Below are 51574 nucleotides of genomic sequence, written 5' to 3' on the forward strand. Positions count from 1 at the left end.
TTTATGAATATTCAACAAGATCCCTTCATATTATGTGTCCTACATTTCAAACTCTCAATAATATCTCTCACTCTTTTGCCAAACACAAATATTAAATAGAAGACAAGGCAAATGTTTTATGTCTAAAAATGATCTCCCTCCATGAGCCTAAGTTCTCATAGAACTATTAGTCCTCTGATCAAATTCTTCTGCCTTATCTGTGATTTCCTACGGTGTTTTACTCATTTTAGATTCTTGTAGTCATTGTGAATATGTTTTGTTGAGAATCTTCCAAAGCAATAAATACCGTGAAGTTACCATGGGCTCAATGCATATTTTTTTTCTTTTTTTGGCTGAATTTAAGCAAGCTTTTATTAAAATTTACATATTGACAAAGATGAAATTTGCTCAAGACAAACATCTGAAAATATTCCAGGTTAGTTATTCATTAATTCTTCTTAATCCGTTTTCCAACTCATGTCTTTTTGCTTGCCTTCTAGAACCTGGCATTGCCACTGTGAGGGTGCACTGATGAGTGTGAGCTGATGAGTCCCTTTCAGTGGATGGATATGGACTGCAGTTAAAGCAGAACAAAAATAGGGCATTAAGTAACAAAAATATGAGCTTGTTTCCACATTGACCAAAAGTCAGAAAGTTGGAGCACACCTCTATTCCTTCAGGGTTACTGTGTTTCTATCTTAAACAAACGGATCACCTAGATTTAGGTCAAAGAGTTCTGCTTTCTTCAAGGTTATTGTCAACCAGATGATACAAAGCCAGACTTTGTATTTCAGGAATAGAGATAGACATGTTTCTACCTCATACAAAGTGTAAGGGTTCAACTAAGGTTCCATTTCTTTTAAGGAGGTAACATTGGATTACACTCAGGGAGTAGTTTGCCTATAGGATGGTTTGATCTAAGGTGTGAGCATGACTTGTTTTGTTCTATCAACAGAATGTTGAAATACGGATGTAACCGACGAACTTCACCTTGTCTATTCATTTTCTTGTATCATGCTAATACAGGTTTTTTTTAATCTTACTCCTACTTTTTGGGGCCAGGAATATTTCAAGCAATTGGAAATTATATGTGGGCAATTTCAGTATTTATAGAAACTCCAGTCCAGTACTATTCAATGTTTTATTATTTTAAAATACTTTAAGTAAGAGAAAGTATTAAGACTTTCTCTGCTTGGTTGTAAGATTTACTTAGCATTTGATGAGGCAAACAGGACTAGTGTTCTCCTTTTGAAATTAATACATTTAAAGATCAACATATAAAAGGACATGACCTCTGATTCTGTGATGACCTGTCCTGGGGGCTAAGATGTGACAGAGAAGTATATGACAGGAAGAGTCTCTCATTGGAAGGGTCTTATTTATATATTTACATGTTTATTTATTTATTTTTTTAGATTGTTTTTAATTGAACAAATTTCTGCCTCCTCCCAGCCTTCCATTTCCCTCCCCTCCTCCATTTCTCCCCCTCCCTCCACTTCTCTCCCTCTCCCTCTCCATTCCAAAGAGCAGTCAGGGTTCCCAGCCCTGTGGGAAGTCCAAGGTCCTCCCCTCTCCATCCAGGTCCCAACTACAGTTTCATCTCCCTCCTCTTTTCTCAGTCCTCCTCGACCTCCCATCTGCCTCTAACCCCACCCTTTGAACCCTTTTTCCATATTTCCAAGATTTTCAGAAGATCTTGTCTGTTTTCTAATCCCATGAGGATTCATGTATATCTCTTAGGGTTCTCCTTGCTACCTAGCTTCTCTAGGAGCATGGGCTATAGACTGGTTATTCTTTGATTTACATGTAATATTCACTCAAGAGTGAGTATATACAATGGTTATCTATCTGGATCTAGGTTAAGTCATTCAGAATGTTTATTTTCTAATTCCTTCTATTTGAATGCAATTTCAAGATTTTATTCTTTTTAGGGATCAGTAATACTCCTTTTGTAAATATACCATATTTTTTAAATCTATTCTTCATTTTGGGAGCACCTAGGTTGTTTGCAGGTTCTGGGTATTACAAATAGTGTTGCTATGAACACATCTGAGCAAATGTTCTTTTGGTATGAGTATGCATCTTTTGGGTATATTTCCAAGTGTGCTATTGCTGGGTCTTGAGGAAGACTGACTCCCAGATTTTCCCAAACCACAACAATGTTTTAAAAAGTCTTTATCCTAGATTGTACTCCCACAGGTAATGGTGGAGTATTCCCCTTACTCTGAATCATCTCCATCATAAGCTGTCTTTGGTGTTTTTGATTTTAGCCATTCTGACTTGCATAAGGTGTTACCTCATAGTCACTTTGTTTTGCATTTTCTTGATGGCTGTAGATGCTGAGAAATTCCTTTATTGTGCTTTGGCTATTTGCAAATCTTCTGCTGATTATTCTCTCTTTCGATCTCTACCCTATTTTAGTAGATTATTCTATAATTGATGTCTAGTTTATTGAGTTTTTGTTTTTATATATTCTCAAATATTGTCTATAAATGTATATGAATAATTTGCGTTTGTACGTATCTTGATTTTTTGATACAATTATTTTAAAAAATTATTATTATTTTTATTACAAATTACCATCCCCTTCCCCTCCTCCCATTTCCCTCCCTTTACCCCATTCCCTCTTCCCCTCCCTCTCCAGTCCAAAGAACAGTCAGGGTTTCCTGCCCTGTGGGAAGTCCACGGTCTCCCCGCTCCATACAGGTCTAGGAAGGTGAGTATCCAAACAGACTAGGTTCTCACAAATCCAGTACAGGCAGTAGGATCAAAACCCAGTGCCATTGTCCTTGGCTTTTCAGTCAGCCCTCATTGTCCGCCATGTTCAGAGAGTATGGTTTGATCACATGGTCCATCAGTGCCATTTGAGCTGGCATCAGTGAGCTCCCATTAGATCAGCCCCAACATCTCAGTGGGCAGGTGCACCCCTTGTGGTCCTGACTTCCATGTTTTCCCTCCTTCTGCTCCTCATTTTTGGACCTTGGGAGCTCAGTCCAGTGCTCCAATGTAAGTCTGTGTCTCTATCTCCATCCACTGCCAGATGAAGGTTCTATGGTGATATGCAAAATATTTATCAGTGTGGCTGTGGGATAGGGCCAGTTCAGGCACCCTCTCCTCAGCTGCTCAAGAAACAAGTTGGGGACATCTCCCTGGACACCTGGGAACCCCTCTAGAGTCTAGCCTCTTTCCCACCCTAAAATGGCTCTCTTAATTAAGATATATACTTCCCTGCTCCCATATCTGTTGTAATAAGAGCGGCGGGGATGCGTTTCTGGCACCCGGCCGCCCACATGGCTAGCTTATGCCCCTAAATAACAACACACAAATTGTATTCATTTAAACACTGCCTGGCCCATTAGTTCCAGCCTCTTATTGGCTAGCGCTTACGTATTAAGCTAACCCATTTCTAATAATCTGAGTAGCCCACGAGGTGGTTTACCAAGAAAGATCTTAACCTGCTTCTGTCTGGAGTGGGAGAATCATGGCTTATCCTCGAATCAGCTTCTTTCTCCCAGCATTTTGTTCTGTTTACTCTTCCCACCTATGTTTTAACCTGTGAGTCCAACAGTTTCTTTATTACTTTACCAATGACCTTCCTCATCACATATCCACTCTTTCTCCATCCCAACCATCCCTTTCCCCCAAGTTCTCCCAATCCTCATTTTCTCCCTTTTCTTTCCCCATCTCCTCTTACTCCAACCCACCCACCCCCAAGCTCTCAATTTTTGCCTGGCAATCTTGTCTACTACATGTTTTTCTTTGGGTTCACCTTCCAATTTAGCTTCTTTAGGGTCATGAATTATAGGCTCAATATCCTTTATTTATGGCTAGAATTTACTAATGAGTGAGTACATACTATATTTATTGATACAAATTTAGGGCCAGTTTTGTTTTATGTATATTTATGCTCTTGATTAAGGTATTAGGTGTGTGTAGCTCATTTAAAAATGTAATGTATGATTTAAAAACATAGGTTAATAGATAATCATCTATAATAGTCAAGCTTGTAGTCATGTTAGTTAGATTTTCTAGGTCTATAGAGACAAATTTCAGTTAGATAAGTATTCTTCAAACCTCTAGAGGACTTTAGAATATGGCATTTAAATGTTTTAATAACTTAGGACTTTTCATGGCAAGAGACACATCTGCTCATGGCAACACCAGTCTACTTCAAGAGGAATATGGGCATTGAAGAGGCTCCTTATAACGTCTGTTAGTCATTTATGCAAAAATTTGATTTTGCCTTGACTGCAAACTGCACATGCAGAACCCAAAGAGAAATGACTGCTGAGCTTGCCTAAAATGAGATAATGCTTCATGGTTCCTGCTTCATGAAAGAGTCTGCTAGACATTCTGCAGGACACATAAAAATATGACTGAAAAACTGCTGATATAGGCAGAACTGTCTTTGAAATTTCCTGCTTCATGGAAAAATCTGCTGGATACTATGGGCCTGTAGGCTGAAGATGAGTGCCCTAAATGTAAAGAAGAACTTTGGGAGACTGTCCAGGCAGTGAGATGTGTCTGTCAATTCTAGAATTTTGAAAGTTGTTTACTAATGAACATAGATGTAAAAATACTCAGTAAAATACTTGCACACCAAATCCATTAGCCCATCAGAAAATCATTCCCATAATCAAGTTGGATTCATCCAAAGGATGCAGGTATTGTTCAACATACAAAAAAAAATCTTTGGCATAATCTACAATATAAACAAACAATAAAACCAAATCATCATCTCATTAGATGTTGAAATAGCATTCAACAAAATTGAACATCCCTTTAGTATAAAGGTTTTGGAGAGATAAGGGATAAATGAACATATATAAACATTAAAAAACAAGATAGAGGAATCCAAGAGCTAAAATCAAACCACTGGAAGAAAACTTAAAGCAATTCCACTAAAATCAAAATTAAGACTAGGCTTTCCATTCACTGTATCTATCCAACATAGTACTCAAATTTCTAGCAAGAGCAATAAGACAACAAAAGATTAAAGGGATTCACTTTGGAAAGGAAAAAGTCAAACTCTCACTATTTGTAAATGATATGGTAGTATACATAAGTGATGCCAAAATCTCTACCACGGAATTCCTACAGCTGGTAAACACCTTAAAGAATGTGCCAGGATACAAAATCACCTCAAAAAAATTAGTACTCCTTCTATATTCAAATCATAAATGGCTGAGAAATAAATGAAAACAACATCACCATTTACAATAAACACAAATAACATAAAATATCTTAGGGTAAAACTAACCAAACAAGTGAAAGATGTGTATGACAAGGACTTTAATTCTTTGAAGAAGAAATTTGTCAAAGATATAAGCAAAAAATTCCCATGCAGTTGGATAGGTAAGGACAAAATAGTAAAAATGGCAATCCTACCAAAAGCACTCAACAAATTCAATGCAATCCCCATCAAAATCCTAGTACAAATATTCACAGAACTTGGAGAACATTATTCAACTTCATATGAGAAAACAAAAACCAATAATAACCAAAACAGTCTTCTATAATAAAGGAACTTCTGCAGGCATCCCCATCCCTGAAATCAAGCTTTATTATTGAGCTACAGTAATAAAAACTGCTTGGTTTTTGCATAAAATTGGACAGGTAGACCAATGGAATTGAAACAAAGATCCTAACATTATTCGACACACCTATGAACACCTAATTTTTGACCAAGAAGCTAAAATTATACAATGGAAAAAAGTGTTGGGAGAAGAGGTAGGCTACATTTTGGTTCCAGGCTGCCCGTTAGCTTAAACTCAAAATAATCAAACAGAAACTTTATTAATCAAATCAATGCTTGGCCCATTAGCTCTATCTTCTTATTGACTAACTCATATTAATTTAACTCATTCTATTTATAAGTATATCACCACCTGGCTGTATCTTATTTGTAAAGTCACTAGCTTTTATCTCTGGTAGCTTTGTGCCTTTTATCCATCATCCTCATAAAGTTATATTTGAAATCATTTTCTTCTCTTGTTCTGGGTTAGCATGATGAAGTCTTGCTGTAATGTGAGTTTGTTGTTACTATGTTGTTTTTTTAGTTATTTGGAGAAATTCTTGTATTGGTCCCAGCAGTATCTTTGTATATTGTTCAATCCTTGGTGTAGCTGTCTGTGTCTTGGGGAACTTTTCTGTACTGCTCTGTACTTTTGCTCTCTGTGTCTCAAGTAGACAGTGAGTTCTCTCTGGGCCCTGCTCTCTTATTCTACTCTGTGCAATCACAGTTTGTGCTTCACATTTCCTCTTTTCATCCTCTCTGTGTAATAGCAGGCTTTGTTTCAGAGTTCCACTGAGATCGTGGTTGGGCAATAAGAAGGTTTGGGGGTGTAGTGGGACTTGTAGCATTCATGGTCCGAAGGATGGTTTGGGGTGTTGGAACAGCCTACCCGCAGGAATCTTGACTACTGTCTCGCTAGAGAAGCTGACACAAGTACAGAAGGAAAACTGTGTGTTTTTCAATGAAAGATAGAAAGGAGTGGATAAGATAACCTAATGTGGTTTTGGGGAGGGGTATGGAAGAATAAAGGAATAAAGGCAGAAGAAGCCATAATCAGGAGATATTATGTGGAAAAATATTTGCAATGAAGAAAAAAGAACACCAGTGTTCCATTTCAGTGTTTTGCAAAATTCAAATTTTAAAAAGAACATTATCTCCATCCACTTTATCCTGAGTGAGGTAACTCACACCTAAAAAGACGAACATGGGATGTACTCACTCTTTACTAGTTTCTAGCCAAAAATAAAGAACATTGAGCCTGTAATTCGTGATCCTAGAAAATCTAAATAAAAAGGTGTACCCAAAGAGAAACATATAGTCATCCTCCTGGATAGTGGAAGTAGATGAGATTGCTGGGCAAAAATTGGGAGCTTGGGGGTGGGGTAGGATGGGGGTAAAAGGAAATGGGGATAGAAAAGTGAGAGGGGGAGGATGGAGAGAGTTTGGGGGAATGGGATGGTTGGGATAAAGGAAGGGTAGATATGGGAGCAGGGAAGTATATATCTTAATTAAGGAAGCAAATTTAGGGTTGGCATGAGACTTGACTCTAGAGGTGTCCCCAGGTGTCCATAGAGACGTCCCCACCTAGATATTTGGGCAACTGAGGAGAGGCAGCCTGAAATGGCCCTATCCTATAGCCATACTGACGAATATCTTACATTTCACCATAGAACCTTCATTTGGCGATGGATGGAGATAGAGACAGAGACCCACATTGGATCACCTGTCTGAGTTTCCAAGGTCCCTATGAGGAGTGGAACAGGGAGAAGATGAGCAAGGAAGTCAGGACGGCGAGAGGTGTACCCACCCTTTTGTAGGGTTAAGACAGCCCCCTTTAGAGGGCGGGGTTTGCCTCGGGTGAATGCCTGTCAATAAATGGGTGCGCGGAGAGGTGGCTCGCTCTCTTTTCCTCCCTACCTGTACTACGCTGGAACTTTGGTTCTGTAATTTTATCATTGAAGTGGTAAATATTCTTTGATATCTACATTGCATTTATTTTGCGCGGGTACAATTGGCGCCCGCTCCTTGGGGCTGTGCCGAGAACCGGCCACAAATCGGAGTCTCTTGTACCCCAGCCCACTGCTGCGGTCTCTCTGGGCGCGCGTGGAAGAAGTTGAGATTTTGAGCAGTCTCTCTGGGCGCGCGCTGAAGCAGCCGAGATTCTGAGCGACTCGATTTTCCCTGCTGCTTGCTAGAGTATCAAGCAGCGGGTTTGAAATCAACAGAGCCTTTTTAACAGCACCTAAGTCTCTGTTCTGAGCCGCCCCGGCCACAGCCACCTTTTTCCCGTGCCCTCTCAAGCCGGCGTGCGCGCTGCCTGACTGGGCTGTCTGTTCCCCTCCCACCGCCGCCAGAGCTCGGGTCACGTGACAGTGGCCTGAGAGCCCCAGCACAAAAACGCTGGCATCCCTTTGATTTGTTTACTTTGCTGGCTTTTCTTTACTTATCAGCCTGGTGTCTGTTTCAATTTTGTTTTTGAGTCATTTTATTTCAGATTTAGGACACGTGGATTCAACTAGACTCTTTCGCCACCACTGGCAGGAACCAGTTATTACAGGTAAGAGAACTTTTTCTTTTATAAATAATGTCTGAGAACGTGACAACATCCGATTTCAACAGTTTTTTTGAGTGCACCATTTGGGAGATCTTACAAGAGGTGTCTACCACACCACATATATGGATATTCCTGGGATTCTTAATTTTCCTTAGCACTATTTGGTTTGATAATAGGAAAATGATCAAATCTCCTAAGGCAGAGGTTGAACGTTTGAAAACTATTGAGAGCGACAACAATCTTCTCAAGAATCAGTTTGAAGTTCTCCAGGAAGAAAACAAATCTTTGTTTAACATGACTCGGATAACTGAGCAAAATCTAGAAAAGGTACAGGCTGATGTTAAGGAGAAATTCATTACTATGGAAGAAGGAACAGCTGAATTAGATCGTAAGTTTCAGCAGTCCCTTTCTGTGGGAACTGAAACATTAACTGAGAGAATCAAAACTGCTGAATGTGACAATCGAATTTTGTCTAAAGCTTATGACAGATTGGCAGAAAGATTGTCAATACAAGAAGGCACGGTTTATGCGATAAAAATTATGTCCAAAGATGACAAGTCATCTCTACTGGACAAATTTCATACTTTAGAATCCTCAATGAAGGCTTTAGAACATAATTCTGGGCAGGAGATTTAGACATTACAAAAAGCAATGGTGAATAGAATTGAAAAGATTGAGGAATTTCTAAATTCTGATGAAGAAGAGCAAAGGGTAGAAAGGCAAATTTTAACTACATCTGTGGATAAATCCCTCCGGGACAATTTCCACAAAGCTCTACCTACAGCCCTACATGCCTTTCCTGTAATAACAACAGAAAAGGTGATTGGTTCTAGAAACCCTAGGGTCATCAAGGAAGATACATGGGAGCCTGTCCGTATGAATGATCTCAAAGAAATTAAACAGGCAATCATGTCTTTTGAGATGCACTCCTCTTTTGTTAAAGAGATGCTAAAATCTTGGGCCACAACAAGCAGAGCAACCCCCTTGGACTGGCTCCAGCTGAGCTCCGCGGTCCTTGAGAGTGGACTGCAATTAAAATGGAAATGCTTATTCAGGCAAGAGGCTAGACTTTTAGAACAGCAGGAAAAGGTGAAGGGAATTGACGTTTCCCTAGATAAAATTCTAGGTGAAGGGCTCTTTTCCGACCCTCAGGAACAAGCTAATTTGGATGAAAACATACTCTCCATGTGTACTACAGCAGCCTTAAGGGCTTGGGACAGAGTACAAGACCCAGGACAGAGAATGGAATCATTTGTCACAGTTAAACAGGGTCAGAGAGAACCCTTTAGTGACTTTTTACAAAGATTAACTAAGGCTGTACAAATAGGGATACCTGACCCAGAAGCAAGACATATAATAATTGAGTCTTTGGCTTACGAAAATGCTAATGTGGAATGCAAAAGGATCTTGAGGCCTTTAATGTTCAGATCAGCGTCCTTGGAAGAATGGGTCTTGCATACACTAGATGTTGACACATTTGACTATGGCACTGAAGCATGGGTAGAAGAAGCAATTTCCAATGGTAAAAGGAGACACCAGAATACCAAATGTTTTAATTGTGGCAAAATGGGTCATATGAAAAGGAATTGTAAACAACGGGTTTTCAGAAATAATAATAATGCATCTTCTAGAAATAACAGGAATAGAAGGACTCAGCCTTCAGGTTTATGTAGAAGATGTGGAAAAGGCAGACATTGGATGAATGAATGCAGGTCTACATGAGATAGACAAGGCAACCTGATACAGATAGGAAACGTGAGAGGGGGGGCCTCTCAGGCCCCCATGGCAAACATGGTTCAGTCATTTCCAGTTTCTGCAGAGAACATGCCTCGTCAGGACAATTAGAAAGCCACATGCCTACTGTTACAAGCAATAGTAATCAGACAGATGAGTTACGTGTGTTTTGGCAAACTTCTATAAATGATCAAAGACCTGAGCTGAGAGTGTGTGTAAATGGCATTTTTATTACTGGCCTGCTGGACACAGGTGCTGATGTAAGTATCATTACCCCAGAATCTTGGCATCCATATTGGCCTCTTCAGAATGTAAATGTTCAGCTCCTGGGAATTGGAACCCTATCTCGAGTAAGGCAGAGCACAAGATGGGTTGAATGTATAGGGCCTGAGGGACAAATAGGAAAACTAAGGCCTTATATAGCCAATATTGCAATGAATTTATGGGGTCGTGACCTATTACAACAATGGAATACTCAAATTAACATTCCTGCTACTTCTAGAGCCCATATTTCTGAAAAGAATATTAAAAGTTATTACAAACGGACAAAACCGGCCATTAGGGCTGTGCAAGAACAAGCAATTGATGTCCCTTCAGAAATACCAACAGCCTTGCCTCTAAAATGGTTGACTGAGAAACCAATCTGGACAAAGCAATGGCCTTTAGCTGAGGAAAAGTTACAGGCTTTAGAACAGCTGGTACAAGAGCAACTAGATGCTGGACATATAGAAGAATCTACCAGCCCTTGGAATTCTCCTGTAGTTGTGGTTAAGAAAAAATCAGGTAAATGGAGAATGGTGATAGATCTCAGGGCCATCAACAAGGTTATTCAACCTATGGGCCCTCTGCAATCTGGAATTCCATTGCCCTCTTTATTACCAAAAGGATGGCCTCTCATAGTTATTGATTTAAAGCATTGTTTTTTCACTATACCTTTGCAAAAAGAAGATAGAGAAAAATTTGCCTTCACAGTGCCTACTTATAACAATTCTTAAACTTCGAGGAGGTACCACTGGACCATCCTCCCCCAGGGTATGTTAAATAGCCCCTCCCTGTGCCAATATTTTGTGAACCAACCATTGCAAATAATACGCAAGAAATTTCCCAAATCTATTGTATACCATTACATGGACGACATATTGTTATCTGATTCAAACATAGATACCTTGAACAGACTGTTTGAAGAAATACAGATACTGTTACCTAAATGGGGATTGCAAATTGCTCCTGAAAAGATTCAGAAGGGAGATTCTGTTAATTATTTAGGTTATAGAATAGGTTTGCAAAAAATTAAGACACAGAAGGCACAAATTCGGAGAGATCGCCTACGGACTCTTAATGACTTTCAAAGACTGTTAGGAGACATTTCCAGTTTACGACCAACTATTGGGATAACACCTGATCTAATAATTCATTTGAACAAGACCTTGGATGGTGATAAAGATTTAAACAGTCCCAGAGAATTAACAGCTGAAGCAGAAAAGGAACTGACAATGATTGAGGAGAAATTACAACAGGCACATGTGGACAGAGTGAATCCAGAGCTCGATTGTATTCTCGTCGTATTACCATCAAAAATTTCTCCTACAGGAATTTTAATGCAGAGAGATGATATTATCTTGGAATGTATCTTTTTACCACATAAACCAAGTAAGAAACTGAAAACTTATGTCGAAAAAGTCTCTGAGTTAATTATAAAAGGCAAGCTGAGACTTCGTCAACTAGCAGGCATAGACCCAGGAGAAATTATAGTGCCTTTCACTGCTGATGAACTAAAGAAATTATGGGAAGATAATGAACCATGGCAAAGAGCTTGTGCTAATTTTTTGGGAGACATTAATAACAACTATCCAAAAAGCAAGCGGCTCAACTTCATAAAGAGAACTTCTTGGATCCTTCCTCGAATAGTCCGTGATGCTCCAATAACTGGAGCCTGTACATTCTATACTGATGCCAATAAATCAGGGAAGGCAGGTTACAAATCAGAAGACTTGGGTAAGGTGGAACAAAGTCCTTATGATTCTGTCCAGAAGGCAGAATTATATGCCATTCTTATGGTATTAAGAGATTTTAAAGAACCTATTAATATAGTTACTGATTCACAATATGCAGAAAGAGTTATTTTACATATTGAAACTGCTGAATTTATATCTGATGATACAGAACTAACCTCATTGTTTATCCAGGTTCAAGATTTGATCAGGAACAGGCTTTGCCCTATGTACATAACACACATCCGATCCCATACGGGTCTGCCAGGTCCTCTAGCACAAGGTAATGCAGAAATTGATCAATTATTGATTGGTAGTGTGCTACAAGCCTCTGAATTTCATAAAAAAAACATCATGTTAATAGCAAAGGTTTGAAGAAAGAGTTTTCTATTACATGGCATAAAGCTAAGGAGATTGTGAAGAAATGCCCTACCTGCTCTTTCTATAATCAAACGCCACTGCCAGCAGGGGCTAATCCAAAGGGCACCCAAAGGAATGAAATCTGGCAGATGGATGTGTTCCACTTTGCAGAATTTGGCAAATTGAAGTATGTTCATCACACCATCGACACTTATTCAGGCTTTCAGTGGGCAACTGCTTTAAGTTCAGAAAAAGCTGATTCAGTAATCACTCATTTATTAGAAGTCATGGCTATCATGGGTATACCTACACAAATAAAGACAGATAATGGTCCTGCTTATGTCTCTAGGAAAATGAAATGGTTTTTTGATCATTACAATATCAAGCATGTTACAGGTACACCATACAATCCTACAGGTCAAGCAGTCATAGAAAGATCAAATCGAACTATAAAGGATATGTTGAACAAACAGAAAGGGGTGGAAAACACCCCCAGAAATAGGTTACATAATGCTTTGTTAACCTTGAATTTTCTCAACGCTAATGAGAAGGGAACGACGGCTGCAGAAAGACATTGGATAATGGAAAAGTCTGCTGAACTAAATCAACCAGTTTATTTCAAGGATGTACTGACCTCACAATGGAAGCCAGGAGATGTGCTGCATTGGGGAAGGGGTTTTGCTCTTATCTCCACTGGTGAGGAAAAATTATGGATACCGTCAAAATTAATAAAGGTTCGGTTTGAGGAAGAGAAGTCACTTGGAAAAGATAAATAACAATTCATTCACAAGGATGACCGACATTCAGATGGTAAGGATTACTGATAGGATGGCGGCAGGGTTCTTTTCTTATCTCCACAGGAAAATATTCATCTCCAAAGAATTTGAGGGACCCTGAATATTTAATTACTGATGGATGGAAAATAGTTACTACCCACTAAACATCAACAATAAAATTCTATACATATTGTAAGTATTGATTTTATATATATATATATATATATATATATATATATATATGTTGTATTGAACACTTCTTTATAAATGTGTAGAGCTGGTTTTGGAGTTGGACTATGGCTCAGTCCTTCTTCAATTCCAAGCCTGTTGATAAGAGATATTTCAAAGTTTCTGTCTCAGGTCAGGAGCCATGAAATGGGACAGAATAAGAATAATTTTATACTTGATAAACTTTCTTTGCCTTCCCTCACATCTGTGTCTTTCTTTATATGTCAGTACATGTCCTTGTTGTTAATGTTTAAATTTCCAATAACAAGCAACATATTTTCCTACAGTAATCTTTGAAGTTTCCAGGATGAAGATGGGGCCCCACAACATCAACTCAATCTGGTTTTTATGACGTCATGAATTTTTTTTAAGCACTAATTTTAGACCTGTTTTTTGGTACCAACTGCAAGAGACAATTTCATATGATGCACATTTTTGACAACGCTCTGGCCGGACCTTCTAAAAACACACAGAGACTAGTTATAATTTTCTTAAGTCAAAGGTTAATTTGGGAATTTTACCATCGTTTGCTTTCACAGGGGCCCCTAAGAAGAACGTCGCCCCCATGTCAGCTAGAAGCAATCTAAGAGGATGACGTCCCCTCTCCCAACAGAGTTTGCCCACAGGGTTAGGGACATCTTTTAGTGGTTGGTTTAGGGTTGAGGGGATGTGGAGATATTGTATGGATTTAGGGGTATATTCTTAAAAAAAAGAGGGGGATTAACTGGGTTGATGGGATGATTGGTATTTGTGACTTACTGTTTTTAGAAAATTATGTTGGTACTGTTTCTTGTATATTGATATATTGAATATTGAATGTGAGTGTTCCTACCTTTATTTTGGTACAAGAGTATGCTTATATTGTATGGATACATCTATCATATCACAATGTACATTTCTACCTCTGGTATTATTTATGTAATAACATTGTTTACATTTGATAAGAAGTGACATTGTTTACAGGTGAAGATCATTGTCTTCATACATTGCACAATTGTTTATTCTCTTAGTTTTCAAATTAGATAGGTATTGAGAATTATATGTTTGTCATATTATTTTTAGGTTAATCAGGTCTTTTAGATACATAGAGATTATTTTCAGTATAGATAGTATAATCTTCAGCCTCTTTGAAGAGCTGTAGAAAATGGCCTTTAATCTAACCTAGAATTCTGTGCCATCGAGACACAATTTACTCCTGGCAACACCACTCTACTCCCGAGAGAAAGTTGAGCACCAAAGACACTCCACTGGGAGCTTGTCTTCTTGGCAGAACTGGCCTTTGGGTTAAGAAAAGCCCATACCTCAACTACTGACTAAGATATAAAACAGGATTGTCTTATCTTGCCAAGAAAGGGTAGGATGATCCTAAGAAAGTCCCTTGCGTTTGAGAATGGTATGTCAGTTATGTTAGGCCTTAGCCAAAGTTGGTTGACTCAACATTGCAAACGAGATTTTGGGTGATTGCCCAGGCAGTCAGTTGTCTCTGTCATTTGTTGTACATTTTGGATATCTCTCATTTGTTAAGTAATATTTACTCCCTTCTCAGATCTTTGATGGAGTTAAAGATTATTTAATTGTAGTTACTCTCTAGCAAAACTTTTGTTTTCAATACTGTTTGTTATATTTATCATTTGTTATTATTGTTTATAGTTATATTTGGTTTAGTTGTGTCTTATTTAGACAAAAGAGGGAGATGTAGGGTTAAGACAGCCCTCTTTAGAGGGCGGGGTTTGCCTCGGGCGAATGCCTGTCAATAAATGGGTGCTCAGAGAGGCGGCTCGCTCTCTTTTCCTCCCTACCTGTACTACGCTGGAACTTTGGTTCTGTAAGTTTATCATTAAAGTGGTATATATTCTTTGATATCTGCATTGCATTTATTTTGCGCGGGTACACCCTTTGAGACAGTGTGGCTGATCTATTGGGAGCTCACCAAGTCTAACTTGACTGGGACTGAAAAGCATGGGATAAAAACTAACTCTCCGAACATGGCGGACAATGAGTGCTGACTGAGAAGCCAAGGACAATGGTACTGGGTTTTGATCCTATTGCGTGAACTGGCGTTGCTGGGAGCCTAGCCTGTTTGGATGCTCACCTCCCTAGACCTGGTTGGAGGGTGGGGACCTTGGACTTCCCACAGGGCAGGGAACCCTGACTGTACTTCTGACTGAGAGGGAGGTAGAGGTGTGGGTGGAGGATTAGGGAAATGGGAGTTGGGGAGGAGGAGGAAATTTTTAATAATAAATAAATAAATGAGAGACACACACATACAAAGAACATTATCTTTTAATACAATCTGTACTCTCAATGAGGAATGTGTTTTATTATGTAGAGCTAACAAAGCACATTATAGGGGAGTCTGTGGTCTGTGTCTCTATGCTCAAAGATCACAATAAGACTGACAAATGAGAAAACAACCTCATGTAATAGACAAAAGCATATGGTCACCACACTAACTTTACATCTTCACAGAACCTCTATTAAATTATTTCAGTTTCATGAATTAAGTTTGTAAAAGTCTAAAGCTAACCAATGAAAGATATCTATCCATATGTTTAAGTATATCTAGATAAATATATATTTTTCGTATTTTCTTCTGTGTTTTAAAAAGGAAGATAGTACAGCAATGAATTCAGTATATTTAATCAAAGATATACAATATTCAGTTTTATATTTTTCCATTCAAAACAACAAATGAGAAATATACATTATAAAATCTCTATTAACATAATGTACCCAAAAGAAAATAATTGTGTGGATATTTTATACATTGTTCTATACTATATCATGTACAATGTGAGCATGTATTGTTAAATTGCATCATATTTAAATTATCATGTTAATTTTTATATGTATTATCTTATATCAAATTAAAGACTCCTAAAATTAAAAAAATTAATTTAATTTCTATTAGGTTTATGTGTGCTTTTTGAGTATGTTATTATGTGCACATCTGTATGGAGGTGTTCTTGGAAGCCAGAGAGAGCAATGCTTTCATTGGGCTATTATTATTGGAAAGTGTGAACTACAAGTTCTGAGGAATGGGAAGTGAACTCATCTCCTTGGAAAAAACATACATGATGCCTGGCAGTGGGGGCGCATGCCTTTAATCCCAGCACTTGGAAAAAAGAGGCATTCGGATCTCTATGAGATCGAGGCCAGCCGGTGCCACAGGAGCTAGTTCCAGGACAGGCTCCAAAGCTACAACAAAAACCCTGTCTCAAAAAACCACAAATAATAAGGAAAAAAAATACATGACTTTAAATGCTGAAACAACTTTCCAACTTTCTTAATATCTTTTATATTTATTTATGAAACATTTTTCTCTCCCTCTCCTAAATTCTACTCTTCTTACTCTCAGGATGCAAAAGGATTCTCTTTTATTTTCATTAGAGTGGGCAAATTTGTTTTACCATCTGAAAGCTTTATTTCTCTCTACTATAAGATTTCTCTGTTTTCCTTTCCATTCAAAGTCCCTCATTCACTCAGATATCAATAAATTACTTGAGTTTATTTCAAATCTTACTGTGAAATTGTGAAAGAAAGGAAAACATCCCCTATGTGCTAATGTTCAAGAACGGGATCTTCTCAAGTAAGTGGCTGTGCGGATGATTATGGATCACAGTGTACAGAAAAGTAGTGTAAATGACACTGCTGTGCCTCCTCATTAGAAGAAATGATGAGAATCAGTAGCCATTCATACAGTTTACATTGTATTGTATTAGGTGGTTCTGTACCAATACAGTAATTGTCAGTTACTTTTTATGAAATGTGTGTTCAGGAAGATGTTTTCTCCCTTAACTTTTGAAGAGAATTTCTCTCTGGTCTTAACAAAATTATGTAGCACTTGGGGATAAAAATGCATCCCAGTAGGCCTGCACTGGAAGCCAAGATGGACAAGACCTCCACAGCCACCATTATCTTGCCCTTGGTGCTGTGGTAGACAGGAAGGAATGTTATCCAGACACTGCAAAACAACAGCATGCTGAAGGTCAGCAACTTGGCTTCATTGAATGTGTCAGGGAGATTCCTGGCCAAGAAAGCCACAATGAAGCTCGCTAATGCAAGGGAGCCATGGTATCCCAGGACACAGTAGAATGCAGTAACTGAGCCCTTGTTGCACACAATGATGATTTGGCCGTGCTCAGAATGCACATCTTTGTCAATAAAAGGAGGAGAAAATTGCAGCCAGATTGTACAGAGAATAATTTGGATGAGCGTACAGATGGCAATGATGTAGTTGGGAACACCAGAAGCCAGAAAATACCTCATCCTTGTTCCAGGGGCTGTGACTTTGAAAGCAAGCAGCACAGTCACAGTTTTGGCCAACACAGTGGAAACAGCCACAGTGAATACAATTCCAAATGTGATTTGTTGCAGAACACAGGTAGCTGAGTTGGGATGCCCAATGAAAAGCAAGGGACAGAGAAAACAAAAGATGAGTGAAATCAGCAAGATGTAGCTGAGATTCTGGTTATTGGCCTTGACAATGGGAGTGTTGTGATGTTTCACAAATATCCCAAGAACCACAGTTGTGAATGCAGAGAAGAACAAGGCCATTAAGGTCAGAACCATCCCTAAGGTGTCTATATAGTTCAGAAAGACCACAGCTTTTTTAATACACCGATTCTGCTCTCTGTTAGCATACTCATCCTCTGGACACCTCACACATTTTTCCACATCTGCTGGAGACAGAAAAGCATGATTAGTACAATGCACAACTTCTGCCATTTACTGAGAGACTATTTAAATTAAGTGTGTTAAATAAACATTGTGAGGTGAGCATCCAAACTGCCTAGGCTCCCCCAAAGCCAGTACGTGCACTAGGATCAAAAACACACTGCGATTGTTCTTGAGTTCCCATTCTTCCTCATTGTCCACTATGTTTAGCTAGTCCAAATTTATCCCATGCTTTTTCAGACCCAGGACAGCTGGCCTTGGTGAGTTCCCAATAGAACATCCCCTTGTCTCAGTGTGGGACTTCCCACAGGTCAGGGAACCCTGATTGCTCTTCGAGCAGATGAGGTAGGGTGACTTGATCGCGGGAGGGGGAGGGAAATGGGAAGCGGTGGCAGGGAGGAGGCAGAAATACTTAATAAATAAATGAATTAAAAAAAACAAAAACAGACAACAACAAGAACAACAAAATAAACAAATAAAAAAACATTGTGATATCTGCCTTCTTTACTGATATAGTTGAGAGACACTGTTGCATAGCAATACTTTCATTTCAGAATACACACTCATTATTATTATGAAGAATTAACTAAAACAATATGTTGTCTATTTAACTCTTTGTGTTTATAATACCATTTTTTATGTTATCAGAAAATACAGATATTTTCAGTACTTTCTGAATGCTATAATGAATTCAGAGAAACTAGGAGTTTAGAGATTAAAATAATTAATCATAGTATTGCACAGAGTGTATTTTAATATTTCAGATGTCATGGTTACCCAGATGTCTGATTCCTTTCTGTCTGTTTTATTAATGCTTTTCCCTGAAATAGATGTGTCTTCTAATGCTACAAGTTATGTGATATATTATCTAGTATGAATTCACCAGCCCAAACACACTGACATAGAAGAAACAGGAAACAGAATCTGTAGAGACCCATGGCGTCTGCATACAACAGGCTAAGATCAACTTCTCAACTAAAAAGAGATTGGTTTTTCTAAGAGGACAATGGATAGGGAGTGAGAGTCAAAGACAGGAGACAGAGAATGGATAAGAGTATTCAATAAGAGAGGAGAGAATGCGATTTGGTAAAGGAGAACATTGTTCTGCCTCTGGTTAGAGGAGTCAGCCATGGCGGGCGGGAAAATAACAGTTTATAAAGGTAGAAGGGGAACCCCCTGATAGGACAAATAATTTATTTTTGATTGGATAGTTCAATTAGGACTGCCATAAAACACTTTTTCCTGTAGAAACAAGTAGTTGAAACTTGTACTGCCCTTTTCTTACAATAGTCTATTTGGATGCACAGCTTCCTAGGCTTGGATGAAGATGGAAGGTCCTTGGACCTCCCACAGCAAAGGGTACCTTGCCCTCTGTTAAGGAGGAGGGGGATGGAGGATGTAGATTAGAGGAGTGGGAAGGAAATGGGAGGAGGGGGGCAGTGGAAATTTTTAAATGGAAAAAATATATAAAAAAGAAAATAAATAAATAACAAAAATAAATATAAAAATATAACAAAAAAAAACACTTTTTGCTAGTTGGAGTTAAATACTCTGATAGCTGGACCTTGATAGAGAGAGCTTGTGGCCTATTTTAGGAATATACTAGTCATGTTAGTGTTTCTCAGGATGTGTAGAAAAAACAAGACCATAGTTACTTTTACAAAGAAAAGCATTTACTTGGGTGTCATGAAGTTTGGAGGCCAAATCCATTATTATCATCCTGGGACATGTTGGTATGAAGGCAGACATGATGCTTGAAGAGGAGCTGAGTATTCTATATCTTTGATCCATAGGCAAAAGGAAGTAAATGGTCTAACTGGTAATGGCTTAAGCATATGAAACCTCAAAATCTCCCTCTTCTATGACAAGTTTCCACCAAATGACGACACCTATTCCAAGAAGGCAACATCTCCGAAATGGCCAATTACTATCACTGTTCACTATTACTCTAATATAATATTGTAATCAAAGCGAAGGGATTGGGGAGAGGAAAAAGACTTTCTAGAGTCGTGCTTTATATTCTCATGTTGGCAAGAGTCCCTTTAGAATCAGTAAATTATACGTGTTTGTATATCTACATGTTTGTATACATGTAAAATAACAATAGAGCTTGAATATCAGAGTTATTAATTTACTTGGGGAATATAGGAAAGTGAGCAAAAGGGAAGAAAAGTTTATAAATGTAATTTTTAATTTTCAAAGGAAACTATATTTAAAGAAAATAATGTGTTCACATATGTCCTCATCATGTAGTAGGGATGCTATTCTAAAGGTAGATACCTCTGTGCATACTGAGCATTAAAAAGCCCTCCATATTTATTCTATCACTTTTGGGAACAAATACCTTAATGCCTTATTACATTTTATTCAAGACCAAGACTCTGTAAATGTAGTCTGGTATCAAGTAGATATTGATATAACACCATGATTATGAAGAGAGGTTATTCAGGCATGTACAAAAGGTTTCCTTTGAAGAATAGTACTGTATTCATAAGATGTACTTTCCTACCTAGAAAATTAAGGAAATGTGATTCAAAATGTTTTTATCTATTGGATAATTGTGAAGAGTAATGATGTGTCCCAGGTTTTAAACATTTTTTATTTAGAAAGATGAATTTATGGACACATGCAATTATTTAATTTGTTTAAGTGCTGGAAATTTATTCCAGTTATCAAGAGAATATACTATCCTTGCACAATACCTGAGTTTAATTCACAGCATCCATGTTATCTGTCTCACAATTGTCTGTAATTCTAACTACAGGGGCATTGGATGCCTCTCACATGCACCTGCAATTGTGTATGCATAACCACCCATCTCACATATATACACATATTTCAAGAGTTAATAAATTATTTTTGTTTAACCTTTGTTGTAAATACCCTTTATTCTTATATATTTTTATTTATAAGGCAATTTCATTGCAGTTTGATTAATTTGGAGTATGCTCTATGTGCAGGTCCATAGAGATCTGAGCACAATCTTAATGAGTTGGCAACCACTTCCTACCACATGGGGCCAGGGATGAGATCACCATCAGATTTAGTGGCAAAAGATTTATCTTGTGAGTCATCTTACCACTCATAAATATTCTTTATAAACCTTAATTTTCTAGAACGTCAGGCAATAGGGGAGAAAACTATCTATTTGCCATTTTATGTAAGCAACTCTAAACAACCATTTAACTAATAGGAGCTGTGTAGGAGATAGCACCATTTGGGTAATTGTGGCTAGTTGCTTTCACAGAAAATTATTTTAATCCTCTACTCCTTGACATTACTATCGGTGTGCTTTATGTAAAATGGCGATTATAAGACTCCACATTTTCTACATCATGTGCTCAAACTTATTAACTTCACTAGATTGCCAATCACATTGATCTTTGAAACAAGGATCTTTTGTTATTGCTTGAAGTCTTCTGTTTAATAAAGAACGGTAGTTGAAAAATTTACAAGTAATGATTTCACCTCTTTATTCATCTTATAGTATACTTGAATTTGGCTCCCAAGATATACAAAATGGAATTTAATTACTCTGACTTCTATTCAGCATCGATTTTGCAAATATATGGTGGCTATAAAATATAGTGAAATATAGAGACATGAAAATTGAAAGAAAGTAAATATTAATGAAGATTCATGACTGGAATACAATCTATATGTAGTTACAGAAGATATTAATCACTAATAAAAACCTTATGTAGAACTTGGTCACACTGTTGTGTTACTGTGAAAACTGTTTCTTTGAGAAAAGGCCCCTTAATATAGACTTTCAATGAATCAAAGAGGTATGTCATGGTATGAAGCACTTTTAAGAACAACTCAGGGTCAGAAATTGGGGTTCAACCTGAAGATCTAAAAATCAAAACAGCCAGCCACTGCCTTTTAACTCAACCTCCGTCTGAAATGGCTATCCTGGCTCCTGGAATCACAGAAAGAGACTTTGTCTGAGAGCTGTCTCCCCCCATTTTTTATTCCCCTTTATTGCTGGGATTAAAGGCATGCATCACTGGGATAAAGGCATGCACTGCCCAATTTCTATATTAACTATGGTGGCTACTGGGATTAAAGTTTTTTTTTTCCAAAATCTTCTCTATAAGGCTGACCAATGAAATTGCTTTACTCTCAGAATTTCAGGTAGTCTTTATTTATTAAATACAATTAAAAGGCCTCTACATTTCTCCTTTTTGTCAAAAAATAATAAAAAGAAGGCTATATTAATATAAGAAAACTATATACAATAAGTATAATGACTATATATAATATATACAGGGAAGTAATATACCCATATTATTTAGTTAATTTGCATTTGACAAATTCAGAGAAAATATTTTATATACATATGTTATCATGTTGAGCCCAAAGGCTTATACTTAATTTATTTCCTATCCTTGACTTTTTCCACAAAGTAAACTTTATGAAAAGATTCTTCAGTGTCCCTTATCTTCTCTGATCTAGATTGGTCTGCTCTATTTTCCTATACAGTTAATATGCTAGATTTCAAGGACTAGAAATTGGCAGTACATTGTTAAATGAGCTGTATGTATACTATACTTTGAATAATATTCAAAATATTTGTACAATCTGTTTTAAGAAAATTAATCTCAAGTTTGTATGAATATACAAAATTTGTTTACAATATACAAAAGTAAAACCAATGTGAAATATTTAAAACTAACATTTGCTTTGAAAAAGTCAATTCAAAAATCTACTTTTTTACCTTGTCATATCTGTATCCTCCTTTTATCTTTTCAGAGTAGATTCAATAATCTACATTTCAATTTTATACTATTTATATCCCTTTTTCTTTCCATTTCTTGTTTCCTTATCTCACTTTTTTATTCCTTTCTCTCTTTTTTTTTCTTTCTTTTGAGACAGGATTTCTCAGTAGCTTTGGAGCCTGTCCTGCAACTCAGTCTGCAGTCCAGGCTGACCTTGAACTCACAGAGTCTACCTGCTTCTGTCTCCCAAGTGCTGTGATTAAAAGTATGCATCACCACAGCATGACTTTTTTTTTCAAAACAAGAATCTTGCATCTAATTTCTTTGCTTAGACATTTTTCGTGAACATTAGCCATAACAACTAGTAATGAACATTTCAAACAAAACATATCCATAATTCATTGAGGGGGGATTTGTGCATAGTTTTCTAGGCTATATCCTGCTGATTGTGGGTGCTGATAATGTTTTGGTGACACAAAGAAAATTTATAATTATAGTCAAGTCCTTATTGGAGGATTGTTTGAGGCTGGATCATTTCAGTCAGTAGTCTTAAAGCTGTTCTGAATGCAGAACTCAGAAGAAACTGCAACAAACGTACTCTGAATTGTTGGATCATCTGGGTCATCCATTCTCACTGGAGATTTTTCAGGGAGCCTAGGCCAATGAAACATTATCTCTCTTGACCCAGAATCCACAGCCTCTTACTTCCTTTGGAAACAAAAGTAAAATCTCTTCTCCAAAGCAACATATCTTTTGATTTAAATTTTGAAGTAAAGGCATTTTCAAAGTATATAGGTTAGATCAATCCAGCAGAACTAATAAACAAATATCTTTTAGCAGCTGTTGTTTCTTTCCCAGAAGTCAAACAATTCAAAGACACCACATTAGCATACAGTATCCAGATTCTCTGTGTATTTTGGATCTTTACATGGAAGCTAAGACAGGGAAGATGGGAGCTGGGAGCCTTAGTTTATCTCCGAACCAGGTGGCTAGTTTTCATTCCAGCTCCTAGAAATAGAAATCCAATCCCATCTGTGGCTTGGGATGGTGGATAAAAAGCCTCAAGCTAATATCATTTTCTTGAATTTGTATCACAAAAGGTTGGGTACCAAATGAAGCATGATTAATAAATATTCAGGGTCAGCAACTAGGGTTCAACCAGATCTAAAAAGCAAAAGGGCCACGAACTGTTACTTATCCTCAGTTTGAAATGGCTATCCTGCCTCTCAGAATCTCAAAAAGAGACTGTGTCTGAGATCTGTCACATATTCCTCTCTAGGGCTGGGACTAAAGGCATGTACCACTGGGCTTAAAGGTATGCACCAACCGAATTCCATATCAGCCTAGGGTAGTTCCTGGGATTAAATGTGCATGGCATTGTGGCTACTGGGTTTAAAGGTGTATGTTATCACATTGAAGTCTGTAAGGCTGATCAGTGGGACTGTTTTACTCTCAGATATGCAGGCAGTTTTTATGTATTAAAATACAATTGCAATGCCACTTCAATGGTATGACAATTTACTTAAAGTGACCTTGTTAATAATCATAGTTCTATAAAAACTAAGTTAGGAATGTAATATATTTCATTTCTTCATTTGACTTTTGGACCATTAGATCATCCCAGTATAACTGAGAGGAGATGATCTATGTGGTCTGAAGGATTTATCTTAATAGCCAAAACTTACTTGTCTCATTAGAAATTTCATTTTGTTGGCAGGGACTGCAAACAAAACAGCAGGCTGCCATTCCCTCCTGTGAGAACTTTCTGAATCCAGGACCACAATCTGAACTGCACACAGAGGGCGGCATCTGTGAAGAATCAGACAGAAGCTGGTATCAGGAGTTTTAGCTACTCCTATAAATATATTTTATTATTATGTTGATATACCAATAAGTCAATTTTATAAACATCAAAGGAGTGATCAGATTAAACTTAATATATTTTATAATGCCAGGCATACAAATGTATGGACACAAACTGATGTAAATTTGAGTAGCTTCCCAAATCTAGAAATTTAGGAGAAACAATGGGTTAGTTGATATGGACAAATACTATAGAGCTTACAATTTTCATCACATTGACATAAAGTACATAATAAATTAGAGGGAACCATAACTAAAATATTTCTCTCCATCAAATTAGCCTACTGTCAAATCATTTAATCATTTTATGAATGGGCAATTGGTGTAGGACTGCCCTGCCCACTTTGGGCAGTGCTGTTCCTAGTCAGGGCTGTGTGAGAATTCAGAGAAAGCCGGTAAGCTATGTTCCTTCAGAATCTACGATGAATTGTAGTCTCCATATGCCTGCCTGCCTTGTTATTTCTTTGCTGTAATTTATGATCCCAATCAAAACTCCTCCTCCATATGAATTTGGTCAGTATTTAATCACAGCAACATCATAGAAGGCTAAGATGAATGTATGTCTGAAATAGGTGGAATATCTCTTTAAATGTCAGATAACACACAGGAACTACAAAAACATCATTAGAAAGAATGACATATTATAAAGATAAAAAACAGCTAAATAGGCAGAGTAAGGGCATAATTAATATGTATGTAGCAGGTAGAAATGGTGTTTCCAGAGGTTTAAATGCTTTACAAAGCCTGCAAATATTTGGGGAATCTGAATAAAAGTTTGATTTGGATTATTTGTTCTTTTGAAGACAAATTTCATGACTTTCTAGTATATTTTGGAGATCAGAACTCTGTATGATGTGGGATCAGTGAAGATCTTTTCCCATTCTGTAGGCTGTCATTTTTTTCTTGTTGGCCTTGTCATTCGCTTTACCGAAGTTTTACAGTTTCAAGAGCTCCCATTTTAATTGTTTCTCTCAGTTTCTGTGCTGTTAGGGGTATATTTAGGAAGTGGTCCCCTGTGCAAATGCATTCAAAATTACGTCTACTTTCTCTTCTATAAGTTTCGCTGTGGCTAGCTTTATGTTGAGGTCTTTGATCCATGTATGCTGTAAAGGTTGTGGGGTAAAGGGAATACGTTTGCATTGATTGGGGGAATACAAGTTGGTACAGACACTTTGAATGACAGTTTGGTGATTTCTCAGAGAATTAGGAAAAAACATTTCTCAAAACCCAGTAATATCACTTTTGGATATATATCCAAAGGATACTCAACTGTGCCACAAGGACATGTGCTCAACCATGTTCATAGCAGTATTGTTTGTAATACCAGAACCTGGAGAACACCGAAATGCCCCTCAGCTGAAGAATGGATAAGGAAAATACGGTACATTTAGATGCATCTTAAAATAGACACAGTATAGCTTAGGAATACAATGTATACATTATACATTGTATATTAAAAACAAAGAAGAAATTCTGGAATGATAAAAATTCATTGTATGCATATGTGAATTCCTCAAAGTATTAATAAAATGTCTCAAAAAGAGAAATGTAGAAACCTAAAATAGGAGGTGAGAAAATGTTCTGTAATGTGATTATTTATTTGTAGTTTGTTACAAGACAGCACAAATCTATCCCATTGTGCACGTTACTGCTGTGTATTGCAAAAGAATACAGTTCAATCAGACCCACCTGTCTACTTCCTGTTGCATGCTCTATCATGTCTTCATATAAATGCAGCTGTTGTCCATATGGAAAATATGAGCTAAACTCTCCTATTTTCACCTTTAGTCCAAGACCGTATGGGAAATTCCAAATATGAAAAATGCTATACTCTTCCTGAAGTTTGTCTTTCTGGTTCATAATCACTCTGTCTCCAAGTGGATTAGTGAAGCGTGTTTTCCTCAGAAAGGAGTGCAGCTGAAAGAGACACACCATTCTATAGAGTGTGTGCCCTTCCTTGAATTCATAAAATGCATTTTATTTCATCTTAATGGCAGTAATATTGAAGATGTCCAGGGGTGCATTAACCATGAATCCAGTGGACTATTAATACTATCATAATGTTCCTAGAATTTAAGTTCTTTCAGAAAGAAAACTCCCAAACAGAAACACAGACTTACATGCAAATACCAAACACTAACATGAAAACACATGTAAACACACACACACACACACACACACACACACACACACACACACACACACACACACAGCATGAAAGAGATAGAGACAGACAGAGAAAGCGACAGAAGTTCACTTCCATTCAGACATACATAATGCAGCTACTTATATTTTATACAGATATACTCATAAATGCCAACACTCACACATGAAAACAAAGCTAAATACAGTGAGATATATGTACAAAAACAGACACACAAAAACAGAAAACTACAAAACACATAAACAGGCCCACAAATACATGCACACAATCATTTACATTACACCCATATATATATATATTTACAAATAAATGCACATATTAATTTACATTACACACATGGAGACAGTTACAGACAAAAACACCTACACAGAGAGATATTGATATAGACAGATTTATGCTCAAATACAAAGAATGATTCTGAGAGGTAAGCAGACACAAAGGCACACAGAAATAAAAATATCCATATGTGCAAGCAGTATACAACAGTGAGATCAAAACATATAAACACATGCACTGAAAATATACACAGAAAAATATTTACAGAAACAAACTCCTATGCAAAAAGACATTGACACAAGACAAATTTATGTTCAGTTCCACATACAGATAGATATGTAGATATACAGAAACAAATATATATATACATATATACTGATACAAACAGAGTTAAACAAGACACACAATCATACAACCGTATACAAGAAGAACCATGCATGCAAATCTATTTCCTTAAGTGAAAAATGACACTGTTTACTGTGTAATTGCTTTCACTCAGGATGTGAAATAATGTCCCTAGAGCCTACAGTGTGAGCAGAATCAGTTTTGAACACTTGTGGAACATGATCTCATAAGCTGATTATCACATATTTGACAATAAATTCACAAAGATTAATTTTCTCCTGAATAAGAGAAATAAGGAGAAAGGACTTAGGCTTGCAATTTTAGAATAGTTGTGGTTATAGTCAGGTACTCTGTAACAAAATCAGTGATCTTCCTTTACAAATTGTATCTTCCACACCATTGCTTTTGCATTAAGATTTATACCCGATTCTAGATTTACATTGCTTCTGAAAAAATTCCAGAAATGTTTCTATTTTATGAAATATTCCCTAATTTAGTAAATTGGGATATTTGACAGACACTTAAAGACTTTGATATTGATTATATCTAATTTCATCTAAAAGATGAAACACTACCTTGAAGCAGTGATTATAGTATCTTTTTCCATTATCCATTGGTTGATTATATACATGCTGAAGAAGCATTTCATGGAAGGCATGGGCCACAGTATACACTACATTATATATGTCATAATTCTCTTCACTAAAGGCCATGCCAAAGGTCTGTGCTTTTAGCAATTGCAATGAGGCATTGGACAAACAATTTTTTAGGGTCTTAAACATAGAAGTTGAGACTTTGCAGTTCATGCTCATCCACTCCAGCTTAGCCAGGAATTCATCAGTGTATTTGAGAGGGTTCATTGTCTGTACAAAAGTTTTAAAGCTAGAAATCTCAGAATGCTTGTGTGCAAAAGTTATTTTCCAATTGAATGAATTAAGTGGGTAGTCATGCTTACTTGTAGTACCATCCCACTGTGAGGTGGTGACCCATATTCTCTGTAAACCTAGAGATTCCCATCTTCTAACAACCACAGCTAGAATACTGTCTCGGTCACCATAAATGATAACTACATTTGTGGATGATGTCACTATTTGGTTATAATACACTTCAGCTCTTTGCAAGAACAAATCCATCTTGACTGGGATCACACTCACAAAGGCAAAGCAGGCTGTAATTTTTTCCATCTCGCCTCTTAATTGTGTGAGAAATTGAGTACCCTGATCATTGTCTGAGATGACCAGGCCAATCCAGTTCCAGTTGAAGTTAAGCATCAAAGAGATCATGGCCAGAGCTAAAGATGTGTCCTTGGCAGCCATCTGATATAGAGAGGGAAACTGTTCACGATTGCTCAGGATGGGATGGAAAGGTCCGTAGGTAATCTGAAGGAACTACAACACAGGGAGCAGCATGAGGTGGCACACACTCAGAAGAACTTGTAAACACACTTTTGGTCAAGAGTTCCTTAAAAACAACTTATATGTTACTTTTTCCCTCATCTCAATTTCAAAAAAAGTAATGAAGCCCCATCAAGCCTGAATAATAACCATGAACTACACAGTTTATCAAAAATTTGAAGGTACTATCCTCCTCACAATGTACTTAGCATCTAGGACTTATAACGAGAAAATGAGAATTTGTGGCAAACTCACATCACATAATCTCACCTGTTGAGGTATGAAGAGGTTAAACATGTTCCCAATCATCACAGATATTGCCAAATTTGGTCCTGTAAGCACCATTTCACACATAGTCTGTTTATTGCAGATATAATTAGGGGGTAAATGATGCATTTCGTCGGATAATTTCAAGTGAGCATAAAATTTAATATCAAATGCACAATCACCTTGGGGGCATCCAAATACAAATGATGAATTTGGTAAAAGATCAGGGTTCCTGTTGACTTCATCCATGGCGAAAGCTAAGGACAGTGCAAACTGGATGTTTTTAGATGTTCTGTAAATAAATATGGTTATTAATATGTACAAAGATCTACAGATGATCCTGTGTAGTCAGTAGATGTACTATTCTGAGGTGTAGTGTATGCCCAACCACTGCCAATGCTGAAACAATGGCCTATGCTTTGAGATTGGAATAATATAAGTAGCTGGAAGATTGTAATAAGCTTTAAAAGTTAATCAGTGTGCATCTTCTATAAAAAAAGATGAGCCATCAGCATCTTTCAAAGAGTTTGTTTTCAACTTCTGGTTTTTGAGTGCTTACTCTAAAGAAAAAGACAATGGCAAAAGTTTTAACCAATCAATATACCTATTCATGTACTTATTTTTAAATCACAGAGCAATGTGAAAAATTAAAGAGACATGTGAACCAATAAGTTTATCATAATTTCTACAGATGAGACTGTCCTCAAATGTACAGAGATATGCCAGCATGCCAGCTCCAGGTTCTTGGTGCAGAGATTAAGGCCATGTACTCCCTTCTAAGTACTCTTCACCTGTTTTATGTTTACAAAGAATGTCATATATTCACACTGGATATATCTGATCAATATATTTTTTATACTAACAAACTACTTTTACTACCTTTCCAGTTACAGTAACACAACAATATTATCCTACATAAATTTGTATTGCCAGTTAACATGTTTGTAAAACAGAACACTATAAAGTATAAAATGTGAGATAAATGTTTATGAGCCTTTTTTTGTAATAAAATTGGGTAACAACTATGTTGGAAGTGATTAATACCAATTTGTGTTTATATTTTTGGGAAGAGCTTTAACTTCTGTCTCTTCCTAGTCATTTCATATCATCTGACTGATAAACATCAATTATTCCTTGGTGCGGGAGAATTGTCTGTATTCTGTCAATCATGTTCTAAATAAACCCTGATTGGCAGATAGCCAGGCAGGAAGTATAGGCAGGAAAACCAGACAGGAAGTCGAGGAGGGTCAGAGAGAACAGGAGTATTTTAGGAAGAAGGAAGCTATTTCTGCCATCCAGCCCAGATCACCGAAGAAGCGGGATGTGACTAACCCACTGAAAAAGGTACCAAGCCATGTGGTTAACATAGATAAGAATAATGGGTTAATATAAGTTATAAAAGCTAACAAGAAGCCTGAGCTTCTTGTTAATGAATAATTAGCCTGAGCTAATGGGCCAATCAGTTTATATCTAATGTAGACTCTCTGTGAGATTTTCTTTGAGGCTTACTGGCTGTGGGGACCTGCCAGGACAGAAACCCCAACAAGAAGCCCCTCATGTTACAGAATGGCACCCAATGTCCTCTTAATATACCTCTTCATTCTAATTAATTCACTCAGAGTAAAATGAATCTATTTCCCACTTAGATATTGTACTGCTATGATGTCTTTATGTATTTACCTATACATTTTAAAATTAAAAATAAATTTTGAATATTTTTATTATCACACAGAAAAAGTGTCATTGAAAATTGAGTAACCACAACAGGAATCTGAGACTAGATCTTGTGAAGCCAAAACACTAATTTCTTTCCCCAAACATTAAGAAACATAAATTCCTTGATCAGTTAGAGTGTCCCAGTGGACTAAATTTCTATATTTGATAACAACATTTTTTGTTTGTTTGTTTTTATTTTTTTCACTTTAAAAATAATACAAATAAAAATTCCCACTTCCTTCCCTATACTACTTCCCACCTTCTCCTCCCACTCTCTCCAGTCCAAAAAGAGGGCAAGGCACCTTGCCCTATGGGAAGTCCAAGGCCTTCACCACTATATCTAGGCTGAACAAGGTATGCATCTAAAAAGAGTCTTTTTTAAGATGGATCTTAAAAAGCCAGTACATGCAATAGATACAAATCCAATGCCATTGTCATTGGCACCCCAGTCTGCCCCAACTGTCAACTACATTCAGAGGGAACAGTTTGATCCCATGCTCATTAATTCCTAGTCCAACTATAGTTGGTGAGCTCCCATCAACTCAGGCACACAGTCTCAGTATGTGAAGCCCTCATAGTCCCGACTTCCTTGCTTATATTCTCCCTTCTTCTACTCTTCAACTGGACCTTGGGAGCTCAGTCCAGTGCTCTGATGTTGGCCTCTGTCTCTGTCTCCATCTGTTGCCAGATGAAGTTTCTATGGTGACATTCAAGATACTCATCAGTCTATGGGACAAGGTCAGTTCAGGCACCGTCTCCTCCACTGCCCAGGGTCCTAGCTGAGGTCATCCCCATGGACTCTTGAAAACCACTCCAGACCCAAGCCTTTTGCCAACCCCAAAATGGCTCCCTCAAATAAGATATCTCCTTCCCCTCCCTTATACATCCTTTCTCCATCTCAACCATCCCACTAACACTAGCTCTCCCCAAACCTCTCTTTCTTCCCTCTCTCTCACTCTTTTCCCTCTACTCCTTCTCCTCCATGTTCCAAATTTGCCTGGCAATCTTGTCTGTTTCCAATTTCCATGTTGATCTATACATGATTTTCTTTTGGTTCACCTTATAATTTAGCTTCTCTAGGATCATGAACTATAGGCTCAATGTTTTTTATTAATGGCTATAATCCACTTATGAGTGAGTACATACCATATTCATATTTGTGGGTCTGTGTTATCTCACTCAGGATAGTGCTTTCCACTTCCATCCATTTGCATGTTAAATCCAAGTTTAATTGATTTTTTTTTTTTACCAATGAGAAGTACTCTATAGATGTGCTACGCATTCTTTATCCATTCTTCCATTGAGGGCATCTAGGTTTTCCCCAGGTTCTGGCATATTACAAATAATGCTGCTATGAACGTAGTTGAACAAAAGCTTTTGTTGTATGATTGGGCATCTTTTGGGTGTATTCCTAAGAGTGGTATTGCTGGGTCATGAAGTAGGGTGTTTCCTAGTTTTCTGAGTAATCACCACACTGATTTTCAAAGTGGCTACTTCCCACTTTCTCTTCTATCAGGTTTAGTATGGTCAGATTTATATTGATGTCTTTCATCCATTTGGACATGCATGGTGATGGCTATGAATATATTTTCATTCTTCTACAGGTTGACAGCCAGTTAGGCTTTAGGACATGCTAGCACATGCTTTAGGACATATACATTGATGAATTCCATCAGTTGATTATATTCTATGACCATTTACTTTGGCCCATATAGGATGATACTAATTGAAATAGAATGGGGTTTTATTTAATAAGTCATCTCTTGCTACAATGCTATAGAAACTGTGAAGTGGATGGATATATATTATGGAAAATGTAGAGATCTTCAACAGACTTTTAAAGGTACTGCATCTGAAGTCTAGAGTTCATGTGATGAATGCATATGAGACAAATTCAGGTAGTTTAATGACATTCCTCTTCCTTGAAGGCATTAAAGCCATTTTAACCAAAATCTTGTCCTTCCATTCTTTTGAGAACTAACAATCAAACTATATCCTGAAAATTTCTATATTCTAATATTCCAAAACTATCCAGCTCATCAAACAACCACAGGTCATTTTCTTGTTAAATGCTGATTTTTAAATATTCAACAAAATCCAGAGAGAACAGCAGACCTTTGTGATTCCTTTCGTCCACTACATAAGACCTATCACTCTTCCTCTTAAACAATCATGAATAATGAGAAGGCAAACTGAATATTTAATATCTAGCAATATATTCCTCCATGACCCTCTATTCTCACAGATTAAGAACATCTGTTGACTGATTTTTTTCTGCTTTATCTTTCATTTTCTTTTTATTCATTTTTTTTTGCTCACTTTACAATCTAGTAGTGGTTGCAAAGAAGTCTTTTGTTGATTAGCTTAGAAGCAGGTAGAAACTAGGAAGTGACATTCTTATACCATTTCTCTATTCGTCTATTTAGTTTACTCTCAAAATCCTGCACTGAAAATGGGATTTGGGAGAAGACACTTGTTTGTACTGGGCATCTCTGTTTCTGGTGGCAGTGGTTCCACAGTGTCTCTCCAACTCTACCTTCTTCCTCCCAGCATTTTGTTTAGTTTTCCTCACCTACCTAAGTTCTGACCTATCAACAGGCAAGGCAGTTTTTGTATTCATTAATGGTAATCACAGAATACAGAGGGGACTCCCATATTACGACGTGGGAATCCTCTCTTAACAAAAAGTTTCCATTATTAGAGCTAAAATATTTGCATGTATTTTCACACTCACATTGTCTTTATAATTAAAAAAAGAAGTAAAACTTATTAGTTGTAAAGAAAATAGCACTACTAAATTTTCATGTTGGCCATAGGCTATCTCTAGACTGCATCCATCTTGATGATGTCTGTTCTGCTGGTTAGACTCATGCTGGTAAGACATAGACAAGAGGCAATACAGATTATTAGAAAAGGGTTAAACAAATGTGTGAGAGTTAGCCAATAAGAGGTTAGAACTAATGGGCCAGGCAGTATTTAAATAAATACAATTTGTGTGTTGTTATTTCGGGATATAAGCTAGCTGGAAGGCCAGGAGCCAGGCAGCGGGAAGTGGCTCGCTGCTTCTAATAGTACAGGTACTTCATTTTTATTATAGTATACAACCCAAAGATTATATTTTAATTCTTAATTTCTATAGTTTAATGCATCTGGACTCATATTTTAAAAGAAATATAACTAAAGCTTACATGACACACTGTCTTTCAGATATTTCACCATCCTACTTTCTCCAAAAAACAGGTCATCCGAACAAAGAAGACATAGAATTACTCCTAGTAACAGATATTATAACAAAAGAACCTCTCAAATATCTCCAGAATGCTGAATACAAACATAAACTAGTATTTCATCTTTTGAGGATCTCATGGAATTTTCCCCAAAATTGACCACATACTTGGTCATAAAGCAAATCTCAAATGATGCAAGAAAAGTAAAATAACCCTCTGCCCCCTATCAAATAAAGAGAGATTAAACTTGAATATCAGCTTTAAGAGAAAAACAGAAAACTTTCACACTGAAAACAAACAATTTTCAAATGAATGATGAGGAAATCAAGGTAACAATAATGAAATTAAAGACTTTTTAGACCTAATTAAATATGAATACTACATATAACCAAACTTATTGACAAAGTGAGAGCAGTGGTGAAAGAAAATGTCATTTGGGGCAAGAAAACATGCTTCTGTGCTGGGGGGATCTAGAGAGGTCCTTGAAGACAGGCAAGAGGCCCTGCTCCCATGTTGAGGGTAATTCAAAGAACCCTTCTTTTTGTCTTCTAGGTCCTTGGAACCCAGTAAGAAAACCTGTTACCATGTTGGGGGGTATATGGAGAGCCTGCCTTTTTGTCTGTAAGGTGCTTGGAGCCCATCAAGAGGCCCTGCTCCCATGCTGGGAAATCTGGAGAGGAAGAGATAAGATGTGTAGGCATCAATCAAGAATTCCTCCAACATCCTAAAAAGCAACATGTTACTGCCAGAACACAGTGGACAGACACAACAGGAAGACTTGAACATCCTAACCCAGAAGAAATGAAAGAAGTCAACTTTAAAAGTAACCCCATGAAAATGATGGAGACCCTTAAACAGGAAGTGAAAAACTCTCTCAAAAAATAGAAAAGAAGACAAACAAAAAGTTAGAAAATATTAATAAATCCCTCAAAGATACCCAAGAAACCAAAGAAAAAGCAATCAAACAGATAAAGGAAGGAGTTTGAGACTCGAAGTCTGAAATCGATGTAATAAAGAAAACACAAACTAAGGGATGTGGATATGGAAAATCTGGATATGGAAAATCTGGGTAAATGAACAGGAACTACAGAGACAAGTATAACCAACAGAACACAAGAGATAGAAGAAAGAATCTCAGGCACTGAAGATACTATAGAGAAAATAGACTTATTGATTAAAGAAAACAACAAATCCAACAACTTCTAAACACAAAACACTCAGGAAATCTGGGACACTATGGAAAGACCAAGCCTAAGAATAATAAGGGTAGAAGAAGGAGAAGAATTACTGCTCAAAGGCCCAGAAAATATATTCAAGAAAATTATAGAAGAAAATTTTCCCAACCTAAAAAAGGATATTCTTATGAAGGTACAAGAAGCTCCCAAGACACCAAATAGACTGGATCAAAAAAAATCCCTTTGCCATATAATAATCAAAACAAGAAACATTCAGAATAAAGAAAGAATATTTAGAGCTGCAAAAGAAAATGGTCAAGTAACATATAAGGTAAACCTACCAGAATTACATCTGACTTCTCAATGGAAACAATGAAAGCCAGAAAGTCTTGGATATATGTTCTGCAGATACTAGGAGACCACGGATGCAAGCCCAGACTCCTATACCCAGCAAAGCTTTCTTTCACCATCGATGGACAAAATAAGACATTCTGTGACAAAAACAGATTTGAACAATATGTATCCAGAAATCCAGCCTTACAGAAAGTACTAGAAAGAACACTTCAACTCAAGGAAGGCAACAACACCCACAATAGCACAGACATATGACAACCCACCATCAACACAACTCAAAGAAGTGAAACACACAAGCACTACCACAAAGAAAATAACCAGAGTTAACAACCACTTGTCATTATTAACCCTCAATATCAATGGACAAATTCACCTATTAAAAAGGCACAGGTTAAGAAAATGGATATGAAAACAGGATCCATTATTCTTCTGTTTACAAGAATCACACTTCAACCCCAAAGACAGACGCTATCTCAGAGTAAAGTGTGAGGAAAAGATTTTCCAATCAAACAGACCTAAGAAACAAGCTGGTGTGGCTATCCTAATACCTTTCAAAATTGATTTCAAACTAAAATCAATCAGAAGAGATGGAGAAGGATTCTTTATACTCATAACAGGAACAATTCATCAAGAAGAAGTCTCAATCCTGAATATCTATGTCCTTAATATAAAAGCACCCACAAATGTAAAACAAATATTACTAGAACTCAAATCACACACCAAACCCCACACACTAATAATAGGAGGTTTAATCACACCCCCCTCTCACCAATGGACAAGACAACCAGACAGAAACTTAACAGAGAAATAAGAGCACTAACAGATGTAATGAAGCAAATGGACTTAACAGACATCTATGAAACATTCCCCCTAAACAAAAAAAGAATATACCTTCTTCTCAGTATCTCATGGACACTTCTCTAAAATTCTTTACATACTCGGTAACAAAACAAGCAGCCAAAAATAAAAGAAAAATGGAGTAACCACCTGTGTCTTATTGGATCAACATGGAGTTAAGTTAGAATTTATCAACAATTCTACCTCAGAAAGCATACAAACTCATGGAGACTGAACAGTCAACTACTGAACCACCCCTGGGTCAAGGAAGAAAGAAACTAAAGTCTTCCTTGAATTAAAGAAAATTGAAGACACAACATAGCCAAACCTATGGGACACTATAAAAGTAGTGCTAAGAACAAAGTTGATAGCACTAAGTGCCCACATTAAAAAAACAAAACAAAACATATCAGAGAAGCTCACATTAGAGACTTAACAGCACAACTAAAAGCTCTAAAGAAAAGAAGCAGACTCAACCAGGAGAAGTAGAAGACTAGAAATAATCAAACTGAGGGCTAAAATCAACAAAATAGAAACACAGAAAACAATCCAAAGTATCAATAAAACAAAGAGTTGGTTCTTTGAGAAAATCAACAAGATTGACAAACCCCTATCCAAACTAATCAAAAGGTAGAGAGAGAACGTGCAAATTAACAAGATCAGAAATGAACAGTGGAACATAACAACAGACACTGAGAAAATTCAGACAATCATTAGGTCTTACTACAAAGGTGTGTATGCCACAAAATTGTAAAATGTAAAAGAAATGGATATTTTTAAAGATAAATATCTTATACCAAAATTAACTCAAGACCAGGTTAACAATATAAATAGACCTTTAAGTTGTGAGGAAATAGAAGTTGTTATCGAAAAACTCCCAACCAAGAAAACAACAGGACCAGATGGTTTCAATGTGGAATTCTACCAGAACTTCCCAGAAGACCTAATACCTATACTCCTTAAAGTATTCCACATAATAGAAACAAAAGTGTTATTGCCAAACTCTTTTTATGAAGCTATAGTTACCCTGATACCAAAACCACACAAAGATTTAACCAATAAAGAGAATTTCAGACCAATCTCACTCATGCACATGGGTGCAAAAATTCTCAATAAAATACTGGCAAACTGAGTTCAAGAACACATAAAAAATCCATTACGATCAAGTAGGCTTCATCCCAGAGATGCAGGGCTGGTTCAACATATGAAAAATCTATCAATGTAATCTATCATACAAATAAACAGAAAAAAGTATATGATCATTTCATTAGATGCTGAAAAAGCTTTTGACAAATTCAACACCACTTTAGGATAAATGTCTTGGAGAGATTAATTGATACAAGAATCATACATAAATATATTAAAAGCAATACACAGCAAACCAACAGCTAAAAATTAAATTAACATAAAATTAAATGGAGAGAAACTCAAAACAATTCCAGTAAAATCAGGAACAATAAAAGGCTGTCCACTCTCTCTATATCTCTTCCATTTAGTGTTCAAGTTCTAGCAATAGCAGTAAGTCATCATAAAGAGGTCAAGGGGATTCAACTTGGTAAGGAAAAAGTCAAACTTTTGTTATTTGCAGCTGGTATGATAGTGCACATAAGTGACCACAAAAACTCTACCAAAGAACTCCTACCTTCAGTAATGTGGCAGGATACAAGATCAACTCAAAAAAAAAAAAATCAGTAGCTCTCCTACACACAAAGGATAAAGAAGCAGAGAGGGAAATCAGAAAAAAACATCGACTTTCACAATAGCCACAAATAACGTAAAATACCTTGGGATAACAATAACCAAGGGAGTGAAAGATCTATTTGACAAGAACTTTAAGACTTTGAAGAAAGAAATTGAAGAGGCTACCAGAAAATGGAAGAATCTTTAATGGTCTTGGATTGCTAGGATCAACATAATAAAAATGGCAATTCTAAATATATTCAATGCAGTTCTCATCAAAATCCCAAAAAATTCTTCACAGACCTTGAAAAAACAACAATCAACTTCATATGGAAAAACAAAAAACCCAAAATAGTCAAAACAAACCTATATAATAAAGAAAATTCCGGCGGCTTTAACATCCCTGACATCAAACTCTATTATAGACTTACAGTAAAGAAAGCAGCTTGGTATTGGAATAAAAACAGAGATGTTGACCAATGGAATCAAATCGAAGACCCTGATATTAATCCACAAAACTATGAACACCTGATTTTTGACAAAGAATTTAATACTATATAATGGGAGAAAAAAGCATCTTTAACAAATTGTAGAAGAATGAAAATAGATTCATGTCTATCACCAGCACAAAAGTCAAGTCCAAATAGATTAAAGACCTCAATTTAAATCCAACCACACTTAACCTGATTGTAGAAAAAGTGGGAAGTATCCTGTAATACATGGAAACAGGAGACCACTTTCTATGTATAACTTCAGTAGCAACCATGAATAAATGGGATCCCATGAAGCTGAGAAGCTTCTGTAAAGCAAAGGACACAATCATCAAGACAAAAAGGCCACCTACTGAATGGGAGAAGATCTTCACCAACGCCACATCAGACAAAGGTCTGATCTCCAAACTATATAAAGAACTTAAGAAACTAGACATTAAAATTCTAAAGAACACAATTAAAAAATGGGGTACTGAACTGAACAGAGAATTCTTAACAGAAGAATTTTAGATGGCCAAAAGACACTTAAGGAAATGTTCAACTTCCTTAGCTATCAGTGAAATGCAAATCAAAACAACCTTGAGATACCATCTTACACCTTTCAGAATGGCTAAGATCAATAATACAAATAATAACCTATGCAAGAGAGGATGTGGAATAAGGGGAACACTTATCCATTGCTGGTGAGAATGTGAACTTGTTCAACCACTTTGGAAATCAGTGTGGCAGTTTCTCAGAAAAATGAGAGTCAGCCTACCTCAGGATCCAGTGATTCCACTCTTGGGAATATACCCAAGAGATGCCAAATTATACTACAAAAGCATTTTTTTCAACTATGTTCATAGCAGCACTATTTGTAACAGCCAGAACCTGGAAACAACCTAGGTGTTCCTCAATGAAAGAATGGATAAAGAAATTTTGGCACATCTACACATTGGAGTATTACGCAGTGGTAAGAAAAAAAATGACATCTTGAATTTTGCATGCCTATGGATGGAAATAAAAACACTAAATTGAGTGAGATAACCCAGGCCCAAAAGTGCAAATATGGTATGTATTCACTCATTAGTGGATTCTAGACATAATAAGGCCATTGAGCCAATAATTCGTGATGCTAGAAAAGCTAAGTAATTAGGTGAATCTAAATATATATATATATATATATATATATATATCCTCCTGGAAATTGTAAGTAGACAATTTTGTTAGGCAAAAGTTAGGAGAGTGGGGGTGAGGATGGAGTGAGGGAAGGGGAGAGGGGGAGAGAGAAAGGAGAAGGGGAGGGTTCGGGACAGCTTGAGGGAGTGGGGTTGTTGAGATGGAGGAAGGACAAATATGGGAGCTGGGAAGAAGGTATCTTAATTAAGGGAGCCATTTTGGGGTTGAAAAGAGGCTTGGGTTTAGAGGGTTTATCAGGTGAACACGGGTTTGTCCCCAGCTAGGAACCTGGAAGTGTAGGAGAGGGTGCCTAAACTTTCCTTATTCATACTGATGACTATCTTGAATATCACCATAGAACCTTCGTCTGGAGACAGATGGAGACAGAGACAGAGACCCACATCGGAGTACTGGACTGTGCTCCCAAGGTCCAGCTGAAGGGCAGAAGGAGGGAGAATATGAGTAAGGAGATCAGGACTGTGAGGGGTTGTTCCACCCACTTGAGACTGTGTGCCTGAACGAATGGGAGATCACCAAAGCCAGCTAGACTGGGACTGAACGAGCATGGAATCAAACTGGACACCTGTATGTGGCTCACAATTGTGGCAGAGTGACAAGCTAATGATAATGGCACTGGGATTTGTGTCTATTGCAGGTACTGGCTTTTTGGGATCCTAGTATGTTTGGATGCATACCTTTTTAAGCTTGGATATAGTTGGGGAGGGCCTTGGACTTCGCATAGGGTAGGGTACCCTGCCTTTTCTTAGTGCTGGAGGAGGAGGGTAGAGGATAAGTGGGGGGTGAAAGGGAAATTGTAGAAGGAGAGGAAGTGGAAATTTTGAAATGTATTATATAAAAGCAATAAAAAATACAAAACCAAGTATTAAATAAAAGAAAATGTCTTTCATCTAGCATTTGACAAAAAAATAGGCGAGACTGTATACTCAATATATTGTATATACTATCAATTTAAACACCTAAATGCTCTAGAACAAAAAGAAATATGGGCATGCAAGAGGATTAGACACAGGACATAAACAAACTGAATTATGTATTGAATAAATTAGATAAAAGAGAACAATAAAAGACAATGAAACTAAGAATTGATTCTTTGAGAAAGCCAACAAGAAAGCTTAATATGTTTCCAAACTAACTTAAAGATTGACTATCTAAATTAAGAAAATCATAAATAAAACGGGAGAATTATAATATACATCAAGGAAATCTAGATAATCACTAGGTCTCACTTAAAAAACTTACAATAACAAAATCTGAAAATCTAAAAAAAAGGATGGTTTCTCGTAGAACTATCAAATTCATTCAATAACAGAGAAGCAATAGATATACTCCAGCAATTCCTCAGGAAATATAAACCATTATTAAGAGTCTCACCATTAAATAAGGCCCAAAGACAGATAATTTTACCACAAAAGATTACCTGACATTTCAGTAAGAGCAAACACCAGGTTACTTCCAGTTATTCCACAAAATAAAAAGAAGCTAAATTGCCAGCTTCACTTCATGAGACAACAGTCACCTGATACACAATATACAAGTAATTCAAATGTGAACAAAAATTCCAATGATTTCCCTTTTGAATATCAGTGTAAAATACTCAATAAAATACTTGCAAATGGAATTCAAAAATACATCACAAAGATTACAAAAAACCAGGCTTTATCCCAGAGTTTGGAGGATGATCCAGCACACGAAAATCAGTCAGTATAATTCACCATATAGGCAAATTGAAGAAAAATACGACATCATAATCCCATTTGATGCTAAAATTCATTTGACAAATTCTAACAGACTTTCATGAAAATAGTCTTTGGGAATGTATGAATTCAAAGAACATACCCAAACATATAAAGCTCTTTACAGCTCTCCTATGCCCAATATTACTATAAATGAAAAAACTGAAAAAGATTTCTATTAAAATCAGGACCAAGTCAAGGTGGTCTATGCTCTAGATGTTTATTTGAATTTTTAGTAAGAGCAGTAAAACTGTAAAAGAACATCAAAAGTCTACAAATTGAAAAGTAAGATTTTAAATATAGGTATTTGCATAATATATGACAGCATATATAAGTGATTCAGAAAATTCTAGCACAGAATCCCTACAACTGAATCATTCCTAAAGTGGTGGGATAAAATAGAAAGTACAAAAAAAAATGTAGCTCTTCTATTTAATAATGACAAGAGACTACAAAAAAATAAACAACACCCTTCATTATAACCAGAAATGATGTAAAATATCTCTATGTTTCTCTACAAAGTAAGTGAAAGATTTTTATATTGTATATTTAGATTACCTTGTTAACTATCATATAACATTCAATGTTCCCACGGGTGATAATAAAGTTTGTGTTGACTTGGATGTTGCACCTAGCTTTTCGTTGATGAAAATTAACAGGAAGTAATAGTGGGCCTCTAGAGAGGGACTTGACTCTTTTCGATGGGGAAAAAAGAGATTGTGGGCACTTGTTGCTTCTCCACTACTACTCGGACCATTCAGGCTCTTACACTGATAGCTGACTCCTGAGTTTTTATTGATAAAAAATAAGTATATAAAACCATCATCTGGCATTCAACTCCGGGCTGAAAATCAAGAGTTAGCCAGTTACCCTGGGCTCTGCAGCTACTTTAGTGACTGCCACCAATGCTGGCTTTTCTTCCTTGCTGCCAGTCCTCAAAATAAGTCTGTCATCTTCCTTTTTCAGTCTCTTACAAGAGTCCCTAGCTGTTGGGCATTCTCTGATCCCAAACGCCACAGGCCTTAAAGTTCACGGGCAAAGGAATTCCTAATCTAACTATAGTTGCTGACTGACAACAGACAAGCTCTTCCTACAGGCAGCCCCAATCCCTCACATCTTGAAACAGTTTCCTCTTTTACACATCTCCATGTCTACTTTAGTGGCTTTTTCTCTATTTCCATGGTTTGCAGGCTTTCCTCGGACCCCATATTCCAATTGCTTCTACACTGGTTGAGCTGCTTCAGCATAGATATGAACTGCACACACACACATAACAGAGAAACTGCTACACACAGAGATACTCACATCCATAGAGAAATAAATGCATATTACAGCCTCATACTCATTTATACAAACTCACTCATTTCTGCAATGACACACAGATAAGCACAGTGGCATATGTTGTCATAGAGACGTATAAAACCCAAAGAAACACAGAAAGAAATTATGCAAAAAGAGACATAAACACATATACACGCATATTCTCAGACAAATACACAGGGAGAAATACACAGATATAAATAACCAAACAATGAGACAATGACATAGACAAATTTATGCACATAAACAAAGACATAACAACACACACAGCAACACAGATATACATATGTGCAAGCACATACAAAGAAATATGAAGGACATACACATAGGCACACGAAAGGACATGTATTCACAAACAAGCACAGGAAGTTATACATAAAAAAACTCCCAACAGAAAGAAATTGACATAAGGAAAATATATGCTCATTTCTAAAAACAGAGATGCAGCTATAGAGAAGTATATATCAAACACACACACACATATTATATCAACACAAACATGAACACAGATATAAAGAAATACACAACATACATGCATACAAAGTGAAAAATCTCCATTCACATAAATGAATATGTATGCACCCATTGAATTGAATCACAACACAATTTCTTCTGTAATTACTCTCAGAGTTATATTTGAGGTCTCCAGAGTGTAAAAGGGGGCAGAATAAGTTAAGAAAACTTACGGAAAACATAACCCTCAGTAATTAACACATATGTGATAATTAACAAAGGAGGGTTCTTCTTATCAACAGGGAGAGCATTAATAACTAAAGACTGATATGTTTTCAGTAGTAGGATAGGATGATTATATTCATGTGCTTTGTAGCAGTCACTGATTTTCATTGATACTTAGTTTCTTCCCCTTCATAGTCTGTATTAAAAATTTATATCAAAGTCTAGATTTATTTCCACAGCAGAAAAATGTTCAGAAATCTTTGTATTTGGTGAATATTTCTTAAAATACTAGATTAGAGCATCTGAGATCCTCTAAGCACTATGGCATTGATGACACCAAATATAATCCAATAAAAGAAGCTCTCCCTTCAAGCATGTAATATCAGATTTTTTTTCCTATCATCCAGTGACTGTTCATCTTATTGAAGAATCTCATGCACTGCTTGGGACACAGCATGCACAGCACTGTATACATCATATGTGCTCTTACTAAAGGCCATGTCAAAAGTCTGTACCATCAGCCATTCCAATGAGGCATTGAATGAAAAAATTTTCAGTGTGTAAACTAGAAGCTGATACATCTAAACCTCATCCACCTAGTCTTGTCACGTTTTTATCTGAATTTTAGGAATTGGTCCAAAGTAAGGTCAAAATTTAAAAAGCATAAATCTCAACAGGCAGATTTGTAAAAGTTCACATCCCAATGGTATGAGTCAAGTGTGAAGTTTCTATTTCTTATAGATACATTTAACCTACTGTGAGGGGGTGACCCATGTTCTCTATGTACATTCTAAAGCACACAGTGTGAGTATTGTCTGTGTCACCATAAATGAAAAAAAAATTGTGGGTGATTTTTTTTTGGTTATAATATACTTCAGGTCATTTTTTTAAATTTATTTATTTATTAAAGATTTCTGTCTCTTTCCCGCCACTGCCTCCCATTTCCCTTCCCCTCTCCTAATTAAGCCCCACCCCTCAGTCCGAAACTCAATCAAGGTTCCCTGTCCTGTGGGAAGTCCAAGGAACCCCCACCTCCATCCAGGTCTAGTAAGTTGAGAAACAAGTAAAGTTGACTGTGATCATATTCACAAGTCATAGCAGACTGTATATTTACCATGTCTTTTCTCAGTTTTGAGAGAAATTAAGCACCGTCTTCATTGTTAGAGATGTGCAGCCCAGCCAAGTTTCAGTTTAAGTGAAGCACAAAAGAAATCATGGCCTGAGCTAGAGATGTATCTTTGTTGGCCAGCTGATCACTTAGGACAGGATAGGCAGGTGCATAGATAAGCTGAATGAATCACGCAAGGTGCATAAGTAAGCTGAATGGACACAGGGACCTGCATGAAGTAGCTTGCACACCCGAGAACGTAAAAACACTGTTCTGCCAAGAGTTCTAGAAAGCCATCTCTTTTTTTAAACTTTTCTCATCTCTGTTCTTCACAAGGAAATGCAAAACCCTCAGCAAGTCTCTGAATAGTAGCCTTTAACTACACATTTTGACATACATATGTGGCCTTCATCTTCCTCACACTTTTCTTAGCCTCTGGGATGGTACAAATAAAGACAAGGATTTCTTTCAAATATCCAAAAATACTCACTTGCTGAGATATAGAGAGGTATGTGACTAGTCCTATTATGACAGATGTTCAATAAGGTCCTATAAACCCTATAGTATACATGAACTTGTCATTACAGACATAATTAGGGAAGTTTCTTTATTTTGTTCTGAGAAAATGAATGAGACTGTGTAATTGTGGCACATTATTACACCATCCTTGCTGGTAATTGAAATACTTGTGACATATTTGCTAAAAGATCAGGTTTCTTGCTGACATCACCAATGCAAACAGTCAAGATCAGAGCAAACTGACAGTTTTCATTTTGTGTTCTATAAAAGGCAACAGTGTTTATTACAGACAGAGATTTACATATGATATTTGTAGTAAAAAGGATTGGAAAATACTGGACAGTATTCCCAACATCCCTCAATAATTGCAACAAATGCCCTGTGTTGTGGGTTGGAATGACATCAGTTGCTGGAAGTTTGCAAAAGCTTTAAAAGTTCGTGAAAGTAAATCTCCCATAAATAAGATGAGTCATTTGGAGCTTTCACAGAAAGGGCTGCCCTTCTCTGGTTTTTAGTGCTTGCATAGAAGATAAATAAAGGTTACAGGCTTTGATGAAACAGAAAACCTGATAATATATTCAGTTTGAAATTATTGAGCAAGATTAAATGTACACGTGATGCATTAGCCAAGATTCTGGTAATTTTTGTAAAACAAACTGAACTGGGTTAAGGCATTCAAGGAATGATGGTGACTGCACAGTAGTCTTCTGGGGCAACCTTTGGCTCCTGTACTAATAATTCCTTCATATTTAGTGGACAATATAGTTAACATATTCCCTCATGTCTATCATCACCATCTTGTATTTTCTTCTTTATTGATTATTGGCAAAAATTCTTTAAATACTTAATTTTTAATAAATTTAAATAGCAGAATACAGAGGGTAAATAGATCATCTGTGTGTATGGACATGAGAAATACTCATATAGACCATAAAAAGGGAATGGAATTCATTTTTTTCATTTATATCTGTCTTAGTTGCCACTGGCCTCGAGTGTGCAATGATGCACCTACACCATTTACAAATGCAGAGATTAAGGATAATAATACCAGGTATATCTGAACAACATACATTTTCTTGTCTACATTTGAGATAAGAACTTATGGAAGTGAAACACTAACTTCTGCACACTGAACAACAAAATAGGTCAATGCACTCCTGAAAAATCCATCACTAGCTAAAAAGGATACTTTTGAATTAGAGCACTCAATACAATGTAACTGAACTTGTACCTTAGAGTAGTTTTTTTCCCTCTATAAATTGTGTAAGGAAATGCACAGCTATACTGTGTTATTGTTGTTATTTGTCTGTAAGTAATGTGCATTTTAGGTTATCTACTAGATTATTCAAATCTGTTAAGAAATATCCAAGATAACGTCATCTTGAACATTAGTGGGAAGAAAACTAACAAAATAACATGAAGATTTAGAAGCAGAAAAAAGTTTTATTGCTTTCTCACATGCCTTCAATAGGAAAAGATAGGAGATTTCTGTTTGCCTCACTCTAAATCACAGAGCTATTTTTCATTTTGTATATTTTACTAAAAGAATGTCTGTCCCTGCACCTTAATGTCATTTAAATATATCATTTAATAAAATCTTTAGTTGTTTAATTCGGAATGAATAACTAATTTGGTAAAAAAGATACGTCTATGCATAGTGACCTAAAGTGCTATATTTGAAAAGAGCTATCAAGAATACATGAAAATCAAAAGATCATATGCCTAAACTGGTAAAAGACAAAGCTATACCTAGTAAAATCATTGAAGAGAAAAATAAGGTGTAAATGAGATATAATTGACAGTGAGAAAACAGTCTGGAGTTATAGAGAAGAGACATGTCCTTCTTAGATAATAGCAAAGAGCTGGGAGATCACTATTCTCAAGTGTTTTCAAGGATCGTATGCTTCAGCTGCCAGTTAGCCAAGTGCTAGGAAAGTACGCAGTCACCGCTATTAGTGACAATTCCTATTACAAAGAATGCAAATATATCATTTATACTACAAATATTCTTTCTCTAGTTTAAAGAGACAGTGAAGAAATGTACTGTGGAAACAAAGGCCTATGGTTATACGTAAGTGAAGTATGGAGAAACAGAATCATATAAGAGTGTAACAGTGGGCAAATCTCCTGTTTTTATTCTTTATGCGGCATTAGAAGGCACAGTGTGCCCACATGCAGAGCATTTGAGAGATTACTGAATATCTATGTAAAAAGTCTTTGGATCCAAGGGTGTCACACATATTACTTGCTTTGGGACATGCATTTGAAGCTGCATGGTCGTCATAGTATCTAATCCACATCAGTTTAGTTGCACCCATTTATTATGATATTTATTGACCAGTATGGGTTTCTTTCGATAAGATATTACTGGCTACTCAGTTGTGGAAACAGTCAAAAGGACAGATACACTTGATGAACAAAGTTATACAGTCCCGTTTTCCCCACAGTTTCCAGCCTTATAAATAGGAGGGTAACTAGGAAAATAATATTACACCACCTTGACAAACTAAACGTAAAAAAGCAGTGGGTCTCAAAGAACACAGGGTTATTTTTTTAGGTGTTTAGGTGTGAAAATTGAAATGACAGGACAAAAGATTTTAAACATTGTTCTGATTCTCATTTTCTGACCCCCTATGAAATATTTATGTTGACATTTACATTGAAAATTCAAAGAAACTTACTGCATATTCAGAATGTTGTTGAAATAATCATTCTCCACAGGCTGCTGCACTATTTTAAGGAAGAAGATATAACCTGTCTCCATGTCTTCGCCCTTGTCTTTATTCTGCCTCATTCTCCAAAAGCACCTGGGTTGAGTGAACCTGGACACAAGAAATGGAATGTTCAGGATAAAGTAGAGGAAAATCAATGGAAACATCTTTGTCTTCCTTGAAGCCTGGTCAGTGTGTGTTGTGAAGTGCTCTTCAGATCAGCACATTATATGGGCACCCATATATTCCCAATTGCTTTTATTTCTGCAGCCAAAGGAGAGGCTATTTGTGTTTTCATGGTTCCTTTATTTCCCAGTTGATTCCTCAGCTCTGGAAGAATCTTGGACACTTTCTTCCCCTGAGGCTGTGCACCTGATATATATGTGATCACAATTTGGTTCAGAAATATATATGGGGATAATTCAGGTAGTCTTATGACATCATTTGTTTTTGTGGAAATTAAGGCTCCTTGGGTCATGTTATTTTGAGAAAAATTTGGTTCTAGGAGAGCCAGAATTATCTTTTTATGTTAATGCCTTCAGAAATGATGTCAGTGTACTTTGTTAGATGATCAACATGGAGGACACACAAAGTCAAAATTCCTAGTTGCACACTGGTAATTCTTTCACAAGGAACAACAGTTCCATAGTTAGAGAAATTGAGTTTCACACAACTTGCACGTGGCGCTTCTACTACATGACTGACAGTAACAGATTATCTAACCAAATACTGTGCTCCCATTGTCTTGAGAACAATAATCAGCCTCAATTCTATTTTTTCTGAATCCTGCTGTTCTACTATTATATAAATCACCACAGAATCAATTCCATTTATAGCATTACAAATTTTTTATGAATATTCAACAAGATCCCTTCATATTCTGTGTCCTACATTTCAAACTCTCAATAATATCTCTCACTCTTTCGCCAAACACAAATATTAAATAGAAGACAAGGCAAATGTTTTATGTCTAAAAATGATCTCCCTCCATGACCCTAAGTTCTCATAGAACAATTAGTCCTCTGATCAAATTCTTCTGCCTTATCTGTGATTTCCTACAGTGTTTTACTCATTTTAGATTCTTGTAGTCATTGTGAATATGTTTTGTTGAGAATCTTCCAAAGCAATAAATACCGTGAAGTTACCATGGGCTCAATGCATATTTTTTTCTTTTTTTGGCTGAATTTAAGCAAGCTTTTATTAAAATTTACATATTGACAAAGATGAAATTTGTTCAAGACCAACATCTGAAAACATTCCAGGTTAGTTACTCATTAATTCTTCTTATACCATTTTCCAACTCATGTCTTTTTGCTTGCCTTCTAGACTGTGCATTGCCACTGTGAGGGTGCACTGATGAGTGTGAGCTGATGAGTCCCTTTCAGTGGATGGATATGGACTGCAGTTAAAGCAGAACAAAAATAGGGCATGGAGGCACAAAAATATGAGCTTGTTTCCACATTGACCAAAAGTCAGAAAGTTGGAGCACACCTCTATTCCTTCAGGGTTACTGTGTTTCTATCTTAAACAAACTTATCACCTACATTTACGTCAAAGAGTTCTGCTTTCTTCAAGGTTATTGTCAACAGGTGTGGCTAATAGCCAGACTTTGTATTTCAGGAATAGAGATAGACATGTTTCTACCTCAAACAAAAGTGTAAGGGTTCAACTAAGGTTCCATTTCTTTTAAGGAGGTAACATTGGATTACACTCAGGGAGTAGTTTGCCTATAGGATGTTTTGATCTAAGGTGTGAGCATGACTTGTTTTGTTCTATCAACAGAATGTTGAACTATAGGTGTAGCCCAGAACTTCGCCTTGTCTATTCATTTTCTTGTATCATGCTAATGCAGGTTTTTATCTTACTCCTATTTTTTGGGGCCAGAAGTATTTCAAGCAATTGGAAATTACATGTGGCCAGTTTCAGTATTTATAGAAACTCCATCCCAGTACTATTCTATGTTTTATTATTTTAAAATACATTAAGTAACAGAAAGTATTAAGACTTTCCCTGCTTGGTTGTAAGATTTACTTAGCATTTCATGAGGCAAAGAGGACTACTGTTTTCCTTTTGAACTTAATACATTTAAAGATCATCATGTAAAACGACATGAGCCCTGATTCTGTGATGACCTGTTCTGGGGGGTTAAGATGTGACAGAGAAGTATATGACAGGAAGAGTCTCTCATTGGAAGGGTCTTATTTATATATTTATTTGTTTATTTATTTATTTTTTTGGATTTTTTTAATTAATGTTTTATTTTTTTTGACTTTTATATATTTTTTATTAATTTATTTATTTATTAAAGATTTCTGTCTCTTCCCCGCCACCGCCTCCCATTTCCCTCCCCCTCCCCCAATTAAGTCTCCCCCCAGCCCGAAAAGCAATCAGGGTTCCCTGTCCTGTGGGAAGTCCAAGGAACCGCCACCTCCATCCAGGTCTAGTAAGTTGAGCATCCAAACTGCCTAGTCTCCCACAAAGCCAGTGCGTGCAGTAGGATCAGAAACCCATTGCCATTGTTCTTGAGTTCTCAGTAGTCCTCATTGTCCGCTATGTTCAGACAACATAAAGGGATCAAGGGGATTCGTATTGGACAACATAAAGGGATCAAGGGGATTCGTATTGGATTTTTTTTAATTGAACAAATTTCTGCCTCCACCCAGCCTCCCATTTCCCTCCCCTCCCACATTTCTCCCCCTCACTCCACTTTTCTCCATTCCAAAGAGCAGTCAGGGTTCCCAGCCCTGTGGGAAGTCCAAGGTCCTCCCTTCTCCATCCAGGTCCCAACTACAGTTTCATCTCCCTCCTCTTTTCTCAGTCCTCCTCGACCTCCCATCTGCCTCTAACCCCAATCACCTCCTCTGTTTCTGTTCAGAAAATATCAACCCTCCCATGGATATCATTGTGACATGGGATTCCAATTTGTAGTAAGAATAATCACCTTGCATTGTATTAAGGATGGTCAAGGTGATGCAGTATGAGGAGTAAAATCCAAAATTCTGCAAAGAAGTTTGAGACAACCCCCTTTTCAGAAAATTGAATATTGTTCTAACTCAAGACTCAGAAATTCACCATTCAAAAGTGCAAATGAAATTTACATCAGTAAAGGTTTAGCATTGTATCCAGTTTCATTTTATGTGAGATTATTACTATTATTTTAATATCAACATCACGGACCATACCCCTTTGCTCCATCATCACTCCTAACTCTCATGGATTGGTCTTCAAAATCTGGGCCCAGTGATTTATTGTAGATCTTTGTATCTGATTCTTTTGGGTGTTGGATGAATATTCTATGATGACAATAGTGGAAGTCACCAATCTGATTAAAGAGGGAGGCACTATTGTTTAGAACCTTAACTGGGCTTATTCTTCTAAATTCATGAGAATTTCCCTGGTGCGCTGTTTCTCCCTAGCCCTTTGCTGGCTCCCTCAATGAAGATATCACTTTTCTTGTTCTCCCTCACTGCTGTTTCCTCTTCTTTAGCATCCTGTTCCCTCATATTTCCTCTTCCCTCTCTTTCTCTCTTCCCCCACCCTTTGAACCCTTCTTCCACATTTCCAAGATTTTCAGAAGATCTTGTCTATTTTCTAATCCCATGAGGATCCATATTTATCAGTGTGGCTGTGGGATAGGGCCAGTTCAGGCACCCTCTCCTCAGCTGCTCAAGAAACAAGTTGGGGAAATCTCCCTGAACACCTGGGAACCCCTCTAGAGTCTAGTCTATTTCCCATCCTAAAATGGCTCTCTTAATTAAGATATATACTTCCCTGCTCCCATATCTGTTGTAATAGGAGCGGCGGTGCTGCATTCCTGGCACCCTGCCGCCCACATGGGCTAGCTTATGCCCCTAAATAACAACACACAAATTGTATTCATTTAAACACTGCCTGGCTTGTTATTTCCAGCCTCTTATTGGCTAGCGCTTACATATTGAGCTAACCCATTTCTAATAATCTGTGTAGCCCACGAGGTGGCTTACCAGGAAAGATCTTAACCTG

General features: G+C 36.9%; 1 protein-coding gene across 5 annotated transcripts; it reads right to left on the bottom strand.

Annotated features, from left to right (window-relative positions):
- Window positions 1-16911: 16911 nt before the first annotated feature.
- On the bottom strand, window positions 16912-47739 carry LOC142842461 (vomeronasal type-2 receptor 116-like). Of its 5 annotated transcripts, XM_075959179.1 has the most exons (8): window positions 47543-47739; window positions 45106-45122; window positions 43831-43851; window positions 28848-29101; window positions 27759-28571; window positions 26088-26315; window positions 24221-24344; window positions 16912-17816 (listed from the first exon to the last, which is right to left on the bottom strand). In XM_075959179.1, the coding sequence occupies exons 1-8, from the start codon at window positions 47737-47739 to the stop codon at window positions 16912-16914; spliced, it is 2559 nt and encodes an 852-aa protein (XP_075815294.1). The 5 variants fall into 5 exon arrangements, with proteins under 5 accessions (XP_075815294.1, XP_075815293.1, XP_075815297.1 ...); XM_075959178.1 differs by lacking the exons at window positions 43831-43851; window positions 45106-45122 and adding an exon at window positions 39983-39988 and having other exon boundaries at window positions 28848-29136; window positions 47546-47739; XM_075959182.1 differs by lacking the exons at window positions 43831-43851; window positions 45106-45122 and adding an exon at window positions 33224-33232 and having other exon boundaries at window positions 28848-29136; window positions 47543-47655.
- Window positions 47740-51574: the final 3835 nt, after the last annotated feature.

Source organism: Microtus pennsylvanicus, chromosome 1 (genome assembly GCF_037038515.1).
Source record: "Microtus pennsylvanicus isolate mMicPen1 chromosome 1, mMicPen1.hap1, whole genome shotgun sequence".
Lineage (NCBI taxonomy): Eukaryota > Metazoa > Chordata > Mammalia > Rodentia > Cricetidae > Microtus > Microtus pennsylvanicus.

What these genes read in the sequence shown, in the direction of transcription:
- LOC142842461 (XM_075959178.1), bottom strand. Translation starts at nt 47,739, where the DNA reads ATGTTTCCATTGATTTTCCTCTACTTTATCCTGAACATTCCATTTCTT. An exon ending in ACCTCTTCATACCTCAACAG is followed by an intron (nt 28,572 to 28,847) that starts GTGAGATTATGT and finishes CCTGTGTTGTAG; the next exon opens with TTCCTTCAGATTACCTACGG. An exon ending in ACTATAATCACTGCTTCAAG is followed by an intron (nt 26,316 to 27,758) that starts GTAGTGTTTCAT and finishes TGTCTCTTTCAG; the next exon opens with CTGCACTCCTTTCTGAGGAA.